Genomic DNA, 57,954 nt, shown 5'->3' on the forward strand with positions numbered 1-57,954 from the left:
AGATGATGATAACATCTTTCAGGCTTACAGTCCTCTGTAGTACCTCTCTTCTGTTACTAATATAGGCTCTAGTGGCTTGGAGCCTGCTGGCATTTAAGTGACAAGCAGATGATGACTAATAATGGTCCCTGAGCCCTGTGAAAAGTAGTCAAGTCTCTTCAAGGAAGGACTTGTTAGTGAAATTACCACTAACCTGTTTTCTTTTTGTGAAAGACAGCCCTTTGAACTATTCTTATCTTTTGGTAGATAACATCCCTGTTTCCTGTTTCTTAGTTTGACAGTGCCTCCTAAGAGAGAATCTTGTCAAAGGATTTTACTGGAGGCTGGTTCAGTGGCTGTGATAACTTCCACAGAGAATTTTATCAGTACGACAGAGGTGACTATGGGGGCACCTACCTTTTTTAACATTAAAACCCGTAGCTGCAAATGTAAAGTGGCAGCTACTAGCTAGAGGCTCTGAGTGGAACACTTCCATTTTTTCATAGCTAGTTGCAGCTCTTCCAAGTAGAGTAATCCGTACTATTTTCTAAAGCAAAGGGAAAAGCTAATTTGTGAAGAAGCTTGGGAAACTTCAATCTAGCAGGTGTTTAAAGTGGGCCAGGCTGGTGGGTTTCAGATGACCTTTGGATTTTTCTTTCAGATTTGCATAGCCATTAGTACAGTAAACTCCGTGGCCCTAAGGCTTGCACAGCTGTAAAGGGTGATGGGCTGGCCTGGGGAACCTCCGAGTCCCCAGAGGAGGGTTTACACATTATTGCAGGGGGCTGTTGCCCTGGGGTTTTCAAGATGCACCATTTTATCTCCTAGTGCTGGGCTTTGACAAACTTCCTCTGTGGGGCACCATCCTCATCTCGGTGGGATGTGCAGTTTTCTGTGCCCTTATCGTCTGGTTCTTTGTATGTCCCAGGATGAAGAGAAAAATTGAACGTAAGTAACAAATTGTAGCAGAACGTTTTAACTCATAATGCGCTTATTACTTTCTGTGTGACACCTGTAAAAAAAGCACTATTTGGATTGGCTAAGTCAGGCTTAAATGGAAGTTTGAGGATATGGGTTGTCCAAAGTATGTTCATACTGACTTCAAATAACCTGAGACCTAGTCGTAAGGGATATTTGATACATGCTTGCTAGACAAGCTGGGTGTTTAATCTCTTTTTTTGCTTGACCCCGAGAAGTTACTATGACATGGTAGATAAAGAGAAGCTGTGGCCTACATTAATTGGAAAGTATGAGGATACCTTAATGAAAAAAGGGATAGGGATAAAATTTAACAGTGGGGACATTAACTACTTGAGTGTATAAGTTCAGATTCAGACATGTACAGCCAAGTCTAATGTATGTATCTGATTTTAGATTTGATTAATTTTCAGAATTACAGCACATTCTAGAGGTAAACATTTTCAAGTGTCATTTGTGTCAGTCATTTACGTCATTACACATTAGATTACAATGTAATTAAATACAGAATAAACTTTGGTTAGGATCAGGCTTACTTAAATCTTAATAATCCTTTCCTTACTGACTGAGATGTCTTGAAATCATCTTTCTACCCTTTTCATGTGTGTGATTTGTTAGTTAAAGGCTGCACTTTGGAAGTGGAGGGATGCGCAGACTGCAGTGATGTGGAATGTGCTGCATCATGCAGCTGCACTGAGGATGCCCTGAGACACTCGGCTGTTCAGGCTTTTGGGCTGCTGAGCGTACAGTACGAATGAGGCCTTCAAGACTTCTGACCTCATTTTTCTCTCTGGGAGAAGATGAGACAAGTCTTGCTAAGAATGTTTTATATCCTAGTCTGAAGCTGGACTGATGCCTGAATGAATATGTAAACATACTGTAGGGCATTGGTACTATAGGCAGAATATACTCACTTCTGCCTGTTCATGGCATTTAGAACTATAAGGTCCATCTCCTTGTGTTGTAGAGGTGGAAATTAGAGTTGTGATCTTCTGTTGATTGTATTGAACTGGGTTGTTGCCTGAACTCATAGATTGAAATTTGGGGCATTCCTTTTTTAAAAGAACATAAACTAGGTGTAGTCCAAAGTGTATTTTCATTCACCTGTCAGCCACATGCTTGAGCTACCTTCCACTACACAATGGGTTAGCAGTGAGCTAAGAATGTTTTTTACATTTGTAAATAACAAGAATACATAGCAGAGCCCACAGAGCCTACAGTACTTTGCTATCTGGCACTTTACCGGAAAGATTTGTGCTGATTTCCTCCCACATGAAAGATAGGAGGTAGGGCAAATAAAGCAGATGGGGAAATTGTGTTGAATTTACCCTGAAGTTTACTTTTATTTTTTTGAGGAGGGGAAAGGAGAGATGAGCAACAAGTTAGTTTGGTCAAAACCAAATTAAAAAGACCCTTTTTTCTAGGAGAAATAAAGTCTAGTCCTTCCGAAAGCCCCTTAATGGAAAAAAAGAACAGCTTGAAAGAAGACCATGAAGAAACAAAGTTGTCTCTGAGTGATGTTGAGACCAGGAACCCTGTTTCGGAGGGAGGGTCTGCCACTGTGCCCCTGCGGGCTGTGGTGGAGGAGAGGACAGTCTCATTCAAACTGGGAGACTTGGAGGAGGCTCCGGAGCGAGAGCGGCTTCCCAGCGTGGACCTGAAAGAGGAAACCAGTGTAGACAGTGCCATGAATGGTGAGCGAGATTTCCTCTGGTGGGAGTAGTTTGACTTTGTTATGTGGGCTGGCAAGGAGGCTTATTGTTTGGACTTGATTGAAGGTCACCTTTTTGGTCTTTGCCAGGTGCAGTGCAGTTGCCTAATGGGAACCTTGTTCAGTTCAGTCAAGCCGTCAGCAACCAGATGAGCTCCAGTGGCCACTATCAGTATCACACCGTGCATAAGGATTCTGGCTTATACAAAGAGCTGCTCCATAAATTACATCTTGCTAAGGTGGGGGATTGCATGGGAGACTCTGGCGACAAACCCTTGAGGCGTAATAATAGCTATACTTCTTATACCATGGCCATTTGTGGCATGCCTCTGGATTCATTCCGTGCCAAAGAAGGTGAACAGAAAGGTGAAGAAATGGAGAAGCTGACATGGCCCAATGCAGACAGCAAGAAACGAATCCGAATGGACAGTTACACCAGCTATTGTAATGCTGTGTCTGACATTCACTCAGCGTCTGAGATGGACATGAATGTCAAGGTAGAGGTGGGTCTGGGTGACAGAAAAGGAAGTAGCAGCTCTCTGGAAGAATGGTGTGACCAGGATAAGCCGGAAGTGTCTCTCCTCTTCCAGTTCCTGCAGATCCTCACAGCCTGCTTTGGGTCATTCGCCCACGGTGGCAATGACGTCAGGTCAGTTGACTTAAAATTTTAGTGTTGCTTATTCTATTTTGAATACCGCCTTACCCTTTTTATAAGTCTGTGTGTGTGTGTGTGTGGCCTGTTGTACTCTTACCACCCATGGGACATGAATAATCACAGTAAATGAAGTAATAGCAGCTGTTGACTTTAGTACATTTTTTCTTTGGGTTACAAAGAATATTTTTAACTTTTGTTCCTGTAGAAGAAGTCTTTTTGTCTACTGAGATGGAATCTAGTTCTTTGGTAGTGAATTTCGGGGTGTAAGGTTAAAAACTTCAAATCACTGCACTATGGAATGGATTTGTAGGTCATTAGACTTAGTTCTGTGGTTTATAAACTATTTAATTGGAACCCAGGAATTGCTTTAGGCTACCTCTAAGAAGGCAGTCCACCAGGTGCATGGCATTCCCTTCTGAGAACACCTGTCATTTTCTTGTGTATATTGGGGTTCCTTTTATTTCTTTTGAAAGCTTGGCTTGCTAAACGAGCTTGAAAGCTCTGCTTTAGACAGTCTAGTAAGTCACTTGGCATATCACATCTTGCCAAGTTCCAGATGTGCGTGAAAAGTCATCTCTGCCCTCTTTCTCCTTTCAGCAATGCCATCGGTCCTCTGGTTGCATTGTATCTGGTTTATGAAACGGGAGATGTTTCTTCAAAAGTAGCAACACCGATTTGGCTTCTGCTCTATGGTGGTGTTGGTATCTGCATTGGTCTGTGGGTTTGGGGAAGGAGAGTTATCCAGACAATGGGGAAAGATCTGACACCAATCACACCCTCTAGGTAAGTTGGTGAAGCAGGTCTTTGAGAACATAATGCTCATTTTCTTAATATACATGGTGCTGTGTAGAGCTGTCCCATAAATCACTCTTGCAATAACCAAGTTTGTATAAGTTACTTTGTTATTCTCGTTGGTTTGAATTTTGATTTTACTAATTGTCTAATCCTTAAACATGATTCGGTCAAATATTTATCTGCCTAGCTCCAGTGGTCTCATAACATAATTTTTCTGAGAAAGATCTATGTGCTGAGTGAACAGCTGTATTATACTTGGTCTTTATACTTGGGAGCTAAGACATATTTACCAAATTCTTCAAAATAGAAATGCAAGCATTAATAGTGGGCTTCTTGAAAAACCTTAAAACTTCAAACAAGCAGCAGGCAAAGAGGAGTCCTGTGGCCTGATTTACAGTAGATTTCAGGAGTTAGAGTACATTAAACATGTCAGTGGAGGTTTTGTCATTTAATAGAGCACAATAAGATTGTGTTAACTTTGTGGTAGTGTTAGCTTTTAAAAAATCAAATTCTGTTCCTGATAGTCTTTTTGTGTTTTCAGTGGCTTCAGTATTGAACTGGCATCTGCCCTCACTGTGGTAATTGCATCAAATATTGGCCTTCCCATCAGTACAACACATTGTAAGGTAAGTGTAATGTACTCTTTTAGATAGTTTTAGTAATAGGTAGGCATTTGTTGTTTTTTACTTTTCTGATATTTGATTTAGAAAGTTTTATGCACTTGGAGTCTTGAAGAGTTCACAGTGATGCTAGTCTTTTATATAGAGCTGGCAAGTCTGTGAGGCTTGCTAGGCTGTTGGAGGGTAGTTTATTCATAGGAAGTGCATATTTAGAGCCTCTCAGGAGTGAAGTATTGAGAAACTTAATAAATCCTGAGGTCGCTTGATGACCGTATTACTAGGAAAAGGAAGAAACTGGCTTCCTGTAACGCAGCTTACATTAGTTCCTCATGGAGCCTGTGAGTCATACTTTTTCTTTTCCAGGATCTCTCTCCAGGTGCTTGGCTACTGGGTCTAATATCCATTTCCCTCTGGAATGATTTTTGGAAAAACTAAAACTCAAAATGATTATTTATTAGTGTGATTCATTATTAAAAGCAGTTCATTAAATTCTAGTAGCTCAGAAGGGTAAAAGTGTTCTTTTCCTATATTTTACCACAAATAACAGATTTAATAATTGGATTTTTATTTTGCCTTCATCTTCCCATGAGTGATTTTCTGAACCTGTTATAAAACAGCTTTCATGGAATCAGTCTCGTCAGCGATCTGGGGCTCCTTACCTTCATAATGTATAAGATTATGTGTCTACCAGAATACCACCTGCATCTTAGTGACCAGTTTCCGTGATCTGTTTTTCTCCTAGGTGGGCTCTGTTGTGTCCGTTGGCTGGCTCCGATCCAAAAAGGCTGTTGATTGGCGACTCTTTCGTAACATTTTCATGGCCTGGTTTGTCACAGTTCCCATTTCTGGCGTTATCAGTGCTGCTATTATGGCGATCTTCAAATATGTCATCCTCAGAGTGTGAAGCTGTTTGAGATTAAAGTGTGCATCCATGTGTGGTACCACTGGATGGTCCTACTCCTTTGAAGAATGATTGCAGTGTTACAGAAGACTGACAAGTGTTTTTAAAGTTTTGGAGCTGTGGGAGGGAAGTGTTACTTGTGCTATAATTGCTTTCTTGCTAAATATGACTTGTCTCAAAATTAGCCGTGTAAAATAGCCAGGTTTCCACTGGTTCCCTTTCAGGTCCCCTTTCTGGGCTGTGAATTCCTGTACATACTTCTCTACTTTTTGTATCAGGCTTCAATTTCATTTTGTTTTAATGTTGTCTCTGAAGAGATCTTGTGATTTTTTTTTTTAAGACCCATTCAGAGCCATTGACAGCGTGCTCTGCTTTTGGTGGTTTCACCAGCCTCTGCCCTAACACGCACAGGAACCTAACAGCAAAAGTCATTAACTGAAGCTTCCCTTGTAGTCTCTTGGAGAAATAATCACTTGTACCCTGCCCTCCTGTTGGTAGTGGCAGGTTCTATTGACATATGTGGGAACTTCTTACAGAGACTAGGTTCTTTGGACACTGAAAATTAAGTTTGTAGTAACTTCTTTGCAGGCAGTTCACTGACTATTATTGCTAAGAAGTAGAAAGAAAAAGCCTTCTGGCAGTCTTGGTTATTTCTTTAAGATTTATGGCAGTGTGGGATGGATAAATGAAGTGGAATAAGAGTAAAATGGGACAGCCTTCCATGTTCATCTGTCTACCTCTTACCTGAATAAAAAGCCTACAGTTTTTAGAAAATTTTGTTCTCCTGGTTTTTGTTCATATATGAAGCACTTGGGCTCCCAGCAGCCTTATGCCATTCTCAAGGAGAGTGAATATCTTACATGAGAACTATTACCCACCCTCCCCACTCCTCTGTTAGGTTTCTTGTGATGCCAGGGTATGTGTGACATTATCTATAGGGACTGTTGGAACAGTTTTATGTTTTTCCTTTGATAGCACAACACAGACGTGTTCATGTTAGCCCATAGAGATTTAGTATTTATTTTTTTAATAGCTACAAGGTTTTCCTCTTTGGATTATTTTATTTTACCAGACCCCTATTTAGATTGTCTTAGCTTTGTTATGACAATGCTGAAATGAATGGGGTTGTGTGTGTGTGTAGCTCAACTTCATTTAAAAATCCACATTGAGTTTTTAGATCTTGGCCCATTAACTCTTTTACCCTTGGTCAGAATAGTTAATGAAAAGTGCATTGCTTTGCAAACTAGAATGATGGTTCCTGTGGCAAGAATTAGTTTTAGGAAGATGTTTTTTAGAAGCTGCACAGTAATGAGGATAAAGCTGTGCCTGCCTGACCTGTGCCTGAGAGACCACTGGTTGGGTATATACCATAGAGTTGCTCAATAAATGTTCAGGGACTGTACTAAGCTTTTTACATACATATAATTCTCAAGGCCTTTTGCAGTAGCTTTTATCCTTACTCTACAGATGATGAAACAACAGGCCTGGAGAACTTCTGTATCTTCCCCAGTATGGTGTGTTGGTAGAGAGTGGACATCAGTTGTAGCCTGTGGAGCAGGCTGCAAGTACCCTTGTTAACTATTTGAGAAGGGAGGGCAGGGGTTGTGGTAAAGAGGAAGCTGGCATTAAGTCAGTAGACAGTAGAGACCCTCTGAATTTTGGCTTCCTTTCCTGATGCTGTATGACCTCACATAAATCTAGATCCTGCTTTTCCCCTGTGACTAAATGGAGACTAGTAACCCTCTTTGTATTTTCCCATTGGCTCAGGGAGAATATACTTGAACCAACTGTGTCTTTGTCTAGGAAGAGTAGCTAGATCGGGGGAAAAGGAACCTCAGGAGCTAGGAAGAGACCAGAGAGAATTTATTTCCATATATAAAAATACCTGTCAGGGATTATGGGCTCCTGCTACTGATAACCTTGGCCTATTTTCTTTTAAGGAGTTGGGTGATTCAACATGGCTTGTAGCAAATATGGGCCTCCCAGCACCATTCCCCCTTTTCCTGAAGCACTCAATTTTGGTATTTGACCTCTGTATAGCTAAATAATATTCTTGTACTACTACTCAGCCCTTTGAGTTTTTGGCTCTTGACTTCCCATAGTGGGAAATGTTCAATTCTACCTGTCTCGGACTTTCACCATACATAGACCCTAACTCCCTACCTTCACTGTGTAATTGGGTCTTAATTTTGCCAAAATCAATATTTAGAGTGCTTAAAAAATACTGAACTGCTGAATCCTGAATATATTACCACTAATCCATGCCTAAACTCTCTACCAGTTTGTCTGATTTCCTCTTAGGGAAAGTTGCAGAAGCAACCCTAATAAACTTGATTTATTAGGGAAGCATCACTCACAGTTTCTGATCTGCTCCAGTCTGGACATGCTCACATCTGAATCCTAAAATTTCCCACCATCATTCTGGGGATTTCTTACCCTTTATTGCAGCTCCTATTTCCTGTAGCCCACATTTTCATATTTTTCTTGGTTTGTTCCCTTATATTTTGTGGAGAATACCCTCTAGTAGCTTTTTCCTGAGAAAAGTGTGTTGGGGAGGATTTTTTTTTGAGACCTGGCACATCTGAACCTGTTTTTATATTCTGTCTTCACCTTTATGTTTGTGTATAGAATCTAGGTTCATATGATTTCCCAGTACTGCTTTTGGTGCCTGTGGGAAGTCTGGAGCTGATGCCTGTGCCCACCTATGATGATAGGTGAGTTGTTGGCTCCACTCTCCTGGGCTGTGTGGTAATAGTGAGACATTTTTCGTTGTCACCTTTGAGGGATTGCTACTGGCCAGAGCTGAGGCTGTAAACGTCCTGCAGTAACGGGAAGCCTCCTAACAACAAAGAGTTCTGTGATCTAGAATGTTACAAGTCCTGAGATGGAGAAGCCCCGGTCTCAGGTGACGTGGTTAGACTACCAGGGGGCATCCCTGAGAAGACCCAGAAAGATACAAGCCAGGCTCTCCGGAGGAGAGGTCACATCTTTCATCTCCCCATTTGTGGTACTGCATGCCTTGCTTTGTGTGGCTCCAATGCATGTGAATTGATTACCACGGTTTTAGGTAAATAACACCAGAATCCAATAACACGAAGTTTCAGTTGCTGTGGTCTGTTAACTGAGCAATTGTGTGAAGCACAAACTTCGATGCTCTTTGGTGCACAGATCTTACTGTAGAGCCAAGGTGCATCACGATCAGTGGCCCGTCGAGTCACGTCTTTCCAGGCCTGGTGGTGGGTTGCTGTGCATCTGCAGTTCACTCACAGGACCAAGCGTTGGGGGTAGTGCTGCCTCCTCCCTGTGGTGGAGCGATACCGTGGGCCTGAACACTACTGTTGGGTTGTGCTCCATTCTCAAATGTGGAGCTTGCTTCTTAGCATCAAACACAACTTTTACCTATCTAGTCAGTGGACAAAGAGGTTATTTCAACTTTTAACAGACTTTGGAACAGGTAATTGATGCTACACCTGTAGATGACAATTTCTTTAGCTGAGGTTTGGAGGAAGTTGAAAGCATTGTGGCAGAAATTAACAGGAATACCGAACGTGGCAGAAACTTACTACAACCTCAGTTAACTGCAGGATTCAGGTGGAGCATGAGTTGTGTTGGATGGTGGGAAGGCTGATGCTACTGCTGTCTGGGCGATTGTAGATAGGCAGCCAGAGGAACCTAGGGTGAACTTGTCAGCCTAAGTGAGGAAAGTGACTGTGCTGTGAAGGAGGCAGCCGCCCCAGAGGAAATGTCACTGGCCAGAACCTCACAGTAGGGCTTGCTCGACATCTTTCACAACACAGAAAAAGGTACCGTGCGGGATTACTGGTCCAACATTACAGTAATCCCAGGCTTTCTGGTGTTTTAGATTACAGTGTACTAAATAAATAGTCGCACTACTTTTTTCATTTCCATATACATTTATAACTATTTTTGAATGTTTTGACAAAAATTTTTAGAGGTTACAGGGCAACCATAGTTTTTCCTGTTGATAATTATTAGGTCCCCTTGCATGGTCATTTTTATGGACCCACATCTGTTGTGCATTAGGGCTGCCTGCATGTTACCCTCACCCCTCTATCCCCTGTGTCCCAACCCGGGGACCCTCTGTTTGTACCCTTTATAAAATAAACTTCAGTGTAATGCCACATGAAGACAGATGCCTGACCACAACATGGGGCAAAGAATCCGAGGGCTTACCGCTGGCTGCTTAAAAAACTTTAATTATGGGGATTTTCAAGTATACATGAAAATAGAAGAATCTGTTGAAGAACTTTGCTATACCCATCATCCTGCTCCAAGAACAATCAGCATTGTGCTGTTTGATTTCTTCCTCACACATTGAAGATTTTTTACTGGATTATTTTAAAGCAAATCCCAAATACACATCTCACCTGTAAAATACTTCAGGATATGTCTAAAAGGTAGTGATTTGCTTCCATTTTTAAATGTTAACCACAGTGAGCCCTCTCTGCTTTAGACTTGGACACTTTCTGGTTTTAACCCCTTCTTTGTCTCTGCTTAGAGGTACCTTGTTCTCCAGTTTCCAAGCTGTTTAGTAGCCAGCTTAGTTAGCTTCAGCGTCCTCAGGGAAGCCATGTCTGTTCACATTTGTGGTCTATGGTTCCACAATTTTGTGGTTTTGTCTCCTTGCCTGTTGACTCTCTCTGCAGTAGTCCCTTACTGTCATTGTGGTGGCATTTCCGAGGGAGTTAAAGGTAAATGTTTCAATCTGTCTTTACCTAGCAATTATTGACTGATGTTTCAGTAGTTTTTTTTTAAAGCAAAAAAGTTATTGAAATGCTTAAACTGAAAATACTTGAACAATTAAGCATAAGAGGGAGAGAATGAAAAGAACCTCACTTGTTTTCTCTTTTCCCCAGTCCCATTACCCAAAGATAACTGTCAAGAGCTTTCATATCTTAGGCATTTTGTTTATGTATGTGCTCATGCATGCACGCATGTGCACACGCGCGCACACACACATGCGTGTGCAGAATCTTTCTATTTGAGAGATGAAGCTGTTTGTTGCTTGATAAAGCCCCCTTGGTGTCTAGAAGTTAAACGGTGTCATTCACAGAATAAACAGGTCAACGTTGAGTCATGTGGTTAACCTGCTTATTATAGAAGCTGAGAACTAGATTACACAAACACGTTACACAATCACGCACTTGTTTACTTGCAAGTTGCCATAACCCTTGCAAGCTGCACTAAGCTTTAGACTAAACCAGCACTTTCTGCAGTTCATTTCCTGGTTGATGGAATAAAAGGATTTGTTCTCACCCTACTTCACTCCACCTTCAGGCACCATAAAACTGCATAGAACAAAAGGTGACAAAGTTGACTCTTGCTCATTAAAAGCTGGGTTGTATTTCCTATAAAATCTAGTGGTATAGTGATGCCTGGGCTGTTAAAACCCTTTCTCCTCTGTGTTTGTGCAATGGATAAGATTTGCAAATATCAATTGCCAGTAGGCTTCTCTTGAAAAGTTGACAAAGGTCAGCTTAAACCAAACTTACTTTTGTGACAGATGGAGACTTTTGAGTCTGTATTAATAGAGTTAAAAAATAATTCCTAAAAACACCAGAGCTGCTGGTTGGTAGTACTTGTCTTTCTCATGACAGGGCTCTTGTGTAAACCCCTTTTGTTACACTCAGAGCTGATGCTGGATTTCTTCATCTTGTCGGGACACATGGTGGTGCAGTACAGAATGCTACTCATTAGGGGAGCAAGATGGTTATTTTCTGAGGACTGCTGATACTGTAGCCAGGCCTCGCCTCCCTTGTATTGTTGCTGCAGACCTAGATGGCAGGCAGGTTTCTACTTCCCATTCATTCTATTTCTAGAAGCAAGCAAATGTTCTCTAATTGCAGGCTTGGGCTGACTGCCTCAGCAGTGTTTCCCACTGTGCTAATTGGAAAAATATAATTTTCAACTAACTGTCTTGCTTTGCAAAATAATAGTTGGCAGCTGAGTTGCTAGTTTGGTTCCTGAAGTGAAATTGCACTGTTTAGTTGAGCACTAAGGATAATGGACCTTTGGAAATCCCAGGGAGAGCCTGTGCTGGTACAGGGACCATTAGAGATCAAACCAAACTTAAGTTTATAAGACCAAGTGCCTATTGATCTAATGTTTCTTTCTAGTCACCTTTATTAAATTTAATTCCAGTTAAAAAATTTTGGGGGTGCCAGGTTCTGGGAATGTTAATCAATATTGCCTGTTGGCTGAACAGTCATATGGGCTTTGTGTGCATGTTATTGATTTGGAAGGGAGGCAATGCTCTTTTAGCTGAGGTTGTGGCTTCTGGCAAGCTCTCCATCAGCCTAAAGTGGCTGGCCTTGCTTTTTGGAAATATTGTCAGCTTGTGAGCATAGAGTTGGCGTGGCATTTTTGTTTTGAATCTTTGGTTTTTCTTAGAATGGTTCTACTGTGTTCTTACATGGAGTTGTCTAGCATAGAGAGAGGTTTTAAATCCCACAGCTGATTACCTACCCAGAGGTAGGTATGCGAAGAGGCCATTTCTGTGAAGGGTGGAAACTGCCAACAGGATGCAACTGCCCCATAGGAGGAAACTGCTGCTGTCCGAAGTGTGAGGGGAGCAGTCTTAGGGACCAGGAGGGAACTGCGTTCCGGCCTGCAGGCTGCTCTGAGTGCCCCCTCTTGGGAGACCACACAGGGAAGCAGCCAGGGAGAAGTGGGCTGGGGAGTCGCAGCCCCAGTGTCAGCACCTCGGGTAGAGGGCTGGGCTCAAGTTGCGATGTGAGAGCCTACCAGCCAACACTGGGGTGTCCTTCCGATTTCTCCATTTTAAATCTGTGGGATGAAAGCTTGAGACTGAATGGCCTGTGCCCCAGCAGCCTTTCTCCCTGTGGCCTTAGAAGCCACTGATGAATCTTACCTGAATCAGTCTTTATTAAGGTGGTTGTAAAATGGTGGTTTTCTATTTCTCTCCTTCCTTGTGCGTTTATTAGTTGGCATTCTTTGGTAAAGGATAGCTTTCCCTTCTCCCTCACCACTTGCGCCAGGAAATGTGGTTTTGCTGCTGGTGGCCACACACCCTGCTGAAAGTTGGAGCTGGGTTCCTAAGAACGGGTGGTATGGATACTGTGTAGGCAGCTAGCGTGGGCCACAGTCCCAGGCCCAAGCAGTCTTATTGCTGCAATTGAATCCATGATTGACTTGAATTGTAAAAACTTGAGGAAGAATAGGGAGGATTAATTAGTGTTTTGAACATGAGAGGATGAGGGAGAACAACCTGAATTCACAGGTGGTGTCTGGTGTTTCAGGGTCGCCCTTCTGAGATTACAAAGGCAAGTGGTGCTCATCACTGGGGGGACACCGGTCTCACCTGGAGAGCTGAGGCCTGAGGTTCACCCAGGGCTGCTGGGGTTTTATTGGTGTAGGAGTGACCTGGGAATCAGGATTTCTAAAACTGTCTTGGGGATTCCTGTATGCCTCTAGGGTTGAGAACTACAACAGGCAGTCTAAACTGGTCACGGGTAAGTCAGTTACATACCATCAGTGGGAGTGCAGGAGCTCAACCAGGTATATGGGCATATCTTGCTTTTGAATCAGCACTTTGAAAAATGTGCCTGCTGTTAATGTTCAGCCACGTGGCATGTTTGTAAATTTGATTCCTTCCCTTCCAAAAAGACTTCTCAAAAGTCCAGGCTGACTCAACTGGCAACCAGGCTTAGAGTGCTTCTTAGGACTTTAGTCACAGACTCATTTGAACTGTAAAAACGGAAGCACCTCTTCCTATCTTATGGATGGGAAGAATTTCCGAGTAACAAGAGGTGAACTGGTGAAAGTGACAGCAGTTGCTATTGTGCACTGAGCCCTTCCACTGAAATCTACACAGTGGTTGCATTTAAGAGAAAAGTTTATTCAGTCTTACTGTGAATCATGACCCCCATAAATGATAGTTTATCAGTGTATTCTGATAAACTACAAAGCCCTTCATTTGGGAACATCTTAAATACTTTTTTACAACAGGAGGTGGGTGGCGCGGAAGAGGTTATACTAACCATTAAGTCAGGTGCTCTCACAGAAAAGCAGACAGTGAACATTCCTATGCCTTGCCTGTGTGAGAGGAAGCAACAATCAGGACTGCTAATAACTCCCCTAGAGGGTTCCACTATGGACCAGACTAGTTTCCCTTCTTTTGAGCATTCCAGATGGTTTTTCTCTTGTGCGGGGTGAGGACTGAGGGCTGTGAGTGCTGTGGTCCAGGCAAACGGCTGCAGGGCATCCTCACCGCACCTGGGAACTGGCCTGGCTGATTGGCCTCACTGGCGTAGGCCTTTGCCTATGGCCCCCACCGCAGGAGAGCCACAAAACTTCATTTAATTTCACAAGCCTTTCCCACATCCCCCGTACTGTGTTACATACCAAATATGAAGTAGGTCTTTAAAACTTATGATTTGATGTGAAATATTTCAGACATAGAAAAGGTTATATAAAGAATAAAATAATGAACACTCTTGTACCTACCACACAGTTTAAGATATTCCAGGGCCTAGATCATTTCCCCCTCATTCTGCTCAGGATGACTAACTACTGACTGAATTTAGTGTTTATTATTTCTTTTTATTTTATCATTTTTCCCTAAATAATAGATAACATTGTTTTGCATGTTTTCAAGCTAAATGTAAATAATCTTGCTATCTGCATTTTATACAAATTTACTTTTTTTTGTTTAGCATTGTGCAGTCTGATTTGCAAGCATGATTATAATGAAAATACTGCCATTTTCTGGATGCATGGCATGCAACTCTGGCATTCCCAGTGTGACCCCGTAGCCTAGGGCAGCTTAGCTTACCCTGACCACAGAGGAGCCTTGAGGCACGAAGCTTTCATAACAGCCTAAGGCTGGGTTTGCTTCAACCCTGTGTGAAAGGGGGCTCCCCATCCTAACTTACAGTCCTTTCTATGAAACATGAGTAGGTGCCACAGAATTGCTGGGACAAGCAGATGAGAAAGGTGCTTTGGGAAGCAGGAGAGGCTGTTCTGGGTATTGGTTTTGTAAAGCCGCTGGGCTAACAGCAGGCCGGAGCTTGCTTCGTGGTGGGTTCTTGCTGAGTAGGCTTCCTGGCACTGAGGAGCAGCCAGGCATCTCAGAAAGGACTGTGGCTATGGCAGGCCAGCCTGCATCACCAGGCACTTTTTGCTCTGATAGTGGCAAATTATTTCCCAGACAAAATGTTGTTCCATGGCCCTTGTCACCTACAGCTGTGTGTGTCCTTTACTGGTCCTTCTGCCAAACAGGCAGTGAGATCCTGGCTTTGCCTGGCCATGGGTTCTGAGTTCCTGTCTTAAGTCAGGATTTAAGTCAGATTTCCTGGGCCTTCATTTCTTTGCATTATAGTAGGTCTGACAGGACTTTTGAATCCTGAGAGTGGGAAGAAATTATAAGGATGTTATGAAGACAAATGAAGAATCCATCTAAGATATAGGAGGCAAATTGCTTCCAATGACACAAATACTTCTCTCCAGATTTCAAGATCCAGGCTCCTAGCAGCTTCCCTTCCACCTCCTCCAGGAAGCCTGGTGCAGGAGATGCTTGTGTGCATCTTGGAGCTGTATTCCCTCTTTCCTCTCAGCAGCCTAGATTTCTGGGGAGGACTTAAGTGGTTCCTGCTCTAAGCCAAACAAGGCAAGCTGGTTCTGTCCTCCTCTAGGATGAACGTGTGAACAACTGTCATCTAATCAGAGTGAATCTCAGGACTTTTGCTGGGACCTGGGGGCAAATAATTATCTGCTGTGTGCCCCAGGTGTCCACCTGTGGTTCCCATGGAGAAAGACAGGGCAGAGCCAAAGAAACAGGTCTTTGTATGATCACTGAGCTACTGGAGGAAGCCTCCTTGTAGACTTCCTGTTAGCTGGCTCTACAAATTTCTTTTATTGTTTCAGCCAGTTTGAGTTGGGTTTTCTGTTTCTTGCCTCCAAGACTGTCCTAACTGGTTCCCTTGAATTACCAGTCACTACTTTGAATTGAGTTGTTGTCCCTGACATAGAGGGAGAGGACTTGGCAATCACAACCCAGGCCCTTCTGAGAATTCCAGAACCTCTGGGCCATAGACTCGAGCAAGGGGACAACCCTGACCTGTTCGTCCCAGGAGCCTGGGCAGAGCCCAGGGGTGAGGGGGCATAAGTTCCTGGTCCTGTGAGAGGTACCAAATAGTCCTGCCTATGAGAATTTGATTGGCTCATTGGGCTTAAAAGGTGAATTCCCTGTAAGCTATCTATATTCAGCTTCTCTGGCATAACGGAAGTCTGGATACCCTGTCAATAGTCATAAATGTCCCATTCCCTCGTCTTCCCCCTAACCCACTTAGCAATACCAGCAGTTCAAAATACTGCTCCTCCTTCCTGTTTTTGCTTTTTGTGGCTCCTTTGCTTTGGGTCTCACCAGATGATCCTGGGGATATGGTTCCTTGTCCTATCAGGCGTCTGTTCTCCTATCAGCCTTAGGCAGCCATGTGCCTGCCCGCCCCACCTAGTGTGGGTCTCCCTGACATGAAGGTGGAGCCTCCCTTGCCGTGGATTCTGCTCAGGTCTCTTGTTTCTTTCCCACCTAATCAATCAATCAATAAGATTAAGTATCCTCTATGAAGGAGTAAAAGAGAGAGACTGGAGAGCAAGAGTATAAACTGATTAAAAGGTAATGCAAAACTACAATAATGAAAAGAGTTGGTCCATATAGTCCAAGAACAGACATCAGATCACTGGGAAGTCCCCAGATAGAGCCAAGTGTGCATGATATACAAGAATTGACTGTAAGGTAAAAGTGGTATTTCAAATCACTGAGGATTCTCAGTGATTCTCAGCTGGGGGTGATTTTGTTTCCCATTCAAAACTGGGGAAATGGTACTGGAATTTGGTAGAGGTCAAGGGTGGTGCTAAACCTCCTACAATTTACAGGACACCCCCACAACAAGGAATTACCTGGCCTCACCTGCAGGTAGTGCTACTTTTGAGAGACCCCAGGATAAATGAAATAATTAGAACAAGTGGCTTAACCACTCAGGAAGAGAAAAATGAAGTTAGATTCTGAGTCATACCACCACAAAAATAATTTCAAATTAGAAAATAGATTTTAACAAGGAGGATATTTAATAAGACCTTTAATAAAATTTAGAGGAAAACAGGTAAGTTCATGGTATAAAGACTTTTTGAACCACCCAAAAAATCAGAAACAGTAAAGGAAATACTAATAGATTTAACTCCATAATCTTGAAAAAAAACAGCATAAAGACAATATAATAAACAAGATTTACAGCATATGTGATGAAAGATCAGTATTCTTTTTTTCATATTGGAATTTTATTAGCATTGAAAAAAATTAATCAAACATCATTATGCAAAGATTTTTTTCCAGCTTTATTGAGGTATGATGGACAAATAAAAAGTATGTACTGAATAATGTACAATGTGGAGTTTTGATATAAATGCCTTCTGTAATGATTGCTACAATTAAGCTAATTAACATATTCATCACCTCGCATGGTTAAATTAACATCTGTGTGTGTGGGTGGATGAGAACACTTAAAATCTACTCTCTTAGCAAAATTTCAAGTATATAATCTATTATTAAACAGTTCATCATCTACATTAGCTCTCCAGACCTTACTCATCTTATAACTGAAAGTTTGTACCCTGTGACCAACATTCTTCCCATATCTCCCACCACCCAGTCCCTGAAAAACACCATTTCTTAAGTTTTTTTTCTCTGAGTTCAATGTTTTTAGATTCTACATGTAAGTGCTGTCACGCAATATTTGTCTTTCTGTGTCTGGCTTATTTCACTGAGCAAATGTCCTCCAGCTTCATCCATGTTATCACAAATGGTAGAATTTCCTTCTTTTTTTGTGGATGAATAATATTCATATATATATATAAGCATAATATATAGATATCACAATTCTTCATCTAGTTACCTATCAACAGACACTTTGGTTGTTTCCAAATCTTGGCTATTGTGACTAATGCTGCAGTGAACTTGGCAGTGCAGGTATGTCTTTGAGATCCTGATTTAATTTCCTTTGGATAAATACCCAGAAATAGAATTGCTGGATTGTATGGTAGTTCTATTTTTAATTTTTTGAGGAACTGTATTGGCTGCACCAATTTACATTCCCACCAACAGTGCATAAGTGTTCCGTTTTCTCCATAACCTTGCCAACACTTGTTATCCCATCTTTTTGACAGTAGCCATCCTAACAGGTGTGAGGTGGTATCTCTTGTGGTTTGACTTGGATTTCCCTAATAATTAGTGATGTTGAGCACCTTTTCGTATATATACCTGCTGGCCATTTGCATATCTTTAGAGAAATGTCTATTTAATTCCTTTGCCCATTTTTTACCTGGGCTATTATTATTTTTATAATTACTGTTGAGTTACATGAATTTCCTATATATTGTAGATAATAATCCCTGGTCAGTTGGATCATTTGCAGATATTTTCTCCCATTCAGAAGGTTGCCTTTCATTTTGGTGACTGTTTTCCTTTGCTGTGCAGAAGCTTTGTACTTTGGTGTAGTCCCACTTGTTTATTTTTGCTTTTGTTGCCTGTGATTTTAGTATCATCAGAAAAATCATCACCAAGACAACAAGGAGCTTATTTCCTGTATTTTCTTCTGGAAGTTTTATAGCTTCAGGTCTTTAATCCATCTGAAGTTTATTTTTATATATTTTTTGAGTTTATATATTTTTATATATAGTATAAGATAAAGGTATAATTTAATTATTCTGCATGTCCAATTTCCCCAATAGCATTTATCCTTTCCCCATTGTATATTCTTGGCATCTCTGTTAAAAATTAATTGACTATATATGGTTGGGTTTATTTCTGGTTTCTCTATTCAGTTCCATTGGTCTATGAGTCTGTTTTTAGTATAGTACCATACTGTTTTGATTACTATAGCTTTGAAGTATAGATTGAAGTCAGGAAGTGTGACACCTCTAGCTTTGTTCTTCTTTTCAAGGTTGCTTTGGCTATTTGGGGTCTTTTGTGCTCCATATGAATTCTGTGATTATTTTTCCTATCTCTGTGAGAAATATTGAAAATTTTTTTTTTTGGTATAATTGATACACAATTAAATGAGCAACATTTTGTTGAAATTTTGATAGGGATTGCATTGATTCTATAGACTGCTTTGGATGTTTTAACAATATTAATTCTTCCAATTCATGAACACAGGATATCTTTCCATTTATTTGTATCTTATTCAATTTCTTTCATGTTTTATAGTTTTATGTTTTTATAAAGTTTTTGGTATACAGATCTTTTACTTTCTATGTTAAACTTATTCCTATTTTTTCCTTTTTGTTGCTTTTGTAAATGGGATTGTTTTCTTAGTTTCTCTTTGAGATAGTTTGTTGTTGTTATATAGAAACAACTGAGTTTTTATGCTGATTTTGTCTCCTATAACTTTACTGAGTTCATTTATTAGTTCTGAAATTTTTAGTGGAATCTGGGTTTTTCTTATATATATTTGTCATCTACAAACAGACAACTTTACTGCTTTCTTTCCATATGGGTGCCTTTCATTTCTTTCTTTCTTTTTTTGCTTAGCTAATTGCCCTGGCTAGGACTTCCGGTACTATGTTGAAAAGAAGTGGGCATCCTGTCTTATCCCTGATCTTAAGGAAAAGTTCAGCTTTTGGCATTGAATATGATGTTAGCTATAGGCTTGTCCTATATGGCCTTTATTGTGTTGAGTTATATTCCTTCTAGACCCAATTTATTGTGAGCTATCATGAAAGGATATTGAATTTTCTTATATGCTTTTTCTGCATCTGTTGAGATGTATGTTTTTCATCCTTTTTTCTCTTAATGTGGTGTATCATGTTTACTGATTTGTGTATGTTGAATCATTTTTGTAACCCAGGGATAAATCCCACTTGATCATGATGTATAATCTTTTCCCCCTTGAGCTTTATTGAGATATAATTGGCATATATGGATGATCCTTTTAATGTGCTTTTGAATTTGGTTTGCTAGAATATTTTTTTCTTGGGGTGAGAACTAAGATTTACTCTCTTAGCAATTTTCAAATATTCAATACAGTATTATTAACTAGTAATTAACTTGTAGTAATATATTAATAATTAACTTGTATTTATTTAATTAAGAAACCATGCTATATATTATATCCCCATGACTTATGTATTTTATTTATTTGTTTGTTTGTTTGTTTATTCTCCTTTTTTAAAGATTTTGGTATCATTAATCTACAATTACATGAGCAACATTATGGTACTAGACTCTCCCCATCATCAAGTCCCACATACCCAATTACAGTCAGACTTATGTATTTTATAACTACAAGTTTGTACCTTTTGACATCACCTGTTTTATCCATCCCTCAGCCCATCTCTGGCTACCACCAATCTATTCTCTGTATGTATGAACTTTTTTTAATACACATATAAGTGAGATCATATGATTTTTACCTTTCTCTGTCTGACTTATTTAACTTAGCATAATGCCCTTCCATGTTGCAAATGGCAGGATTTCATTCTTTTTATTGCTGAGTACTCTTCCATTGTGTGTGTATATATATATATATATATATATATATATATAGGTGCCATTCATTTTCTTAATCCATTTATCCATCAGTGGATACATATGTAGGTTGCTTTCATGTCTTGATTATTGTAAATAATGTTGCAATGAACAAGGGGGTGCATATATCTTTCCAAGTTAATGTCTTTGTTTTTTTCAGAGAAGTACCCAGAAGTGGAGGTTTGCTAGTATTTTTTGAGAAATTCTTACTATGTTCATCAGGGATATTGACCTGTAATTTTCTTTTCTTGCAGTGTCTTTGTTTGGCTTTGGTGTTATTGTTAATATACAAAGAGCACTTAGAAATAATTAAGAAAAAGACAGTAGTCTACAATAGAAAAATGAGCAAAGGAAACATATGACTAGGAAAGTTATCTAAAAGAGACATACATATGGTCAATAAACCCATGAGTAATATTAATTTTAGCAGTAAGCAGAGAAATGCAAAGTTAAAGGTAGATACTGTGTCTACTTGTCAAACTGGAAAAGATGAAAAAATGATAAAACCCCATCCATGTTAGGGAGGGTTGAAGATATGGGTACTCTCATGTACTGATGAAGAAATGTAAAGTTACATTTTGGGGAGCAGTGTTCAATATTGTCAATAACCTTAAAAAAAAAGTAATCATGAAAGTGAAAAAAAAATCCCTACAAGACTGCTCACTGTAGCAATGTTACTGTAGATTAAAAACTGGAGAAAACCTCAGTGCCCAATAACCAGGAGTCAGTTAAACGTCCACTCATTGGAATACCATGTAGTCATTCACAATAATGTAACAAGAGTGTAAAAGGATAGTTCACTTGGAGAAATGTTTATTATTTATCCAGAGGGAGAAAAGACAAAATGTAGTAAGTATTGCTTTTGTAAAAGGAAAAAAATACATCTATGTTCCCATGAATAGAAAAAACACTATTTAAAAGTAAAGACACCAAACAGCCAATGGGATTATGTCTGGTTGAGGGGGATTGGATTATGTATATATTTCTGCTGTGTATTTACAAAAATTTCTAAAAGATACTACTCTGTGATAAAAATGTTATTCAAAAATTTCTAAGCAAGTTGTAGAGTGTGAGCCAGGCATGGAGTGCTCTCCCAAGTGTTTGTCTCTGGTCTTTGCACCAGCCTGTCCCCTCCTCTTCTGTGGTCTCAGTTTTCTCATTTGTAAGATGGGAGTGGGACCATCCTAGACTCTCAGATGCCTACAGTTCACAGCTGCTGCTGTTGAAGGCTGACAAATGCTGTGAGGATTTCATGCCAAAATATTTGCTCATTCTTCTTATTCATTAGTAATTTGTACTGTGGGTCTTATAAGTTTGTGACAGACAATTTACCTACCAAAAGCTTACATGTGTGTTCCTTCCTTCCTTGGGCTTTTGCTCAAACATAAAGTAGAGAGGTGACCAAGCCCATTCTAGAGCTTGGCAAGCTGAAGTCCGAGGAGAAGGACGTCACTTGAATGCTTGGACGTCACTTGGAAGTAACCGGGCTCTACTGATCCTGGGGCCTTTGTATGTGCAGGCACCCAGAGCTCCTTTGTTAAATTAGATCACTGAGGAATCAGAGTCTGAAGAGGAGAGAGAGTCTGTGAGTGGCAGAACAAAAGCAGTTTTATCAAAGTAAAGTCTTCATTTAAAAGAGGCTTCTAGGACAAAAGAAATCCCCAAACTCCTGGGGAAAGGATTATCTTGCTGGTTGATCATCAGGGAATATCACTTAATTTGCTCCAGGTCTCAGTGGGGAAAGGGGAGGGGGTTTGGATGACCTGATGGTATCAGCTGAAAAATGCTAAGACTTTTACATTTGACAAGCATTTTTCAAGCCCTCCCAGGTGTGCCCATATTCTGCAAAGTGCAGGGAGAAAAAGGGAACAGAAGAAATAGTGTTATGCTAAGTGTGTTCATCTGTAGCTGTTTACCAGGCCCTCGCGGTTTCCTGATAGAAGTATAACAGGAGCCCACATGTAAATGTGACTTTTCTAGTAGACACATTTTAAAAAAGCACAAAGAAGCAGGTGAAATTAATTTTGGTAATATATTTGATTTAACTGAATAGATCAAAAGTATTATTTCAACATGAAATCAATATAAAAATTATTGGAAGACTTCATATTTATTCTTTGATATCTGGTGTGTGTGTTAAACTTAGAGCACATCTCAAATGGGACACCACACCTTGGGTCTCAGTTGGCCCCATGTGGCCAGTGACTACAGGATGGGACAGTGCAGCTCTAAGTCCTCCGAGGTGGACAGGGCTTATTTCCCCTCTTACAGATGGACAAAGAGAGGCTCAGAGGGCCTACCAGTGTCCCTGGCAGAGCAGGGACAGACACCCCCTTTCCCTCTGCTTGGCTGAGGCTTCCATTCCATCCCCTCTCCTCCACAGGCTCAGGTGCAGTCCTGTGCTCTGGAGCTCACAGGAAGGTAGGGGGAGGAGGGGACAAACAATTGAGTTCTAGCGCAAGGGCAGTCAGTTAGTGCAGGGGTGTTGGTGCAGAGTAGGGAGGAGACCTGGGGGCTGCAGGAGGTAGGTCAAGTTGTCACTCAGCAACAGGATTGCCCGGGCTGTGATCTTGGGCAGACAGGTCTCCCTGATAACAGAGAACAGATTCCTGGTGACCTCAAAGACCCACCTGCCCTTTCTTCCATGGCCTGTGGTGTTCATTATGTACAACATTTTGTGTTCCTGTGAGGTTTGGCTCCTCCAGAGAGGCTTAAAGTGCCTAGTGGAGAGTAGGGAAGGCATCCATGTAAATAGAGATGATAATATTATATGATGTTAACATGAGTTCATTTATGATACAATGGTACATATATATCATATAATGATGGTGCTGTGTGAATATCTGCCAGGGCATTCCCAGCATCCATGGAGGCAGGATGGGTACACTACACGGTATTCCCTGTATTGGAGTCCTCCCCCATTTTCCCCAGGCCCTGGTTGACCTTCAAGAGGACTGCCCCCAAACACCTAGGGGTGACCACTTGAGAGATTATTTGATGTGATCCATGAATTTAAGTGATTTTATAATGAAAACTTTATTAAAATAAAAGCAACCATATACCAAACATTAATTCTCAGCTCTATAGACAAAAATGTAGGCCAGGAGACAGAGCAGGGCAGGCAGGGGTCCCACAGGAGGTGGCTGTGCTGCGAGCGAAGGGGTGCAGAGGACTGTGAATGCACTGATGTGGGCCAGGTCCAAGCCTGCCCTGCGGTTCTGCAGAGACCCACAGAGATGTCTCCAGGAGCACCATCAAATCTAACACTGTGGGTAATTGTAATAATGCAGCTAGTTCTCTCTAGCATCAGTATCGCCAATCAGTTACATCTTCCAAGTGCTTTCCTGAACTGATAAAACCTTTTACAGCATGACCTTGAGCCTGGGTGATAATATATTCCTGTCTTTAAAGTTACTGAGGAGATCAAGTGTAATAGTTTAAATGAAAGCATTTTGTAAACCCGAAGGCTACAAATAGATGTAGGTTGTTACTGTGCTTATCATCATTATTAATTTTCTTTTAACCTAGCTGCAATGGATATTAATCTTTGGAACCTCTGAACCTCTTCTCATCAAAAAGCCCTTGCAATCTTAAATTCCCTGGATAAATATATGAATTTTCCCTCACCCCAGGGCCACCTTCTCATTCTGACATCTATAAATCCACCTTGAGCTGAGAGCTGGCTGAGGCTGGAGCTCCCTGCTCCTCTCCGTCTTGTTCACTCCCCTTCTTAAAATCAGGGTAAGGAAGGTGTTCATCACACCCTTTTGAGATTGGGTGTTAATGACAGTTCCTGTTGGGCTGCCCTGTCTCTCACTCCAGGACTAGGAGTCCAAGAATGGACAGGTACTGGGTGCAGGACACCAGCCCAAGAGTGAAGAGTGAGTTGAGAACAGGGCCTGGGGGCCCTTTTGGCCTCCCACCCCAGATCCGGGGCAGGCCGGTGGCCCAGGCCCCTGTCCACACTGGGTGGGGGCACTTTCTGGGTGGGGGTCCTGGGGGCTTTTCCTGATGTTGCTCGTCTATTTCCCCATAGGGATGAATACCAAATCTTGAAAATAAAATGGAAGTTTCTTGATGAAGATGTCCTGAGCTCAGGGCTGGCCAGCTGGCGCTGCTCAGAGTGATGACTAGAGAATGTCCAGCCTCTTTAGGGCAGGGAAAGAAGGGGTCTCCCTCTGCTCACTTTTGCCTGTTACCCCTCGGTGCCTGGGTGGAGGACATGGAGAGAAGGAGAGAGACGCTGTTTGCTCTCCTTTCTGAGCCTCCATCTAGTCATGCCCTGAATCCAAGGGCGCCAGCTGAGCCATTCTTTTCCATCATTCATCCAGAAAGAACCAAGCACACATACATGAGGACATGTACCCCTGAATATCTGGTTCTCACTCAAGACCCCTTCCTCTACTCATTGAGGTATACTTTGCATAGTAAAGTGTACCTATTTTAAGTGTGCAATAGGATGATTTTTTACAAATGTAAGCACCAGTGTAAACATCAGTATAATCAAGAGAGAATTACCTTCGTACCAAGATAACCCCTTACCCCTGGCAGTCCATGCCTCCCACTTCTATTTTCTGTCACCAGAGTTTTGTCTTTTCTAGAATTTCCTGTACATATTTCATGAAGCAATGTGAATTCTTTTGTGTCTGTCATTCAACATAATGTCTGCGATTCTTGGGCCTTTGCTGTCGTATCAGTAGTAGTTTTCTTTCAATTGCTAAATAATATTCCATGTATGAGTATACCACATTTTTAAATTGCCCTTTTGTTTTTGACTCTGCAAAAGATGGACTATTGAGCCCTCCCCCATCACCACGGGGGCGACTCTCTGGGCCCCTGGATGTCTTCTGCATGCACTGGATTTTTATCTTCCTGCTAACCTGGGGCCCCTCCTTTGCTTTAGCTGTGTTTCAGGGCAGAGCTATGCTTCAGCTGGTTGTTCAAGATTATGTTAAAAAGAACCATTTATTGTACATGGAATATAAAGTAACAGCAAGAGATGCCAAATAAAAGGCTTAAAAAAATATGCACAGTCCCAACAGCCCACTGAATAAGATTCTCAGCTGACTTTAGCAGATTACCAACTCCTCACCAAGTGCTTCTTCAAAAGGCTATGCCTGTTGCCAGGATGCATTTTACTACATTTTTTCTCTTATGTAGACACTCATATGTTTGTAGATGTATCACATTTCTTTTTAAACAATTTTAAACTTCAGGGACATTTAAAAAGAATATATGAATATGGTAGAACAGAATTCAAATGGCACAGAAGAATGTCAGATGAGAAGAAAGCCTTCCTCCTCACGTCCTTCTCATTTCTCAGGGGAGCCACAGAGCACAGGTTGGTGAGAACAGCCAACATTTACAAAGTCCAGGATGCAGGTTGTATGTAACCCAGACAAAACTAGGTCTCCACGTTCATGCCTTGGATAGTAATATGTCCAAAAGAAACACAGATCTGGCTTCATGTCTGAAAATAGTCTAGGTCTCTTGAGAGCACTAAGGAGAGAGGTTCAAGCACACACACGTGTCTCAGGCAGGATTCTTGGTTGTAAGCAAGAAAAGTTACTGTTTTCTCCTAGACAGTAGTAGGTGCTCACATAAGCTCCGGGCAGCTCACAGCTGGGCTGCTTCAGACAAGACCATACATACAAATCACAGCACAGAATTTGTCTGGTTGGAGTATCACAGCCACCAGGGTGGGTGCTGGTGGCTTCAGGTTGCCGAGACTGCTGCCCTGGAGGGTGAACGTTTTGCCACATCGCTGCCCTGAGGGCTGAGTGGGCTTTACACAGTGCCTAAGGTCTCGTTATGATTCGACTACAGGGTGAGTCCATCCGAGTAGGGGAGCCGTACGTCTGCAAAGTGAACTGGGAAAAGTAAGCCAAGGGGAACGTCAGCTTCTGTCCTGAAGGGGATTCTACCTTCTAAAGAGGTGCAGATGCTGGATGCGCAAAAGAATGAAAATTTCCTTTGACAATCCCACCCTACCTTAGCAGTGCCTTAGCAGTGTGTTCATCTGTGCCCCATTCTCTCTCTTCCAGACTTCCTGTCTCCTTAACTCTCCATCTTGCTTGTACCATTTCTACCACCTTGTGGAGTTCCGGCCTTCTTTGGCCGGCGATAAGGAACTCCAAAAGCTTATGCTTTAATAATTTTGTCCCAGGCACATACACAGATAGAAGGGATCAAAATAGGTGTGCATTTTTCACACAAGAGTTTTGCGCATAGTTTTGTGCCTTGATTTTTACAGGTAGGTTGAAGATCGTTCCATTTTAATACAAATGGAGAACTGCCTTATCATTTTTGATGGCTGAATATTGAGCAAACCATGATTTACTTACTATGTTGTCTCCTGATGAACATTAATGCTGAGAGGTCCTTAGAAATTCAAACAGTGCTGCATCCTTACACGTGTATATTACTCCCTGTAAGAGGGACGTTGCTAGTGCTGCGGGGGAAGCATTCCAGCCCCTTGCCCACTCCCCTGGGTGTGAAGTTACAGTGGGCTGGGTGGGACCCCAGGGGCTGCTTCCAGAGGTCTCCATATGCCTGTGGGTGGGTGTAGAAACACGAGTGGGGCTTGGCAGGAAATCTACAGTGAGAAATGTTTCAACCCAAACAGCAATGGTAGCTCAAGACACAGCTTTACATTTGTCGTCCCACTATGACCAGCAGCCATTACCTGGAGCTGCAAGGCTTAATGAAAGCCCTACAAATGATTAGAGGAAGTGCAGAGAATGACAAATACCATAGGATTTCACTTACGTGGGGAATCTAACAACAAAACAAAGTGAACAAAATTGGCAATGGGTTCATAGGCCCTGAGAAGTGACTTGTGGTTACCATGGGGGAGAGGTTGGGGTGGGTGGGTGAAGTAGGTGGAAAGGATAAAGAGGCACAAAACCTCAACCATAATATAAATTAGTCACGGGGATGAAAGTGCAGCATAGACAATATAGTCAGTGGTTCTGTAACACCTTTCTGTGTTGACAGACAATAACTGCACTAGCTGGGGTGAGGATTTAATAACATAGATGACTGTTGAATCACTGTGTTGTATACTTGAAACCATGTAATACTGTATATCAACTAAATTTCAATTTTAAAAAATTCATAAAATTAGAGGAAGTGTTTGGGACTTGTTTAGTGACATGGCACCATATCTCTTGGACGTTTTTATAGCCACTGAGCAATTCAAATTCTCATTATTGGGGATAGATTTGGAGGCTGGTTCTTCTACTTTAAGAGTGCAATAAAGGTTTCTGGTTGCCCGACCGTTCAGCATTCACTCTTCTGCATGCAGCAGCCCCTTTCCCTCCAGGAAATTCGTATCCAAGGTCTGGTGGTTTCTGGGGAGGCACCCCTCACTAGCCAGGGTGTGAGGGCATGTGACTCTGCTTGGGCCAGCCAGACCGGCTCTCCTGGACGCTGACTTCCTTGTGGAGGGAGGCTAGAACCAGCGAGAGCTCGCTGGTGCTGACTCATGTGGGAGGTGTGGCAGGTCAGTTCTTGCTCCCTGGGCCTCTATAGCTGCCCTTCCTCCTGACTTTCATTTCCGCTGTTCGATTCTGTGATCAACTCTCTGGCTTTCTTCTCAATGCCTTTTTTGGCTTAGGTTACCGTGTTGACTCTTGCCAGAAACCAGCAAGCCTGAACTTGACCTCTGGCTTTTGCAGTAAGACAGAAACAGAAACCACAGGAACCCCCACCCCCACCCCAACTCCTTAGGGCCTATATCTGCCCAGCTTCTCCTGCTTTGGTCCAGCAGAGTCTGTGCTCCACCTTTGCCACCTGCCTGGTCCCCCTCCAACACAGCTTCTTCCTCCCTGCAGAGGGTCTGCTTGATCACCTCATACCTGCTTCCCTTTTGCACTGAACCTGGGACCTGTGGCCAGAGCCAGCCTTGCTCTTTCCCTGCATCTCCCCTGCCTGAACCTGCCTGTGTGTGCCCTCCACGGCCAGGCCCTGGCACTCACCCAGATCAGACACTGGAGTCACCTAGGCCCCAGAGATTGGGCTCAATTTCTCCCCAATCCTGTGGCTTTACCCTGGTCACCCTGAGGCCAGGTAGGAGGGTCCTGCTGGGGTAAAGCTGGGTGGGGGTGGGTGTGCACAGCTGAGAGAGGGAAGGGAGAGGTAGAGGGAGTCACTGGGGAAAGAGCAGGTGCCCCTAAGGAAGGAAATGAGCACACAAAGTGGGCTCAGCAGGCGCATTCCAAGATCCAGTGCCTAGAGGGTCCCAGACAGTTCTCCCTACTCAGCTAGTCTTTTGCCAGCCTGGGTTAATACAGGATCTTTGGCTCCCTTGTGAAAATTAAAATAGTGGAATTGTGAACCATTGAAATCCAGACTGTCACATGAATTTGTTTATATCAAGACTTAGGAAAGTGTTAAGCACACAACGATGACACAGGTGTTTTAAGAAAAAAGAAGAACAGATCAGAAAGTCTGGATTTGAGGCCCAGCTCCCCACTCACTTCGGGGCGACCTTACACACAGCATTTGAGCATCTGGCCACTCTTCTCACTGCACAGGGCTGTTCTTTACCCCACAGGGCTCCTGCAGGGAGGGAACTGGAGTCGGAGCTATGAGCGGCTTAGCTCCTTCTCCTGAAACAAGGCCCAAGCTCCCTGTCCCCAGCAGGCGTGGGTGCCGTGGGTCTCACTGCCCTGAGTCTGGGGCTTGTGGGTGGGCAGGGGAGCAGAAGGTGGGATGAAGGAGTTTTCTGGGCAGGCTTGTTCAGACAGGTCTGGGGCAGAAGAATAGGGCTCTGCCTTCAGACTGGCAGCCCGTGATGAGACCCTGGGCTCAGAGCCACAGACACAGGCTTCTTGGGGGTCTGTCTGATGCCGCCGAAACTCTCTTTGGTGCTCTTCATTTCCCAGTGCAAGGCCTTCCAACGCGGACCAGCTGTGAATGGGCCCTGAGGCCCACCGGGGGAACGGCCGTGACGCTAAGATTGGAAGGGCCTAGGAAGGCCCCCATCTACTCAGAATTTACGTGGACCGCAGACACACCCTTGCCTGCCTGAGAGGAGGCCTCCATCCCTTCTGGACAGATGAAGGCAGAATGCTAAGGAGAGCCAGGGCCTGGAACAACAGCGGGAGGTTGGTGTGGCTGGAGGAAGGTGAGCAGGGGAGAAGGGGTGAGGAGGTGGGAGGGGGCTGTGGCCTGGGGGAGAGATGGGATAGGCAGGCTGCCAGGCCGTGGTGGCCAGGAGATCAGGAATAGTCCTTCCTCCCTTCCCAGGAAGGCTTCCACCCAATAAAGTTTCTTAACAGATCCTTGTGTCCAGGAATTTATAATCTGACAATATTTTTAATGAGAGAAAAAAAGCTAGACTTTCTTATTACATTAAAGTAGTGACATTAAAAAAATTCAATACATTTTTAGCTTTATAACAGTAACGCAGTGTGCAGAATTTGGAACCTTTGTGTATTGCTGGTAGGAATGTAAAATGTAAAATGTAAAATGGTACAGATGCTGTGGAATTGGGCATAGAGTTATCATAGGACCCAGCAATCCGACTTCCAGGCATTTAGCCAAAAAAACTGAAAGTGGGGACTGACAGATAAGTGCACACCCACATTCACAGCATCATTATTCACAAGAGCCAAAAGGTGGAAACATTCAAGTGTCCACCAACAGATGAATGGATAAACAAAATGTGGCTTATACACACAATGGAATATTGTTCAGCTGTGAAAAGGAATGACATTCTGACACATGCCTTGAAAATGTTGTAAGGGAAGAAAGTCTTATACAAAAGGTATTTTATTGTATGATTCTGCTTACATGAAAAGAGACAAATTTATACAGACAGAAAATAGAATAGAGGTTACCAGGGGCTGGGGGATGGAGGAAATGATTATTGTTTAGTGGGTGTAGAGTTTCAGGTTGGAAAGATGAAACATTCTGGAGCTGGATGGTGGTGATGGTTGCACAACAATGTGAATATACTTAATGCCACTGAACTGAACACTTAAAAATGGTGAATGTGGTACATTTTACGTTAAGTTTATTTTACCACAATAAAAACAAAGTAATACATGCACTGGGTAAACATAATATATTCATAAAAGTAAATGTTTTCCATTTGGCCTTCCCCAGCCCCTCCCTGCAGTGCCCAGCCCTGGTCTCACTCCTCAGTTACCCTTTGTTAGCAGATACCAGAGGATCCTTCCAGACATTTTCTAAAGACGTGCTTATTCTTTTTCACTTCTTATCTTTATACAAATAGAAGTGTGCTGTTGGCTGTACCATGACTTGTTTTGTCACTTGGGAACAGCACAGCCATCTTTCTGTTTCAGACCACCTACCTTATTCTGCAGAGCACGGCCATATTAGAACACACCATAATTTGACTAGTTTTCTGTTGGTAAACATTTTGGTAGCTGTCTTTGCTCTGTAAACTATGCTGCACTAAATATCTTTGTATGCCATTTTAATTATCTGTTGTGTAAATTCCCAGAAAAGGAATTTCTGGGTCAGAGGGCATGTGTGTTAAAAGTGCTGAGAGATATTGCAAAACTGCCCTGCAAAAAGGATGCATCTATTTACATTCCTGCCAGTGGACACATTGGTCCTCCCTCCCTCTGTTCCTCTGTTCCTTCCTTCTTATTTCTTCCTTATACCTAACAGACAAGCAACATCTTTACTTTTCCCATAGTCATGTAACAGGAGTAAAATAAAATGTACATTACAGTTTCTCATAATTTGGTGGTTCAGCTGGTTCTCTGGCATCCAACTACTGGGTCTATTCATCATTTTCCTTTGTAACATCACCTTGTTACACTAGCATTTTGTGTGTTCATATGGCTTAAATTATGTTGGAATGTTTGGGTCTTATGCATGCTTTTTGTCTCGTCAGTACTAAGTTAAAAATACATCTTTCATTCTAAGGGATGACTGTTGTGCCCAAGGTACAATTTTGTTTTTGGTTGTAATCATGTTTTCTCTTTATGATAATTTCCCTGTGGTTTTTAATTTCATTTTTTGAATACCTAACACTTATTCAATTGCACGACTCCCAATCCAAAAATATGAGCACGTGTGCCATGAAAAGTTTCTCTCTCCCTTACTCCTTACCTCTGGTTCCTATCCTCTATAATCCTGTTTTTGGCTTCTGATGTGTTATTCCAGAGTTTTTAAAAATACAAATACAAGCAAATATGAATATGGATTCTTATTCCCTCTTTGTTACCCAGAGTGTCATATAACCTCTTTGTTGTTCTACAGCTCCCCCCCACCCCCCTAGTTATTGGTATACCTTGGAGATCTTTCTTTATTAGCAGATGGAGAACTTCCTCATCCTTTTTCACAGTTGTGTGTATAAGGCGTTCTATTCTGGAGGGACTTTAGTCATTTAAGCAGCCCTCTACTGAAGAGCATTTATTTTGCTGTTTTAAACAGTGTTGCGAGGAGCGTGCTTGTACATGTGGTGTTTTGGACGTTGTCAAGTCAACCTGAAGTATAATGTGGAACTTTCAGGTCAAAGGATTTCTCTTAATTTTGACAGATGCTGGCATATTGCCTTCCTGAGGGGGTTGTCCAATTTACACTATTACAAAGTATATGTGTGAAAGTTCCTCTTTCTCCACAGCCTCACCAAAGGGCAGATTACCAACTTGCTAGATTTTTGCCAGTCTGATAGGTGAAAATTGGTATCTGTAGTTTTATTTTTTAAACTTGTCATGATATGCGTGTATTAATTTTATTTTTAAAAACTGGCAAGCATTTTTAATATGGTTCTAGAAATCATGGCCTTAAGCAGAAAGAGGTAGATTTCTATGTTCTTACATAAAGGAATGTCCAAATTAACAAATGATTTGTTACTGAATAATATGTACACCATGATGTTATGCATATATATATATACATATATATATATATATACACACACACATATACAGTGTCTATGTATTTGTGCATAGGAAAAGGGTATCTGTGTGTTAGTGCTTTTGTTTTCTTTGGATGAAATAATTTGTGGTTTTAATATGCACTTCTCTTATGATTATGATTGATAATCTCTTATCTATTTAAAAGCCATTTGTGTTTCTTTGAATTACTTGTTATTTTTCCTTTTTGGATTATTGATATCCTTTTAGAAGCTCTTTCTATATTAGGGAGATCTGGCCTTTGTGATATGAGTTGCAGGCTTCCTCCCTGTAGTATGTCACGTCTTTTGGCTTCGCATGTGGTATATTTCATCGGTACTTTTTTATCGTGATTGCTTTAAACACATTTTTAACATTTTTGAAATAATTTTAGACTTAAGAATTATGAAGATAGCACAGAGTTCCTGTGCCCTCCTCACAGTGTCCTCTAATATTAATGTCTTTGATAATCATAGTACCATTACAGAAACCAGAAAATTAATACTGATGGAGCACTGTTATCTAGCCTATAGATTTTATTTGAGTATCCTTAAATTTTTACCTAATGTTCTTTTTCTGTTCCAAGATCCGGTCCAGGACCCTATTTTCCACTTAGATGTCATATCTTCTTAATTTTCTCCCATCTATGTCCATTTCTTGAGTTTGATGACCTTGACAATTGTTGACAGAAATGGTCAGGTATTTTGTAGAGTGTTCCTCAATTTGAGTCTGTCCAAGGTTTTCTCATTATTAAAGTTATGGCTTTGAGGGAAGAATAACATAGAAGTGATGTGCCTTTCTTATTGCATCATATGGGGTACATGATATTAACTTTGATCATTTGGTAAAGAGTGTCTGCCTTGTCCCTCCATTGTAAAGTTACTCTTCCTTCCCTTCCCCCCCTCCAAGTTAACAAGTATTTTGGGAGAGATGATTTGAGGCTATGCAAGTATTCTGTTTTCCCTTAAACATTCACCCACTAATTTTACCACTCATCTATGGGTCTTGTCTGCAGCCAGGACCAGCTACACAATTTTTGGGGCCCAGGAAAAAATGAAAATATAGGGCCCCTTCTTGCAAATATTATTAAGAATTTTTAATAGAATTTTAAGATAGTGACAGTAGAGCATTAAACTACACATACACACAGGACTTTCATGATGACTGTGAATTCTAAAGGTGATTTTCTATTTCCTTCAGTACTTCTATGCTTATTAATTGAAAATCTTCTGTAAAGAAGTGCTGTCCCTTCTCTCCTGTTTATTTTATTTATATCAATAGGAATTCATGGATATTTATTTTATTTTGGGGGTTATAAGCCAATGCTATTATTTATTTTGCTTCTCAAATTATTTCAACTTTGGCCATTGGGAGCTCTTTCAGATGGCTCCTGTTTTTTTGTTTTTAATATGCTCTCATCTTTTTATTAAAAAGTTTTTTTTAGTATTTCCTTACTTTCCAGGGGCACAATATGCTCCAGGATCATTTGTATTATCTCTGTCTCCACCTTGAAATCAACCACTCTCTAAGGATTTCTGATTCCTTTTATAGGAGAATGGTATTAGAAACCAAGGTCTGAATGCTAGGTGTGCTCACAGCTACTGGGGTGTCATTGCTTTCAGCCCCTTTCAGTGGATGAAACTAGGAAATACTGACCCATATAGTATACACTGTAATCTATCTATCTATCTATCTATCTAATCTATTATCTATCTATGTATCATCTATCTACAAATGAGTTCATACTGATAACTCCAAGGCCAATTCAGCACTACAGGTTTATTCTCACTTTTTATCTTATTTGTAACTTCTTTCTCTGGATCATTGCTTTTAAAAAAAGAACTTAATATTAAGGGAAATTTAAAAAATACACTGAAGTACAGAGAATAGTGTAAAGAATCCTGTGTTCGTATTACAAACTTTAACAATTATCAACATTTTGCCATTTATTCCATCTGTCACCTAGAGTTTTTTTCCTGGAATATTTTAAAACATACTCCAGGCATCATCATCGTATCATTTCACTTATAAATTTTACAAATAGAATTGCTTTAAAAAATTAGTAAACTAGATGTTTTAGAGTGGTCCTAGGTTTACAGAAAAATTGAGCAGAAAGTACAGGTTTCCCATATACTCTTTGCCCTGACACTCGCAGCCTCCTCCACTATGAACATCCCTCACCAGTACATTTATTACAACTGATGAACCTACACTGATACATCATAACCACCCAAAGTGTATACTTCAGAGTTCACTTTATATTATATACATTATATACATATATATAGAAACAATATGTATATATACATGTGTGTGTATACATACGTAATACATACATACATATATATACACACATACTTTATATTGTTGTATATTCTATGACTTTGGCAAATGTAAGACTTCAGAATGGCTTCTTTCACTTAATAATATGCATTTAAGTTTCCTCCAAGTCTTTTCATGGCTTGATGGCGCATTTCCTTTTAGCATTGAATAATAGCCCATTGTCCTGATGTACTGTAGTTTATCCATCACTTACTGAAGGACATCCTGGTTGCTTCCAAGTTTTGGCAGTTATGAATAAAGCTGCTACAAACACCTGTGTGAAGGTTTTTGCTTGAAAATAAGTTATCAGTTAACTTGGGTAAATAGCAATATGCGTGATTGCTGGATCATATGGTAAGAGTATGTTTTGTAAGACACTGCCAAACTGTCTTCCAGAGCAGTTATGCTATTTTGTATCTCCATCAATAATGTCCTGGAGCTTTTGTTGCTCCACATCCTTGTCCACATTTGTTGGTGGTGTTTTGGATTTTGGCCATTCTATGAAGTGAAGTGGTATCTCATTATCTTCTTGGTGATTCCCTAATAACATATCAAATGGAGCATCTTTCCATGTACTTATTTATCATCAGTATATCTTCTTTAGGAGGTGTCTGTTCAGGTCTTTTGCCCATTTTTACATTGGATTGTTTGTTTTCTCACTGTTGCATTTTAATAGTAATTTGTATGTTTTGGATGACAGTCCTTTATCAGATGTGTCTTTTGCAAAGATTTTCTCCTAGTATGTGGCTTGTTTTGCCTTTCTTTTGACATTGTTTTTTAATTAATCACTTTAAATATTTTTAACTTCATTTTTTAAAGCTGGAACGCAGTTTTCCCTTGTCCTTCAGTAGGTTTTCAATCTCTGCCTTCTTTCCTCCTGTAGCTACTGTCTCTACCTTCTCATAGCTTGGTTTGTTCAACAAACACTTAATGAGCACCAACCATGTGCCAGTCACTGTAGATGCAGTAGAGACAATATTGAACAAAGCAGATAAGATCCATGCTCCCTTGAGTCCACTTGAAGAGTAAAATCCACTATATGCATATGAATTCACAAAGAAATACATATTTGTTATTTTTTAAAATGGACAAAATGGAAGTGTGTAAGATAGGATGTGAATGTTCTCCCCCTACAAAACGGAATCCCACTCCTCTGCAATCTCTACAGTTAACAGGTTGGGGTGGAGACTTTGGTGGTACCTTTGGCATGTCAGGCAAGGCTCAGGCTGTGTGTGGCAAGCCTGGCTAATGTATTTCCAGATGAAACCAGCCCTGGCTGGCATGTGATACCTGAGTCAAGGTGTCCCCATACCAAAAAGTTCTGCTTTCAATGGGTCTGCCTAATGCTGCCCACTGACCTTGAAGTATTTAAGGCTGCATTTCCCAAAATGTATTCCTTGGCGTCCTGGTCTGGGAGACTGGTCTAAAATAAAAGATACAATGGTCAAAGAAGTTTGAGAAACACTGTCTATCATATTCCTCTCTTGGGGGCTCGTAATACATATCAGAACATTAAAGTTCTGAGAGGTCCTGCAATGACAAATCCTGTTTATCCCAGTGTTTCCCAAATTTATATAATTATCTCACCTTTGTTCCATGGAGCCCCAGTGATCCCTTCTTGATATCAGGTTTTCTGGGACACACCAGGGGACCTGGGAGCTTGTGCTAGTCCACCTGGATGTGACTTCTGTACAGAGTTCAAGTGGGTAATCAAGCAAAGCGTCCCAGATCAGTGACTCATTGACACGGTGTCCTATGCAAATGCACTGTGAATGTGGCATTTCTTCGGGGCCTTTTGAGTTTTTCCAGGGTGTGGAGAAGGCCTCCGACAATGTGAGCTTCCCCTGACAATCCCAGCAGCAGGTTCCAGATGGCATTGGCCACCCTTGCCACCACCACCTGTGCAGGGACATTCTACACTCAAGACCTTTGCTCGTATAACTCAGTATTCACTGTGGGCTCCAGGCTTATCTAGACATAAGCTTGGCTGAACCCAAACCCCATGCCCTCTAGAAATCCAAAGCGCTCTCCAGACTGCCACCATTTCCCTCTCCCTTGGGACTGTGTTCTTGTGTTATCTCTGACTTCAGCTCTGGTCCCACTGTTGCTTCCCTGTTCCACGCATCCAGATGGTAAATGTCAGCCCTATAGATTTCTGAAAAGGAGCCTGCTGGTTCTGCAAAGGTGTGGGAGGCTTTCTGAGGGTTTGGAGCAGACGTGGGGATATGAGGCAGACAGTGGAACAGAAGGTGGCCCTGTTTTAGGGTGCCCTATCTTGGGGTGCCATGGGCTTCCTCCACTCATGTTGCTGCTCTCCCTTGGTCCCTTTTCTCCTTGTCTTTCTGCCTTCTTCCCAGGAGCAAAACTCCTGACTCATGCAAGAGAAGTCCAGCCCTATTCTCTGATCCCATCTCCCTGGCAGGGGCTGATGGCAGGCAGTGAGGGGCATGACCGCCACAGCCATATGCAGGGCCTGACCTGTGGGAGTGGGAACACTGTTTTGCTTTGTCACTGTTGCTATTTGTTCTTCTTCGGGTTTCCAGTGCTTTCTGGAAGCTGTGTTGTTCAAGGGTCACCTGTATATACCTAAATACATACACACACATACACACGCACTTTTTCTTGTATTTGCACATAAGGCAAATGTAGGTGACCCCCTTCATTAGCCACTGGGGACGGCTTCTAGGGCACAGGACTTTCCAGTATGAGGGGGGATTCTGGCTGCCAGACACTCCTGATGTCAGACCCAGTACCAAGATGTGATGATGAACACTGAGCATTCTTTCTAAGAGCTCATGGCTGTGGTCAATTGTATTCTGTTCCCAGATATTGTCATTAGTAGGGGAATCTGTCCCCACCCCTGCAGTGACCTTTGGTCTGCCCGTGTGGGAGGAGTGTACTCCCTCCCCTCATTGGCATCAGGCTTGGCTCCAGGACCTCCCTGGCACAGTGGTATTGAGTGGGAGTGACACCTGCCACAGCCAAACAAAGCCTTCAGAGCCAGGGTGGGCTTCCCTTTGTCCTTGTCCTTGGCCATGAGAATGGAGGCAGGAGTTGACCCTTCAGCCTGGGTCCCAGAACAAGAAGACATTTGGAATAAGGCCCCAGTTGACCCACATCTTATGAGTAATGCAGGTGAGAAATAAACCTTGCTTGTCGGAAGCCCCTAAAACTAGGACTGTTTGTTATGGCAGCCTAACCTTGTACAAGTTGACTTACTCTGGGAAACACTGCAGGAGCTGTGCTCAGGCACAAGGTCCCAGGTGGCTCTGAGGACAGGTTACCTGCTAACAGCAGCCTCTGTGTTTGATCTGATTTACCATCAATTAATGAAGAGGCTCTGGTTGTTATTACAGGACTCAAGATATGCCACGGGCATGATGAAAACCCATGCTCTATAGAGGCAGTGCCAATTGCCTCCAATGTTCAGAAAGCCTTTTGGCAATGTCTAAGAAAGTCCTAAAGTAATTCTGACTTATAGAAATCTAGGTCAAGAAAATAACCAGAGATACACAGGGCAATTCATAGTCAAATTATTTGAAAAATTGGAAACAGCCTAAATGTCCCATCATGGGGAAATAATTTATAAATTATCTTACATAATGGATATTATCCAATCATTAGAAACTAAGTAGCTGAATATTTAACAAGATGGGGGGATATTTGTGTCTTAATACTGAGAGAAATAAACAGGATACAGAACCATATCCATCTGACAACTGTGATTTATATAACAAGTCTGGGATTGTGCTGTTTATAATTTTGTATATTTTTTCATTTATATTATGTGAATAAGCATTTCTCCCAAAGCATCTAACATGTAAATATGTAAAAAGTGACCATGAAGAAATAAACAAAAATGGTGGGAATGTAAGCTAGTTCAACCATTGTGGAAAGCAATATGGAGGTTCCTCAAAAAACTAAAAATAGAAATACCATTTGACCTGGGAGTCCCACTCCTTAGAATTACCCAAAGAATACAACTCAGATTCAAAAAGACATATGCACCCCTATGTTTATTGCAGCACTATTTACAATAGTCAAGATATGGAAGCAACCTAAGTGTCCATCAGTAGATGAATGGATAAGAAGAGGTGGTACATATACACAATGGAATATTATTATATTATTCAGCCATAAGAAGAAAACAAATCCTACCATTTGCAACAACATAGATGGAGCTGGAGGACAATATTATGCTCAGTGAAATAAGCCAGGCAGAGAAAGAAAAGACAAGTGCCAAATGATTTCCCTCATTTGTGGAGTATAACAACAAAGCAAAACTGAAGGAACAAAATAGAAGCAGACTCACAGACTCTAATAAGGAACTAGTGTTTACCAAAGGGGAGGGGTGTGGGAGGGTGCATGGGGAGGGAGGGAGAAGGGGATTGAGGGGTATTATGTTTAGTACACAAGGTGTGGGGGATCATGGGGAGAACAGTGTAACACAAAGAAGGGGCATAGTGACTCTGTGGCATCTTACTACACTGATGGACAGTGACTGCATTGGGGTGTGTGGGGCGTACTTGGTAATATGGGTGAGTGTAGTAACCACATTGTTTTTTCATGTGAAACCTTCATAAGAGTGTTTATCAATAATACCTTAATAAAAAAAATAAAATGTTAGTCAGATGGTATGCTGTCTTAAATTTAAAAAAAAGAAAAAAAAAAGAAATAAGCAAAAAGAGCAGGCTGTCTCTGGGTAGGATTTTCTTTTCTGTACTTTTTGCATTTTCCAAATGGCCTGTAATGAATATGTACTACTTTTATAATCAAAAGTAAGTTGCTGCTATTGAACATGAGTATTATTCCGGTTACCTCTAGGGATGTGCCTTTGTGCTGTGGCCACCCAAGTGCCTTAACTGGGGCTCCTTGTCCAAGAATAAGCCTGTGTTTTTAATTAGGTCACTCTCCTGCCGACCCAGATATTGGCACTGGGCTTGGCTTGTGCTGCCCAGAACCCCAGAGGAGCTGTACCTTGGTTGGAGCTCTGAGCCTCGCAGGCAGGCTGCTGCCTGGATTTAGCTTAGTCTGAGTTTAGAGGATTTGTGAATTGGCCCCTTGGCAGACCTACCCCTCCAACACATGCCTCTTTAACATAGCTTAAAAAAAAAACTAATGTAGACCTATCTATGTTATAGAAGAGAAAATTAAGACTCATGAAGTCAATGTTCTAACTCTTTGGGGTTGATACTAATTTGGGGTTATCATAGCTGCTGCGCCAGGCAGTTATTGTTCATTGTCTCCTGTGGCCTTGCTGGTATGTCCTGTGTCACATAGGCAGGCGCAGGGGTGGCTGGTGAGTGGATGGGGCAAGGAGGGCTTCTCAAAAGTCCCGTTTGCAGGAGAGCTGGAAGTCTGCTGGTTGGGAACACAATCTGAGGGAAAAAGAAGCCCCTTACACAGTTTCTCTGAAAACCCTCTCCAGGTTTGGCCTTAGTGTGGGTGTGGAATGGTGTGAGCAGTGGTGGTACGGGGTGTGCGGGAGCTGCAGTGGAATTGGGGCAGAACTGGGGACAGTCAGAGAAAGGACAGCCAGGATCGGCAGCCTCATTGGAAAAGAGCCTGTGAATAAACTATTACAGGGATACCCACTTGCAAAAATCATTTCTTAGCTGTTTTACAATGGTCTGTGTAACCTACTGAGTGGCTTCTGTGTCTGTGGAGCACAGGGCTCTCTCCCCTCCCAACTCCATTCGCCCAGCTTGGATCTGGGTCAGCCCCACACACGGCAGCACTTGGCCTTGTCAGCTCCCGGATGGCTCCACATCGGAAACCTTACTTCCATCATCTTTAATCTTTTTAATGGTGGTACAATGTACATGCAGTAAAGCACATGAGTCCTTATGCTCAGTATGTCTGCATGATTCATCTGTGTTATTGTAGGTAACAGCTTATTCTTTGTTGCCAATTCCACTGGATGGATATGTCACCATTTATTCATCCATTCTGTTCCTGATGGTTGTTTCCAGTTTGGAATTATTATGAATAAAGATTTCAAGGACATTCTTACCATCCCCCCCGTTTGGTGGACAAACACCATCCCTGTAGCCCACTTGCCTTCCTCTGCTGTCTGTCACTCACTGAGGCCCCTGGTCTTGCAGCCCCACCATGTTTCCTTGCTCATCAGTCTGGCTACTGTAGCCCAGCGGCCACCACGCCTGCCAGGAGAGCCTTCTGCATACTGCTCCTGCTTCCCTACCCTCTGCTGTCACTTGACTGCCACTCCCTCCTGCCACTGCTGTCCCACTGGTCCAGGTCTCCTGTGACCTCCCTGTTGCCATGTGAAGGGGCATTTGGGTGTCCTCTGACTTGGCCCTTCGGCAGCAGGGCCCCTGATCACAGCTCCCTCTATGGATTAGAGACAGCTCCCTCTCCACGTCTCTCCTGCAGACCCCGCTGCTCCTCTCAGCCAGCTTTGCCAGCCCCTGTCCTGTCTCTGTCCCTGTGCGGCTGTTCCTGGGGTTCTGCGCTCAATTCTTTCCCCTGCTTCCCCTCTCTGAAGGGCCCTCCCGCTGCTGGGTCTTTAGCTCCACAGATACCCTCATCCTCAACCTGGATCCCTGAATGGAACGGTTTTCCCAGACTTATGTGTACAAGTCTTGATCGGCCCTGACATGAGCTTGTTTATTGTCTTTATGGACCACTTCGTGTGAATGAATATTCCAATGCTGGCTATGGGAATATCAATGCTTGATTATGGGCTGTTGCCCCAGACCCCACCAAGTTTGTGATCATGCATATATATATATAAGAAGTCATGTATTACCTTCTTAAGCTCAGAGAATTTTTAATTGTGAAATATACCTGGGCTCAAGAGTTTCAGGTTAGGGATTGTGCACCCAGCATTCTCTCCCCAGCTCAGGCTCTCCACACAAGAACCTTTGCTTCCTGCCAGCACCCCTAGTCGGCAGCGCCCTACTCCTCTGGCTCCTCATCACCCCAACCTCTTCCTTCTCCTGGATTGCCTACAGTTAATCAGGTCCTAACAAACCTAGTAACTCTCCCACCAGCCCTCCCCTGCCCATTCTCCATTGGTTTGGGCCTCAGTAGGTCCTCAATTATTGCAATAACTTCTCGGCAGCTCTCCCTTATCCTAGCTGGCCAGTCCTTTTCTGCTCTGACACTGGAGGCAGCTTTAAACACAAGATGGATCACATCCTCATTCTGCTTAAGATGCTGGCAGGCTTCCCCACCATGTTGGTCAAGGTCAAAAGTCAAGGACAAGCTCTTTAGCAGGACACAGGAAGCTTTCCTGAGCTGGCAGTGCTCCTCTCCCCACCTCTTCAGGTCCCCCACGGGACAGCTGTGGGCTCATTACACCCCTTTTTCCTTTCATACCTGCAGTTGCTGTGCCAGGAATTCTCCCTGGGGCCTGCCAGGCAGCTCCTGGGCCTTTCTCACAAGGGGCTGATGGGCATTGCCTTCTGGAACTGCCCTCACCCCTAACAGCTGAGCGGCTCCCCATCCCCTCTGGCTGGCTGCCGGCTTATGTGCAGGTGGTACCATCAGCACCCACTGGCTCCCCCTCAGACCCTGTGCCTAGCTCAGGGAAGCACTCTTGAAATACAAAAAAAGAGAAAGTTTTACTTAAAAATATGAGTATTCGTGTATATATCATTTTGTATTCTGCTATTTTCATTTAGCATAAGCATTTCTTGAAGTTTCTGTGTCATTTTACATAGTTTAATTTTATTGAACCATGTCAGGAGCTTTAGATGGGAAAGACAAGAAATTAAACATATTCCTACATTTTAACCACTGTTCATTTTGAGCTACCTTCTCCAAGCCTTTTGTGCACGCGTTTTGTAAACAGCGGACGCACCAGTACAAGCATAGTTCTGTGTTTGCTTTTTCGTGCTACACGGCTTTGTGTCTATGCAGTTCTGGAGTTCATCTTTGAATAATAGTTTGTATAATAGCTTAAGATAAAGTTTGTATCATCGTTTAAAATAACAGATATGCTCTTCTCCTGTGGGACGTTGAAGTGGCCTATGCTTTTCCAAGGAATCATCTTCCTGCATTAGGTTTTTCTATTTCTGCATTACTTCTCTAAGGATGGATTACTGGAACTGGATGGTGTAAAGGAAATGGACATTTGCATGACCAGATAGGTCTGCATGAACCAGCCGGTTTTCCAAAGGGAGGTCTCATCTCCCTCGGGGGAGGGGTTGATGCCTGCAGGCCCTGGGTGTGAGGAGGGGTAGTCATTCCAGGAACGTGGCCCAGGCCCCATCCTCCCTAAAAGTCCTTCCTGATTTAGTAAGGGGTGTGGGACCTGGCCAGGCTTGAAGAGGACTTACAAGTCCAATGAAAACATCTGGAAGCTGACCCCTTCCCTCCCGGTCTCTACTCGTTTCTAGCATGAGCTAACCTCCTGGCGATAGCTGGGAATTTCTGTTCTTATCCCTGCTCTCCGTCTGGCCACTGGGCCAAGTGGAAGAGGAACCAATGACTCCAGAAGGGAGGTGACTGTCTCCCTCCACTGCCCCCACAGACTGGGATCGGGTGGTGACCCAAACTCCAGGGCAGACTGCAGGGAAAGCAGCAGAGGGCTGTTTTCAGAAAGATGGTGGTGGCGGCAGGGCTGTCAGGGGAGGAGCAGTGGGGGGAAGGCGAAGGCCCCCAGAATGACCGAGGTTTCCACTGCAAGCCGTTCCACCAGTTCAGCCTCCTTTCCTTCTCTAGAAAGAGAAGAGGACAATAATACTCAAAATAACATTACAGTACAGGGCTGGGGTGAGACTCAAATGAGAAAATGAAGTGAGGATGCCGTCAGCTCCCAGTAAATGCTGGGTGTTTCCATGACGGATGAGATCCCACGGCCTGGGATGGGGGGCCACAGCCTCCACACGTACCCCCGTGGATGTAGCATTGGCTTGGTTTGTTGTTGATTTGGTGGCAAGATTGTCCCTTGACACTGGCCATGACCCTCGCTGGTTTGATGCCCCCCTACCTGTACTTGCCCTGCTGATTCTCACTCATTAGAAGGTTTTATAGCTCCCCAGGTGATTCAGATCTGCAGACTGGTGCTCCACCCCGGCCGCTGATGTGGTGCAGACCTGTATCATGCCAGGGATGATGTGGGCATTTGTTAGAGGTGCAGAATCTCAGGTCCCACCCAGACCTTCTGAATCAGATCTGCTGACTTTAACCAGTTCCCCGCCACCAGTGATTCATACACATATTAGAGTTTGTCGTAAAAACATTTGTGTGTCTGGGAGATTCAGATCTCAAGCAGGTGAAAAGTCCTTCTCTGCTGGAATTCAGGTTCCAGGGTCCATCAGGCATCTGGCAGGTACCTTCCTCCTGGGGTTAGAGGCTCTGCAGCTGTGCCTGTTGAGGGGCCTCCTTCCAGGCCTCAGTTGTGCTATGGCATTAGTCCACCCGTAGTGCCACCAGGAGAGCACACGAAGGCGGCCACAGCCCATGTGGCCATCTAGTGAAGAGCCATCCCTGGATGCCTGAGCCCAAGGTCACCAGCAAGGGGATGGCCGCCCCAGCTTTGCTAGGCAAGCTTGCAAGCCAGCACAGGTGCTGCTCTGCCCCAGGGTGACTGGGGCCATCTCTGCAGTGGAGCTGAGAACAGGAAGAGTGGCCCCTTCCCCACAAAGGCCTGTTTTGGGTGAAATCCACTACCCTGCTGTCCTGCTTCTAAATTTTCCTCCTGAAGCCCTTGGCATGTGGTGGAATATTCTGGAAGAAGCTGAACTCCTCTTCAGTGTCTTTTCACTCAGACCCTGTGGGAGTGCCATCTTCTGGCCCCACACTTCTTCCTGTCACAGCTCCCAGCGCTCCTGGTTAATTCATTTTCCTTGGCATTGCTGTGTACCTCCAACTGGAGGCTAGCATGTCTGCTGAGCCTGCCTCCACGTCTCAGCCAGATGTGTGCCAACTGCTCGTGCATCTTGTCTCCCACCTGGCTTGAGGCCGGTATATCTGCTGTCCTCTCAGCTTCCTCCACCTGCCCTGTGGATCCCAAGTTAGCCTCCCTGCCTCCCCTGCCCCACCCCAGGGGTGAGGCGGCCAGCCGCTGTGTAGACCAGGAACTCCAGCTACACACCTCCTCCCTGCTCCCCTGCCCCCTGACGAGTGGGCAGGCAAAGTGGTTTCTTCCCTGACTGTCTCTCCAACCTCTGCCTCGTCTGCATCGCTGCCACGGGGGCTAGTTTGGGTGCTCAGCATCCCCAGCTCGAGTCACCCCACTAGCCTTTGAACTGGGCTCTACCTCCTGGCCAGGACCCCCCCATGTCCTCCAGTGCCTGGGCCAGGCAGACGGACCCCTGGACACAGAGGACCAGGCTGGTTTTGTCTTACAACCCTTCAGGCACCACCCACTGCCTCCAAGAGAAAGTCCCCACCCGCCAGTGTGTGCCTTGCCCCGCCCTCTGCCTGGCGCCGTCCCAGCTACCAGCAGTCTCCCATGCTGTCACTCTACTCTGGCACACACGCACACACACTGACACACACATGCACACACACACACACACACACACACACACACACATACACACTCCTCACAAGTTCCCGGCAACTTTCATTATTTTGACAGGAAGAGAGACAGGTTCTTAGAAATTTCCTAACTTCTCCCCCCAAATCTGTCCCTGCAAGGTCCCCACCCTTGGAGGGCAGGCCTTTGCCTGGGTGGGGGCAGAACCGTATCTGGGTCATGTACCTGCTGGCCCTGACTCAGCCCCAGCCCTTCCCAGCAAGGGGGCTCCACGCTCCCTGGGATGGGCTGGGGTCTTGCAGCCTCTGCTGTCCCCTGTGGGCCAGTTTCCTTTCTGCCCCTCAGCACAAGGCCCATTTTTGGGCTACGTGAAATTGCTTTTTCCTCTAAGCTAATTAAAATCTTACCCTTCCTTGAAGACCTCATCCATGACTCCCCCCAGTTAAAAAGCCAGCTTGGTGTATGGCCTTGGTCCCTGCCCCAGTCCCCCTGTAGCAGCCACCTTATGCAAAGAATCCCCTGTCTAGGGAAGTTTCTAAATGTCTGAAAGGGTTTCTCCAAGCTCAGGGAAATGGAAGGCCCCTCAAGCCTCAGCCGCTGGTCCGGCGGGGCTAAGGAACATAGTTGGAGCAATGCCTCCAGCCGCAGGTGGAGGGTGAAGTGTGAGGGTGATGGGGCACCCCCCATCTGGCCACTTTCTGGGCATCAGACAGCCACAGGAACAGAGCCATTGCATGCTGTGCCTGGACTCTATTTAAACAGACACAGTCAGAGTGTAAGAATGTGGAATCCTGGCTGGTCCCGTATCTCCCCTCGGTGGGTGAGAGTTATCAGACCAGGGCCACAGGTAGAGCTCCAGGTAACAACCCAGGTAATAGACTCTCCAGTTTAAAAAGTTTTAATCTGGAAATAATGTTATGTTTATGAAAAGTTGTAGATTAAAGCTGTACAAAGAACATCCTTACACCCTTGACCAAGATTTACCCTTTGTAAATGTGTTACTATTTGCTTTCTCTGTTGTTCTACTCCTGGTGTGTACACACACATGTGCGCATATACTCATGTGTATATATTATATGCACAGATTTTTCCAGAACATTTGGAGGTAAGTTACACACATTGTGACCTTTACCTAAATACTTCAGTGTTTTCCAAAAATAGAGATTTTTTTCACATCACCATAGCTCAGTCCACTTTCACTGGGACAGTGACTTCCCAACCCTGTCTGTCTTGTTGTCTTAGCGTCATTTCCCCCTCCGAGTACGTGTCCAAGGGCAGACATTGCACCCAGTCCTCATGGCTCTTCAGCTCCTGTGATCTGGAAAATTTCCTCTGCCTTGTCTTCCAGGGACTTTTGAGAGGCCCCTGGGGCAGGGGCGGTCTCACACGGTCTGACGTTGACGCCTGCCATGGAATTGGCTCCCCACGCTGCCCTTGCATCTTCCCATCTCTGCAGCTCCTCTAGCTTGCAGACTCTTGCCTCCCCACCCTAACAGTTGCTTCTCTGGCATTGTGAAGGGAAGAACTACTTCACTGAAATACCTTTTTTTCCAGATAATTTTGTCCCTTTGCCAGTGCCTAACTTCATTTAGTTTAGCCCTTTTGGAAAGAAAGTTCTAGCAACGCATTGTAAACTTGGCTTCCTTTTAAAAGAGGACACAGCACAGCACAGAAGTCTTTCTGGATGATCCAGACAAAGCCCTGAGTGGAGTCACAGTGTTTTGCTGTAAAAACACTGGGCCTTCAGGGGTTGTGCACAGTTCTACACCAGCTGGTCCCAGTCACTCTGCTTTTTGATATTAGGTTTTGTACTTGTTTTCTGATTCTGAGATTCTAGTCACCTGTCACACTCAGAACTCTTGGCATGCTTCTGCCCAGTTACTTCTTTAAGTGGCCTTGGGCTGGGGAAATTGATAACCAAGTGTGTTAGAACTGTGTGTAAAGCAAGAGTCCTGAGTTCTTTGAGTATCTTGTATTTCTAAAGTCCCTTTGTAGCCCACGTTTGCTTCATCCTGGGCCCTGTGCTGCATTCTAGGTGGCTGAGGTCCTTGGCTGCAGGAGCCCTAGAAATGGAGGTGGCAAAATAGAGATGAAGGGTTCTTCTTGGTCACAATTGTTTACTTTCTGGAAGAAGGGAGGGAATACCAGAGACTGACATGGCTGACTCCTCCCCCAAAGGAGGAGGAGATGGGGGCCCAGGGTGGGGCCAACTGGGTGTCTGAGGCAGAGGGGAGCTGCTGGGTCCCACTGATAGCGTGCAGGTGGCTGGGGCTGGGGCCATCGCTCCTCCTCGTTCCTGACGGCGATGGCCAGCGTGGATGGGGAGGAGCCCGGGCAGCCCAGAGGGGAGCCACAGGGCCTGGTCTCCCAAGGCCTGAAGCAGGACTGGCACCAGCGGTGAGATGGCACATGGGGTGGGATTGGGGGGTCTCATTTCCTGCCATGCCCCACAGAACACGGCAGCCTTGTGAGTGACCCTTTAAATACACAGATATGGCGACACTCACATACAGACATGCACCTGCGCTTGCAAGGGGCCCTGCCACAGGGGCAGTGACTGGTCAGATGGAGACCCTGACAGTGTGCACCAGGTGGGGAGGGTGTGCCCTCCTCTTCCCTCCCAGAGGGCAGCTGTGCTGCCCTTTTGTGACAAATACATCGTCTCTGAGCTCCGGCACAGTGATCCCACACAGGAGAGTGATGACCCCCTGATAGGTACACATCCTTGCCCATAGGGGTGCTCATGGCACACGGCCCATGGGGAGAGAGTGAGCGACGCTTCCCACAGGCTTCCTATGCATGCACATGCTCAGACACTTGGGCCCAGCGAGGCCCTGGGTCTTGGAGTTTGGGGGCCAATCCCAACATCCCCTCCCTGTCCCCAGGATTTTTGTCAACCGCAGCCTGGCACTGGGGAAGATTCGCTGCTTCGGCTTCGACATGGACTACACTCTGGCAGGTAGAGAGGGGGGGGCGTGTGGGTATTTGGAGCTGGGGCAGCAGGGGGTGTGCATCAACTGGCCTGGGTGGGCTTGGCACCTGCAGCCTACAAGTCCCCCGCCTATGAGGCACTGGCCTTCGGGCTGCTGCTGGAGCGCCTGGTGTGCATCGGGTACCCACGTGAGATCCTGCGCTACACCTATGATCCCACCTTCCCCACCAGGTGCGGAGCCTGCAGGGGTGGGGGTGGAGGTGAGGGGATGGGCGGAGATGGTGGGGGCACGGACAGGGATGGTGGTGGGACAGTTGCCGGGGCTGATGGCCAGCCCAGGAATACCACCTCTGCGCTCCCCCAGGGGGCTGGTGTTTGATGCACTCTATGGGAACCTGCTGAAGGTGGACGTCCACGGGAACGTGCTGCTGGCTGCCCATGGCTTCACCTTCCTCTCGGAGTAAGGGCTGGGGAGCAGAGCAAGGGTGCTGGAGGAAAGGAGGGGGTAGGAGAGGCTCAGAAATGCCACAGAGGCTCTGCAATGCCAGCTGGACAGGGTGGACGTGGGAAGAGATGGCAAGGCCTGGTGAAGGGGTTGGCTGCACCCAGCCTGCTGCCTCCCTAGGGTGGAAATCTGGAGCTTCTATCCCAGCAAGTTCATCCAGAGGGATGACCTGCAGCGGTTCCACATCCTCAACACGCTCTTCAACCTGCCAGGTAAGGGCTGGATGGGGGTGTGGGGAGGGGTACTCAGGAGCCTGGCTCTGGCTTGAGGGCAGTGACTGACCAGCCTCTCCACCCCAGAAACCTACCTCTACGCCTGCCTAGTGGACTTCTTCTCCGGCTGCTCCCGCTATGCCAAGTGCGTCCTGTTCCCTGCCCAGCCAGGTGACCCAGTGCTAGGGGCCAGGCCCTGAAGTGGGGGCCACACCACGGGGCACAGGCCCTTCCTGAGGCACGGCCATCCAAGGATGACCCTTAGCACAGGGCAATGCCCCTCTTGGGTGGCTGGGGCTCAAATCCTGTGGGGCTGCAGGGGTTCCCCTGGCACAGGCTCCTGGGCCGGTGATCACCTCAGGCCCCCTGATCGGTCTGTCCCCTCTTGGTCTGCCTCAGCTGTGACACTGGCTACCAGCATGGGGACCTCTTCATGTCCTTCCGAAGCCTTTCTCAGGACGTGGCTGATGCCATGGATGACATCCACCAGTCGGTGAGGGGCCCCGGCCCCCAGGGCCCCCGATCTGCCTGCCCTTGCTCCCTGGGGCCGGACCCCAAGCCCCAGGCCCTCAGAGTTTCTATTCCTCTTCCTGCTGAGGACTGTGGTCTGGGCTCCCCCCACCTGGGGTGCAGGCAGGTGGGCAGGTATGCACATGAGCATGCACACGGGCACGCTCCCTCCCACAGGGCTGCCTCAAGGAGAAGACCCTGCAGGACTTGGAGAAGTATTTGGAGAAGGATGTGAGTAGCCACAGACCAGGGTGGTGACCAGGCCCGACCTTTTGTCACCTCATTCCTGGGGCGGCACCGGGGCTGCTCTCTGTCCCTGGCCTCCTCCTTCAAGATGTGGACAGAGCTCTGAGGCCTGGTTTGTTCGTGGGCTTTCCTGCCTGGCCTGGGAGGCTGAGACTGAGAAAGGGACCCCAAGGCAGCCCTGGGAGGCCCCATGCTGGAAGTGGCCCCTCTCTCTGCCCCAGGCACGGATCCCCGTTCTTCTGGGCAGGATGAAGGAGGCTGGCAAAGTGTTCCTAGCCACCAATAGCAGCTACAACTACACCCATGTGAGTGTGTGTAGGGGTGTGGGGCCCTCAGCCTGCTGGCCAGGGAGCCACCTCCTTGCTGGCCCAGGGGAAGCTGGGGCCCTGTAGGAAACAGTGATGGGGTGGGAGGGGGCCAAGGCCCTGCCACTCCCACCATTTGGTGGGTATTTGTGACTCCATTTCTTGGCCTTTTGAAGTGGAATGAGTGATGTTCTCACCGTTTTGCTCCCATGGTCCCTGGTGTGTCCTCTGGGGCGAGGGCAGAGGCAGGAAGTGGCCCTGGCCCAGTCCGGCCCGGTCCTCTGACCTTTGCCCTGTCCCTGCCAGGCCATCATGACCTACCTGTTTGGCATTGGTGAGGTGAGTGCCTGCTGCCTGCTTAGGGTGGGCCCTGCGTGGTGCCCCTGGGAGAGGTTGTTTCACATGGGTGGGCTCCCCTCTTCTGCCCCGCCTTCCCTTTGCAGTGGGCGGGAGGCCAGTGACCCCGAGGATCCTGGAGGGGGAGGGCAAGGCCATGAAGAGGCTGTCAGATGTTTGGGGAGGAGTCAGTGGGGTGGAAGGCCTGAGGTGAGGCTGTGGTAGGCCCAGGGGTGCACCCTGTGCATGATGTGGTGTCACCTGGAGGGCGAGTGGTGAGCAGGGCTCTGCCGTCAGGGGTTGCTGGGCCTCTGGGCATGTGAGGAGCTCTGGAGGCCCACACTCCCAACTCCGGCCTTTGCAGACGCCTTTTGAAAGGTATCTGGGAGCCATTCTGGTTCTCATCTGACCGGAGGCAGGCCCAGGGCGCGTGAGGGCCTGGGCACAGGGCCGGCGAGCTCTTACCGGTCCAGGGCTTGGCTGAGCCTGGGCTGGCGCCTTGCAGGCTGGGGGTGGTGACCCGCCGAGGACCTGTGAGTGCTGTCAGCGTCAGTTTCCAGACTGAGCATGTGTGTCGTGTGCTCCTCATGGCTGCCCTGCAGGCCAGGCCCTGGAAGTCCTACTTTGATCTGATTGTCGTGGACACGCAGAAGCCCCGCTTCTTTGCCGAGGGAACAGTGCTGAGACAGGTCAACACGGTAATGGCCAAAGCCCCACCCTGTGACCCGAGGACCGCCTGGGGAGGGAGCCCGCCCCCAGGTTTGTCCTGCCTCTGGCAGCTGCTGCTCTGCTGGTTGTCTGTCCCAGAGCCAGGGAACCTGGTCCGCTGCTGCCTCTTGCATGTCCCTGGGTACCCCTGGGGCTGCCAGCCCCTGCCCTCCCTGACCAGGGTGCCCCTCTGCCCTCTCCAGGACTCAGGCAACCTCCGCGTGGGCACCTACACAGGAACTCACCAGCACTGTGCTGTCTACTCTGGAGGTACCAGCTCTCTGTGTCCCACCACAGCCTCCTCCCTTTACCTGGAGCCCCTGTCTGCCTGCCAGGATGGCCAGGGTGGTGGGCAGACTGTCCTTCCATGGAACAGGCTCCTCGGACCTGGTGTGTGAGCTGCTCGGGGTGCGGGGCAAGGATATCCTGTACATTGGGGACCATATCTTTGGCGACATCCTCAAGTCAAAGAAGCAGCAGGGCTGGCGGACCTGCCTGGTGGTTCCTGAGCTGAGCCGGGAGTTGCACATCTGGGCCCGAGAGAAGGGTGAGCTTTGGGGCTCAGGAATGGGCAGGGACACTGGCCAGGATGCAGAGGTTTCCCCACTGTCATCCTCCCTTCTTTCCCTTTGGGGGTTAGTGGCCATGATAATACTGTCCACGCTGTGGTTCCTGAGAGTGGGTCTACTTTATACACAAGGAAGCAGAGACCCAGAGAGGCCAGGCAGCTTGCCCCAAGTCACTGGGCCAGAGGGCAACGCTGAGACTCAGGTCTCCACCTGACTCAGTCCTGCGGTGTGTCTGTAGTCTGAGGCCTCCTACCTCATCTGACCCCACCCTCCCCATCTACCCTGAGGGTTTGTAGCGAGTGAACGATTCATTCTTCTAGCCAGGAATGAGCTAAACTATCCTTGGGGTCAGGAGTTGCTAGGACCCCCAACAATTGTGGTTCATTGTAAGAGCTGAGTTGGAGTCATTGCATGTGACCCTGGGTGGGTCCCATTGCTCCCTGACCAGCTTGTTCACCTGTCCCACGGGGCCTATTCTTTGCTTTAGGGGGAGTCTCACTCGATGTATGGAAGGGGTCAGGGATATTATGCACACAGCAGGCAGGGTGTAGACCTCCGGTGACCTTTCTACCCGACCACACAGTTGAGCTGGGCCTGTGGCCAGACAGAGGTGGGCAAGGCTCTCACCTTTGCCACTGTCCCTTGTTCATTTTTCAGAGCAGATGGAGGAGCTGAAGAGGCTGGACACACACCTGGCAGACCTGTATCAGTGAGAGCCTGGCTGTGGCCCTGCGGGGGAGGCCCTGAGGGCGGAGGGGTGGCAGCCCACATCCAGTCCTGGCAGTGAGGTCTGGGGCAGGGTAGTCAGGACGTCAGGATTGGTTTCAGCCTCTGCTTTCCTAGTAAAGTGGATGTTGGGACTCTCTGACCTCCTTGGGACCACTCACTGTGACGTGTAGGCCCGTCCTGCTAACCCACCCAGCGTGGAGTCAGGACGCCTACCATCTCACAGACGTGCACACTCCCAGCTCAGCGCCCCCACTGGGTGCCTGTGGAGTGTCCCCATGGGGTCTAGGAGGGTGTGCCTGGAGCTTGGAGGCACAGCTCCTCTTCTCCTGGGTCATGTAGCCTTTTTTGGGCCAGGCACATGGATGGGAGCAGTTGTGGGCTGAAAGATATTGATTCCACGAAGAGGGAGATTCAGGTAAGAGTGGGGTGCGGAGTGAGGAGGGGGGCTCAGTGGGGCTTTGGATGCGGAGTGTGCCCCGGCGCCTGCCTAGATCTGGGCTGTCCCAGGGCCCTGGAGCCAAGCTGCGAGGAGCGCCACCTGTCCTTGTCAGCTAGCGCCCTCTACTGGCCCATATTCCAAACAACAGCAGGAAGGGCTGACCTCAGCCTGGGTCCCGGGGCGGTGGGCGGGGTGGGGGGCGTGATTTGTGGAGCTTGGTCTTTGTCCCTCAGGCTCCACCATTAACTCTCCTTAAGAAGTGCCTGCTTGCCAGGTTGGGTCCTCTTGTGACCGCCTAGCCAGCTCTGGTCAGCATTTGGGCTTGGCCAGACGAGGGGCCCTAGAAGCTGGGATTTATGGCTGGTGAGCTGATGGGTCCAGTGAAAAGTAGAAAGGACAACCTCCCTTGTGGCTTTGTGGGCAGCCACCAAGCTGGGCAGGTCCCACAGGCTGTGTCAGTGAGATTCAGGCCACTTAGCTTTGCAGGACCAGCTGGGACCAATAATGGAGGGTGCTTGTGGGGCATTTTGAGGGCCATAAAGCCCTCATGTGCCATTTGATCGGTCCACAGCCCCAAGAGGTGAGCTGGACAGTGGACCTTCATTTTATGGGTGAGGAAACTGATGCTCAGAGAGGGAAACTGAGTGCTCTGGGAGTAAATGTCCAAACCAGCTCTCTAGATGCTAAAAGGAGGGCCTGGTGAAGAAGAGGGGCCTGCTAGGGGGGCAGGGTGTGGGGCCTCTGCAAAGCCCTCTGTGGGGGCATCAGAAAGTCCATGATGCTGTGCGTCTGGTCTGGGGTGGTCACTCCCCGGGGCCAGGCACACTGAGAGGAAGGCAGGGAGTGGGCCTGTGGCAGAGTGTGAGCCGCCTCCCCCCCACCAGCCCCGCAAGCAGCATGCCCCGGACACATGCGGACCCCGGGCTGGGCCGCAGCCCTTCCCTGGGACGGGCGAAGGCCGCAGTGTCCCCAGGCGATGGACCCACGGAGGGCAGAGCTGGGCACCGTCCCAGCAGGGTGGGACTGCCCGTGGATGCAGGTCTGGGTGGGGCGCCCCCTCTATTCAGTGTGCTTGCCCTCAGAGAGTCACACGGGAGCTGGACCAGTGCTACAGTGCGACAGGCAGCCTGTTCCGGTGCGGATTCCGCCAGACATTCTTCTCCAGCCAGCTGATGCGCTACGCTGACCTCTACACCGCCACCTACCTCAACTTCCTGCACTGCCCGCTCAGCTCGCTGTATCGCGCGGCCCCAGAGCTGGTGGGTCCCTGCAGAGCCTCCCCTGCAACCTGGCCCTATGCTGCAGAGGGACCCAGTGCTCTCTAGCTCTGCCAGGAGCTTTCAAGGCCACCAGGCCCAAGCTCGCACCTGCAGACACAGTGGGTCAAAGCCTGGCAGATAACTGTCTGCACCGCACAAAGTGCGCGGGAGGAGTCTGGCTCCAGAGAGGAGCTGCCTTTGCTAGGGTGGTTTTCCTCCTGCCCAGCCTTAACTCCTGTTTTATATTGAGACCAAACCGTCTCATCATTTCTTTAGTAGAAATGATACCAGTTGCAAGGAAGGAAGGTACGGTGTCTCTGCCCTCAGTAAACAATACAGCATTCTTCAGAGGAAGAGTCCAAAGCAGTGGGTATGAGAGCAGTCACTGCCGCTGGCTCTCCCCTGGGCCTGAGCAGGGAAGGGCAGTGGCTGTGGGACTGAGCAGTGCAGTTTCCCAATGAAGCATCATTATTTCTACCTTAGAAGATGCAGAGTCTGATCTCAAGGATCTGGAGTTGAAACCAGTTCTCCGGGGCCCCCTGCTCCCCTGCTTTCCTGGCCACCCTTAGCTGCCTTCCAGATGTTTGAGAGGGGAAAACCCATTTTCTGAAGGTCTTTCTGTTTCCCTTTTTTTAAAAAACTGATTCTGCTTAATGCTTGATAGAACCTAGCAAAGTAGGTTTGCTTATCTTCATTTTACCCTTGGCGAGACAGCAGTGCAGAGACCCTAAGGACCGTGCTGTCACACTGCTAGCGGACCATGGAGGCAGGATTGGAACCCGATTCTATTGAATGCCAGGGGACATGTTCTGTCCCCTGCACCACACTCTGGGGAACTGAGCTCTCCCTGTGCAGCCTCACATCATCTCTGGGTTTTTAGATGAGCAGGGCTAGAGGTTCCCTGTTGGCAAGCCAGTTACCCACACTGTTAGATGTCATCACTAAAGTAGAGAACAGACAGGTGAAGAAGAGGCAAGAGCCAAACATGAAAGAAATAATCAAAGAAATCTGACCTTTCCCCAGCTGTGCTGGCCTGGAAGTTCTGGAAGTTCTGAGGATTCATCTGGCTTTTTTTTAGGGGGGGGGTGTTGGGGGAGGTTTGATGATTCATTCAGTTTGAGGTTCATCTGCCAGGACTTTTTTTCTCTTGTTGACCCTCCTGGGTTCACTCCTCCGCAGCATCGTTGGGCAGGAAGCTGGCAGCTGTGGGCAGCCCTGAGGATTCCCCAAAGGCCTCACCACTCTGTCTCCATCTGCACCTGTTCCTATAGATGCCCCATGAGTCAGTCGTGGAGCAAGAACTCTCCAGTCTGGGTTTCACCTCCCACCCCCTCTCCTGCAGCGGCACAGTGAGTTGCCGGGAGGTGGTAGATGGAGTCTCTGCACAGCAGGGCTGGGAGGGGCCCCAGGCTGTGGCCAAGGACTCAGTGACTTGGGCTCTGGTGGGCTGGAGCAGGGATTCCAGGTGGGGCGGCATCCACTCTAGCGGCACTTTGGAGATCTGCAGGAGCCTTTTGTCTTCAGCAGTAACTATTCCTGAGTATTTATGTAGGAGTACATATTCGTGTATTATTAATTGCTTTTAATTTCTCCAATGTTATAGTTAGGGTATTGATTTTTAAAAATTATTGAGACAATATATTACCTGTGAATTTCAATTCAGGATAGAGAAGGGGAAGTTAAAACATTTGTTTTTAAAATGGGGCATTAGGTCCAATAGGGCCAAGAACTGCTGGCTCTGGGCCCAGGCAAGCAGGTTCCGCTCTGTTGCCTGGCTGTATGGGTGCCTCGCATCTCTCTAGGCCACTTTTGGCTGATTCTTCCAGCAAATCCATCCCCACTCTGGGAGAGGTTGCAGAGCACAGGCTTTCCCCAGCAGCCTTCCTCTGCCTCCTTTATAGACACAATGTGTAGAAGCTTCGACACCTTTGTCACTTTGTACTGCCTGGCTTCCCTTTGAACCGAGATTCTAGCTTTCATGGCAGAGCTCCTGCACCCCCAAACCTTGTGGCATGATGGCTCCTGTTTCTACCCTGGCATTCCAAGGCTCAGTTTTTAAAATAGCCATCTCATAGGTTTCCTTTAGCTGGTGTGCCTTCTTCCAACCAGTGTTTACCAGTTGGATGCCTCCTGCATGCCCATACAGAAACTGAATCATAGGCTACTTTACTCCTGCCTGTGGGAAGCTCACAATTCAAGTACATTAATGATCTTTATTCAGTGGTTTGCAGCTCTTGTTCTATCCCAGCCCACCAAAGGGCAGACACACTCCATCTGTAACTGTGGGTGGTCTGGGGACCCCTCCCCCGTCTCCATCCCAGCCCAGGCAGGGGCATGCTGACACATTTTTTACCCTTGCTTGGGAGTCGCTGTGTGACTCCTGGAAGTAAGATTCCCTAACTAGCATTCTTTGTTTCTTATAAGGCTGAGGGCAAAGAGAGAGATGAGGACCAGGAGGGCTGCGTGGAGGCTGACTGAATCCTGGACACGGCCTGGCTTCTATTGGAGACATTTTTCCAAGAACAGGAAAAGTATTGAAGAGAGAAAAAGCGACCCAGTTGAAATCTCATAAATGTAACAGATTTGGATCCCAAGAACACTTCTAGGGAGGAGGAAGGGGTATGGCTGTTGTCCTAGAAGGCCTCCCCCAAAATAAGCAGAGTGATTTTACTCACTTCCTCCAGCTGCATCACGTTTCACATCTAATTTTATTTCTACACCTTTTTTTTGCATGTGATGACCTTAACCATTTTTTAAATTAAGGAGTGATTGATATACAATCTTATGAAGGTTTCACCTGAGCAACCTTGTGTTTACTACATTCGCCCATATTATCGAGTCCCCCCGACACCCCACTGCAGTCATTGTCCATCAGTGTAGTAAGATGCTATAGAGTTACTACTTGTCTTCTCTGTGCTACACTGTCTTCCCTGTGACCCCCCTACATTATGTGTGCTAATCATAATGCCCCTTAATCCCCCCTTCTCCCTCCCCACCCACCCACCCTCCCCAACCCCTTCCCTTTGGTAACCAACCACTAGTCCCTTGGGTTCTGTGAGTCTGCTGCTGTTTTGTTCCTTCAGTTTTGCTTTGTTGTTATACTCCAGAAATGAATGAAATCATTTGGTAATTGTCTTTCTCCGCCTGGCTTATTTCACTGAACAGAGTACCCTTTAGCTCCATCCGTGTTGTTGCAAATGGTAGGATTTGTTTTCTTCTTATGGCTGAATATTATTCCATTGTGTATATACACATTTCTTTTTAAACATAGGATCTCTGTGCACTTCTGATTGTTGCTAGTAATAACAATGATACCTGAGTGGCCGTAGATGACCTTCTTTCTTCCAGGTCACTATGAAGGACAGTAAGATAGCCCAAACATCTTTGACCTTGATGTACACATGCATTAAAACTATAAGAAGTCACACTTGATTTCAAACTGGACTGTTTTATGTTGGTGGGAGCTGCTCTGTGGTGTGAAGCCCTGGCCATTCCTTGTTCTGGTGTTGCTGACTTGAATTCACTCCTACAGTTAGTTTACTTTCTGTCTGTTAGCAGTGTTACCTGGCATAACAACAGAGGCTTAGACTGATGTACCTACATGTTTGAAATGACCAAACTCTTGGAGGAATAAATCTGTGACACAGTTTACTAGTTTCATTTTCTGTGGATAAACCAGGGAAACATTTGGAATATATGAAGATAAATAAGGAACAACAGGCCATATGCTCAGAGTTCACAGTTGCTTTTTCACACTTGTGCATTCCAGAAGCTTCCAGGGTTGTGGCATTGCTAAGGCCTTTCATTCTTCTTCCTGGGCTGACTTTTGGGCCCCAGTCTGCAGAGGCAGATTCCCCAGGCAAGGAGGAGGTATTCTTGGCCTTGAGTCTTTAAACACTAGACTGTTCTGAAGGGCTAGAGGGTATTATTTTATTAGGAATATTGTGTAGACGCTAGGGCTCATGGTTTTCTGGAAAGATGCTGAAATATGGCACAGTAGCTAACACTACAAAACCAACACTTAGAATTCCCTCCTGGGTAGAAAGAATGCAGAGAGGGCCTGGGGATAGACACCTGGCAGAAGAGCCTTAGGGCTGTGAAGAAGAGAGGTAGGGGCCAAGGAGGGCAGTGGGATCCTGTGGAAAAGAGCGGAGAGGGGCCAGGGGGCCTTTCCCACGCATTTCCTTCTGCCAGCATCCCCAGCCTTCTCCTTATACCTATTCTTCCCTAGATCTCAGGGGGCTCCCCATCTCCCTGACTGGGACATTTCCTTCTCTTAGTCTCTCTCCCATGGGCCTCTTTCTCAGGGTTATCACACTTTATATTGGTGATTCTTTAACCCACGTTC

General features: G+C 45.6%; 2 protein-coding genes across 5 annotated transcripts in view; both read left to right on the plus strand.

The window, feature by feature from the left end:
- SLC20A1 (solute carrier family 20 member 1) overlaps positions 1 to 6,413 on the plus strand; it is a 14,874-nt gene extending 8,461 nt beyond the window's left edge. For all 3 annotated transcript variants that reach the window (XM_017667158.3, XM_017667157.3, XM_037002147.2), the window contains 6 exons: positions 808 to 927; positions 2,382 to 2,651; positions 2,759 to 3,317; positions 3,921 to 4,106; positions 4,660 to 4,744; positions 5,481 to 6,413. In XM_017667158.3, the coding sequence (XP_017522647.2) occupies positions 808 to 927; positions 2,382 to 2,651; positions 2,759 to 3,317; positions 3,921 to 4,106; positions 4,660 to 4,744; positions 5,481 to 5,642 (1,382 nt within the window). In that variant the 3' untranslated portion in view covers positions 5,643 to 6,413. The remainder of the gene's footprint in view (positions 1 to 807; positions 928 to 2,381; positions 2,652 to 2,758; positions 3,318 to 3,920; positions 4,107 to 4,659; positions 4,745 to 5,480) is intronic.
- Positions 6,414 to 28,339: 21,926 nt separating this feature from the next.
- NT5DC4 (5'-nucleotidase domain containing 4) lies at positions 28,340 to 57,255 on the plus strand. Of its 2 annotated transcripts, none has more exons than XM_017667151.3 (18): positions 28,340 to 29,335; positions 47,742 to 47,815; positions 47,902 to 48,019; positions 48,153 to 48,248; positions 48,414 to 48,505; positions 48,593 to 48,650; positions 48,905 to 48,998; positions 49,193 to 49,246; positions 49,483 to 49,566; positions 49,873 to 49,905; positions 50,505 to 50,600; positions 50,814 to 50,880; positions 50,987 to 51,157; positions 51,837 to 51,888; positions 52,263 to 52,323; positions 53,430 to 53,606; positions 54,786 to 54,955; positions 56,031 to 57,255. In XM_017667151.3, exons 2-18 carry the CDS (start codon positions 47,797 to 47,799, stop codon positions 56,176 to 56,178), a joined length of 1,590 nt encoding a protein of 529 aa, XP_017522640.2. In that variant the 5' UTR covers positions 28,340 to 29,335; positions 47,742 to 47,796; the 3' UTR covers positions 56,179 to 57,255. The 2 variants fall into 2 exon arrangements, with proteins under 2 accessions (XP_017522640.2, XP_017522641.2); XM_017667152.3 differs by having other exon boundaries at positions 54,878 to 54,955.
- The last annotated feature ends 699 nt before the right edge of the window (positions 57,256 to 57,954 follow it).

The sequence above is a fragment of the Manis javanica genome, chromosome 1, assembly GCF_040802235.1.
Source record: "Manis javanica isolate MJ-LG chromosome 1, MJ_LKY, whole genome shotgun sequence".
Classification (NCBI taxonomy): Eukaryota; Metazoa; Chordata; class Mammalia; order Pholidota; family Manidae; genus Manis; species Manis javanica.

Bases quoted from the DNA above. Each gene is read 5' to 3' on its own strand.
- NT5DC4 (XM_017667151.3), top strand. The intron at 50,601-50,813 runs GTAATGGCCAAA...TGCCCTCTCCAG, and splicing joins TGCTGAGACAGGTCAACACG to GACTCAGGCAACCTCCGCGT. The intron at 52,324-53,429 runs GTAAGAGTGGGG...GCTTGCCCTCAG, and splicing joins CCACGAAGAGGGAGATTCAG to AGAGTCACACGGGAGCTGGA.